General features: G+C 45.4%; 1 protein-coding gene across 1 annotated transcript; it reads right to left on the bottom strand.

Annotated features, from left to right (window-relative positions):
• Positions 1 to 30,148: 30,148 nt before the first annotated feature.
• LOC129339566 (vomeronasal type-2 receptor 26-like) lies at positions 30,149 to 37,689 on the bottom strand. Its single transcript, XM_054994146.1, has 5 exons — positions 37,557 to 37,689; positions 36,532 to 36,678; positions 34,135 to 34,334; positions 31,468 to 31,594; positions 30,149 to 31,059 (listed from the first exon to the last, which is right to left on the bottom strand). The coding sequence occupies exons 1-5, from the start codon at positions 37,687 to 37,689 to the stop codon at positions 30,149 to 30,151; spliced, it is 1,518 nt and encodes a 505-aa protein (XP_054850121.1).
• Positions 37,690 to 72,089: the final 34,400 nt, after the last annotated feature.

Consider the following 72,089-nt stretch of genomic DNA (forward strand, 5'->3'; position numbering starts at 1 on the left):
AGCGGCCGATTATTACTCCGCCGCACCGACCTCAACCGCTACGGCCAGCACCTCCGGCATTGCCACCAGCCCAGCCGAGAGCACCACCGCCAGCCCAGCCGAGAGCACCACCACCAGCCCAGCCGAGAGCACCACCGCCAGCCCAGCCGAAGCCGCCACCCCCGGCTCAACCGGTGATGCCACCGCCAGCACAACCGGGTCCCCCCATACCTCAAGTGCCATTGATGCTTCCGGCGGACTTCTACCCAGCACCGGCTCCGAGGCAAGACCTCCCAATGGGTTGGGTGAAACTGGACGCCACTTTTGATGGGGATCCCTCCAAACTGGGCTTTTTTCTAGTGCAAGTCGTGCAATTCTTCAACCGGTGGGGACACCTCTTCGGCAGCGAGGCCAGCCAAATTGAACATCTCGGCTCCCGCTTACAAGGGAAAGCAGCGGACTGGTACGTAGGACTATATAATATCGGGGCCCCAGAACTCGATACTCTCCAGGGGTTGGTAGATGCTATTAGAGCACAATATGAAGACCCCTTAGAGGAAACCAGGGCCCGAACAGAATTGCAGGCCATTAAGCAGGGCAGCATGGCAGCGAGAGACTATATCACGAAATTCCGACAATTGGCTGCCAAGTGCCCCAGGTGTGAGGAGTCCACAAAAATTATTCTGTTCAAACAAGGACTTAATCCGAGACTTTTGGACAGAGCCCTCATGCAAGACAATCCCCCTACGCTGTTAGGTTGGATTCAACTTGTTTGCGAAGTGGAGAATCGCATTTTAGAAGTCCGTTTGGTTGAGCAACAACAACAAACGGGACAAAGAAGACCATTGACCTTACAGAAGGGAGCTAGGGGAGCTGGCTACGCCACCCGTGGAGCGAGAGATGCTAGATGGCAACAAGGGCTGTGTTTGCAATGCGGACAGGCTGGTCACTTTGCAGCACAATGCCCCTACCGGCCTGTGCAAAGACCTCCGCTCCAATTACGGCGTCCAACCCTTGCTCCGTTCCCTACGCTCCAACGCCCGACTCCAGCTCCACGAGCAAACAGAGGCCGCGGCGCTTCCCAAAGGCCAGCCTCAGAAAGAGGGCTGGAAGCGGAAGAAGTTATGGAATACGATCCCGCTTCCCCATCTGCAGAAGTCAATCCAGAAAGTCCCCAGTCGGGAAACGAGATGGATCTGTCGTAAAAGGGCCCAAACGACAGATCCGCCCCAAGCCCGTCCCTGCACGGAACCGGCCACCTGGGTCCATTTTATTCATGCCAGTGACTTTAATCAACCCAGAGAGAAAAATGCACATTCGGGTGCAAGCTCTCATTGACTCGGGTTGCTCAAGAGATATCATAGCCCCAGCTCTAGTCAATGGACTAGTCTTACCAACTCGGGAATTACAAAATCCAGTAATTTTTGAACAAATGGATGGTACCAACATGAATCCGGTCACAACTGAAACCATCCCGGTGATCACAGGCATGGGACAACATTGGGAAAAGAGGTCCTTTGTCATCAGCTCTACTGCCAAGTACCCGTTAATTCTAGGCAGCAAATGGCTATGTGATCACAATCCCTACATAGACTGGGCTCAAGGATGTATTACCTTCAATCATGCCAACTGTAAACTTCACCGTTGGAATCAAAACTGGGGCGAGGACCCAACTTACAAAGAAAAGGCCCTCCTCACCCAAGAAGAAGTCAACCAAATACCCGAACCGTACTGGCCTTTCCTAAATGCTTTCTCGGAGGAGGAAGCTGATACTCTACCCCCGCACCGACGAACGGACTGTGCGGTGGAAATTTTACCCGGAGCCTCATTGCCTAAAGGACGACTCTATCCCATGAGTCTCCATGAACGTGAAGAGCTCCGGAAATTCATCGACACCAACCTCCAACGAGGGTTCATCCGCCCAGCCTCTAGCTCCCACGCCGCTCCAGTTCTCTTCGTGAAAAAGAAGGACGGGGGACTCAGACTGTGCACGGATTTCCGAGGACTAAATGCAGTGTCCACCAACAACGCCTATCCTATACCGCTCATCCGAGACCTTCTCAACGTCGTGGCCCAAGGTAAGATCTTTACGAAATTAGATCTAAAAGATGCTTACTTCCACGTTCGTATCAAGGCAGGAGATGAGTGGAAAACCGCGTTTAATACGCCCCTCGGACAATATGAATACTTAGTTATGCCTTTTGGATTGACGGGAGCCCCGTCTGTATTCATGTCCATGATAAACGAAGTTTTACATGAATTTTTGTACAAAGGGGTGGTGGTGTACCTTGATGATGTTTTAATTTATTCTGACACCGAGGAAGAACATGTTCAAATGGTACAAAAGGTCCTGGCCACCTTGATGAAGAATAAACTGCCCATCAAATTGTCCAAATGTGAATTCCATAAAACCGAACTCACTTACCTTGGGTATTGTATCTCACAAGAGGGGTTGAAAATGGATCCAGCCAAAATACAGGCGATCCAGGATTGGCAAACACCCACCACCCGCAAAGAACTGCAATCCTTCCTGGGTTTTGCCAACTTCTATAGAGACTTCATAGCAAATTTCGCCCAAATCACACTCCCCTTAACAGAATTGCTGAAAACCAAAGATAAAGGGGACCAAGCCAAAAAACCCTCTGCTAAACTACAATGGACCCCCGATTGCCAGACGGCCTTCGAATGCCTTAAAAAGCAATTTGTAACGGAACCCATCCTCTCCCACCCCAACGAACAGTCCCCCTTCATAGTACAGGTCGACGCCAGCGATACGGCGATAGGGGGGGTTTTGCTGCAGAAGGGGGAGGATGGGAGATTGCGGCCTTGTGCATTCTTGTCTAGAAAGTTTTCAGAGGCAGAAAGGAATTGGAATGTGTGGGAGAAGGAGGCCTTTGCAGTGAAAGCAGCTCTCACAAACTGGAGGCATTGGCTGGAGGGGGCGAGATACCCTTTTGAGGTCTGGACAGATCATAAAAATTTGGAGGCCCTCCGAAGCCCACGCAGACTGAATGCCAAGCAATTGCGGTGGGCGGAATTCTTTTCCAAGTTCAACTTCACCCCCAATTATCTCCCGGGCAAAACTAACTTTTTAGCGGACGCCCTGTCGCGCATGCCCCAACATAAGAGCAAACGGGCGGAGACTGTCGACACGGTCTTCTCACCTAAGCAACTTGGGGGCGTGGTGACTACTCGCAGCCGTGCTAAGCAGCCCCTCCCGGCCGACCAAGAATGGAAATCGAAACTTAAAACTGAAGTGGAGAAGGAGGGGGATAAAGCTCCGCGAAACAAACTAACCCAATCCCCACAGGGGGATTGGCTAGCTGGGAGCAAATTTTATGTCCCGGACAGCCTTAAGCTGGAAGTGTTGCGGCGCTGTCATGATGCTCCCACTGCTGGACATTATGGGTATCTGAAAACTTTACACCTAGTTCAAAGACAATTCTGGTGGCCGGGCATGCGCAAAGACATTTCCCAATACGTTAGTTCCTGCCCTGTTTGCCTCAGCGCAAAGACCAGGAAAGGGAAACCTCCGGGTCTCCTGCAACCATTAGAAACGCCGAACAGGCCCTGGGAAGTAATCTCCATGGACTTTATCACCGATCTACCTCTTTCAAAAGGACATAATTGTATTTTAGTTGTGGTAGATCTGTTCTCCAAACAAGCCCATTTTATCCCCTGTACTTCTATACCCTCCGCTCGAAAACTAGCAGATCTGTTTCTAAAACACATCGTAAAATTACATTCTTTTCCGTCCAAGGTGATTTCGGATCGCGGCGGACAATTCGTTGCCAACTTCTGGCGGGAGCTTTTGAAAATGTTGAATATTGAACAAGGTATCAGTTCAAGCCACCACCCACAAACCGACGGGCAATCCGAAAAAACAAACCAAATATTAGAACAGTTCCTTCGTTGCTACATCAATTTCCAACAAGATAACTGGGTGGACCTTCTCCCTCTAGCCGAATTCTCCTATAACAACAGTGTACACGCTTCAACGGGAGAAGCCCCCTTCAAAATTGTATATGGGACTCACTTCAATCCCTTCCCATTGGACGCACCCCCTCTCCATTCCTCTAAATTGCCAGATGTATCCTCATGGTGGGGGGAGGCGGTGCAGCAATGGACTATCATTAAGAGACACCTCGAAAAAGCCAAACTGGATTACAAAAAGTACGCAGATCGCCATCGTGTGGCCGAATGGGAATTACAACCAGGAGACCATGTGTATATTTCCACAAAGAACCTAAAGCTAGCTCAGACAAGCCGCAAACTCGCTCTGAAATTCTTAGGACCTTTTCCTGTGCGCAAAGTAATAAATAAAGTGACTGTTGCTGTAACATTGCCCAAGAACCTTCGCCATGTGCATGATACGTTCCATGTCAGCCTTTTGAAGAAAGCTCCCACCGACAACAAATGGCATATCAAAGCTCCGCCCATTCCAACTTTAATTGACGACCAAATACACTATGAGGTACAACAAATTTTGGACTCTAAAATCAAGAGAAATCAGCTTTTTTACCTCATTAGATGGAAGGACTTTGATTCTGGTTACGATGAATGGGTGAACTCTGCACATGTTCATGCTCCTAGGTTAACCAAAGCATTTCATACTCGCTACCCATATAAACCAGGGGGGGATCTATTTTAAGGGGGGCAGAAATGTCAGGTCCAATATATATCTTAACTATACTGACTCCATTTTCTAATGCTTTTAGTGTTTAAGTATTTTCTCCTCAGGTGCACCAGTTCCCAAGCAGCATTCCCACCAGAGGAGACTGTTTTGTCTAACACCGTTCCACCAGGCATTGGCCTTGAAGGAGAGCAGCTTCCCAGGACTGAAAGATGTTGTTTTGAGAACTGTGGGGGGAGGCTGTTCCAGATGGGTATTGTTACTTTGTATCCTATGCTTGCTCTTCATTGGTAACAATGATCATGTACCATCCTGAGTCTCCTATTCAGGACAGTGGACTATAATGGATCTTTTCTGCAATAAAGCTTCCTTTGCCAGACATTGGACTTATTCTTGCTTCTAAAGGGAATCTTGCAGAGAGTACCTTATTTAGCCACAGTCTGACACCAATTACCTCAAACCAATGCCTGCAGTGCAAGGTAGGCGAAAAACCACCTCCCCCACCTTGCCAATATGGGGGGAGGAGAAAAAATTCCTACCTGGCTCTGGGAACAGCAGCCGGCTAATCCTGCACTGCTACAGGGTGAGGTGGGTGGGCCGAGCACGCAGAGCAACTGCCAGCAGGGAGGGCGGAGCTGGCTTCTGAAGGCTTTGTCTCTGCCCCCCCCCCAGCCATATCCCCATATGCCTGGGAGATGCCTCTGTCAGCTTCTCCTTCCGAAGTGGCAAAGTACGGTCCCCAGCTCAAGCCACTGTGTGGCAGCCGGGAGTACCGCATTCCCTTGGCTACCTTCCTTTATTCTAGTGCTGGGCTCAATAGATTTTGCAAGAATGTGCAGCAGGGAGTAAAAGAAGAGGAAGAAAAGGGCATCCTGGGGCGGGGGGGGCATTCCTCAGGTCTGATACGGCCCCTGGGCCTCCTGTTTTGTACTCTGGTTCAAGAAATGAGATTTTAGAAAGCCCAGTTGCACAACTGATACTGACATACTCTTGCTCTGCCTTCTTTTCTCAAATAATCGTTCCTTCTTTCCTTACCGATTTGCACTGAAATCCTCCCTTCAGGGCACCGAGAACAATTGTAGCAACAGACTTCTTTCCCTTCCATGACAGTCTTGCTGGATCCAGGTTTGCAAGTCTTGACACATCTTGAATATGGTACCACCTAACAGCAGCCACAAAGAAGGGTTTTTTTTTTTTTTAGGATGGAAATAATGTACATTTAGAGTGGCCCATTCCAGAGAGGGAAATTGATGGAGATCTTGGAACACTGCAGGGGAGGCAACTCAGTACGTACATGATTTTTCATTGTGTGATTTCACATCATTTGATATCACATCACAGTCAAAGATGAGCTCCTCCAACTCCTCACCTACCTGTGAGGTCATTTCCACCTGCCCAAATGAGAGTTTTAAATTTAAATGTCCTGTCTCATATGACTCAACCAAAAACATTAACATTGCCTTCTAAAAATTTACAGTATAAAGGGGGGGGGGGAATCCAGTCTTAAGACCTGTAGGAGAAATCATGCGAACCCCTCTCAGTCCTAATTTATCCATCACTTTAGTGAGTCTATGAATTTCTTTTCCACTAGACTTTATATATTCAATTCAATAAAACTATCTCTGTAGTCAATAGATGAGTTTTAATTCCAAGAGAGTTCTTCACCACTCCTGGAGTCTGGCACCCCTGTTTACTTCATTTATACCCTGCCATTCTCTCCAAAGTGGACCCAAAGTAGCTGGCTTCATTCTCCTCCATTTCCTCCTCACAACATTTTATGAGGGAGGTTAGTATGAGAGTATGTGAGTGCCCAGATTGGCGAGTTTTCATGACACAATGGGGATTTGAACCTGGTCCTTCCAGATCCTAATCCTGCATGCTAGCTGTGATCTCACATGTACTACGTACTCTACCCTTACCTGTGGATAAAAGGTAGGATAAAATTAAATAAATATTTCTAAGGGTTAGAGGAGCATGCTTGTACAATATTGTGATATAAAGATTTTGACCGTTAAGTATCTATTAATTTCTCAGATCATCAATAATCATTACAGCAATCCTAGAAGGTAATTAAACTTATGTGATCCTATGGTGTATTGAGAATCGTTCTGTGCCACAAATCTCCACAGACGGGGGAAGAAAATCAATTTTAAAAGGGCCAGACTGTAGTATAGGTCTGCAGGGCTCTCCTGATTCCTGCTTAGATACTGTGACAATAATGTGGGGAAAACAGGTGGTGCTTCAGGGGGGGAAGAAGGAATTCAGCAAGATGGACACTCACTTGCCATTTCACCTCAGTTGGGCCTCAGCAGAGTGAGGAAAGCCACAGGATGAAAGAGCTCTGGAAATTATATTTTCAAATGTACCTGGAAGTTTGTTCAAGGCCAATTTTTTTTCCGTAATGAAGCTAGTTAGAAAAGTGTAAAAGAATTATCAGGGTCAGAAGGAACTGGGATGCTAAGATATTTGTGTAATGAATTCTCTCTCTCTTTCTCTCTCTCTCTCTCTCTCTCTCTCATATCAGTCAGAACTGATACCTTTTTAGGAAATAGATTTAAAATTAACATTTTGTGGGAGAGGATTAGCAGATGTTGGATTCAAGCTAATATTACAAAGCTTGGTTTCCACCTTGTCCTTCCATGGCTGGAATGTGAAGTGAAAATCCCACTTCCACCCCATGTAGCATTTAGGGGACAAAATTCAGAGAAATGACAAGAGAGCAAATTTACATAAATCAAACTTAGGCACAGTGTAGAAAATCCCTAGTGATGTATAATGAGTTCAAAATACTGCTGCCAGCAAAATGCTAACCACTAGAGGCCGATTGTAAGGTGCAGGGACTTACATTTTCGTCTTTTTTCAAACACCATGATGTCACTTTCTGCGCAACCCTGAAGGGACAGTATTCCAAAGCAGTGATGCTCCAGCATTTACTTTAAAAATTATGGTTGAGGTGTAGAGTTTGGGTTGTCACCAAAAAGAATGGTGTCACTTCTTGTGATGAGCCAGTTTGGTGTAGTGGTTAAGAGTGGGGGACTCTAATCTGGAGAGCCGGGTTTGATTCCCCACTCCTCCACTTGAAGCCAGCTGGGTGACCTTGGGTCAGTCACAGCTCTCTGGAGCTCTCTCAGCCCCACCCACCTCACAGGGTGTTTGTTGTGGGGATAATAATGACATACTTTGTAAACTGCTCTGAGTGGGCATTAAGTTGTCCTGAAGGGTGGCATATAAATCAAGTGTTATTATTATTATTGTTTCCACTAGAAAGGATAATATCACTGTCCAGGGAAGCAGAGCTCCCTTCCCTCAGATTTATCTGCAGACCCGACAATGAGAGGAGAGGGAGCTGAAACAGCCCTACCTTCTGTGGCCAGTGAGCCCTCAGTGAGAGTGAAAGAAGGAGAGAGAAGCCACGATAGGCTGCAGGAGACAACAGAAATGACAAAAAGTCACCTAGCAGGGGGAGCAGCGACAGAGCATCAGGCAGCCCAGGGGCGGGCAAGCATCATGCAGCATATCATGTTAACAGCAAGTGCAGGAGCTCTGCCCCCATTGGATGCCCAAGGAACTGAGATGGGAGGCACCGTGGCCAATCCACGGGCCCTCAGCCCCACCCAGACGAGAGGCAGGCCATCAATCAGGGTGGCCTCTATAAAGGCAGAGATGAGAGGGGAGGCCAGTGAGTACTGGAGACTGGAGGAAGTTGAGAGAGAGTGCAAATGAGAGTAACCAGCAGCACTATGGAAAAGAGAGGGAACCAATCCCTTTCCTCTCCCTTTCTGAGGTCTCCCCTTTGAACAGCTGTCTTGAGGGAGGGGCCAACCTAGAGGGTTCATCTCCCCCAGGCTCCAAACCTTGGAGCTTGACATTGCCATTGTGCTTGACACTGATCACCCCCTGATTCCCCAAAGCATTTCCCCCATGCCACTCAGGTGAGTAGTACTCAGAGTAGCCAAAGAGGGGCAGTAGGTGTCTCGTTGGAGAGGGAGATGTTGTCTCTTAAGTTCAAAATCAACATTTTGATTGAATTGAATTAATCCATTCTTATCTCTAATTTAAAACCTAGGAGGCATCAGACAAAGGCATCAGCATAAACACTTATGGAAGAAAAATCACATAACTCTGTTGTTATCCTTTCTGTCTTGTTAGCTATTTCCTCTGTAGCCAAAAACTGAACCGTTGACATTTAGAGCAGTCTCATCTTATGTATACTTAGACTAAGAGAGCCCAAGCCAGATAAACGTCTACACTTCTGAATGTCTTATACTGATTCATTAGACCTGTATTTTGTATCATTGTAATACTGATCACCACTGAAAAATCTGGAAGAATGGTGAATGATATCCATTCATTCTAGACTGCTTTGTGTAGTTGGCATACTATATTTTAACCTCTTCCACTGTGATGGAACATAGTATTACTCACATATGCTATGCAGTTCATGTGTGGAATGTGTACAAAGGTTTGACATGGCAGGATTTAATACATCATGAGGACAGAGATTTCCAGTTTCCACTCAGCCAACAATCTTTTGAGGCAGAATGGAGATTTGAACCAACGTCTCTTGGACAAGTTAGACCACTCAAGCCTCATAGGTCAGGAAGTTGTTCCACCTCCACTGTAACATCACAGAAGGGACATTTTCCACACTCCCAGTCAGTACTGTTGCACTTTCCTGCCTTCTCATGAGTAAACCTTTGATTTCATTGCAAGCAGGCATCCTGGTCTTGCAGCTTGGCTCTCTGACTGCTGTCCAAAGGACTTTTCAACTGTCACTTGTACAACATTCCGCCAAACTGCCTACATTTCCCATCAAAACTTGAGGGAAGCTGACAAGTATCCAACTAGTGTCAGGCGTCACTTGTAGTTTGGCTCTGAAAGGTGGCCAAGACAGTGGTGGTGGTGTGTCCAGTGTCCAGTGCAGGGAATGGCTGGAGGAGGCAGCCAGCAGAAACATGCTTCAAAGAAGGCACCAAGGCCCCGGACCCATAGCAAGGGGCAGGAGGGATGCGAGTGCCCCAGAGGGCTGAGAGCAGCAAGTGAGGCAGGGCACACAGCTAGTCAGGACTAGACAGCAACAGTCCAATAGGGAAATGTCTATAGCTTGAAGCCACTGCTCCCTAGTGCCCATCCTGCTGGGTTATCAGAGGGCCAGCTCCACAGCCTCTACAATATGAGAGACTCACAGGTGAAGGTGGCATAGGAAAGTAAGGGCAGGCAGCACTTGCATGGGAAGGTTGACGATGAGATAAGGGGGAGCCTATCTGGAGTAAGGGCATCTCCCCATCTGTGAAGCCACAAGGAACATCACAAGTGATTTATTCAATGAGTAATTAATGAATAGAATTCACTGCCAGGATCTGTAGCGATGGCCACAAGCAAAAAGTGTTTTTAAAGAGGGTTAGAGTTTCATGGAGGGAGGTCCATTAATGACTATGAGCCACGAGGACTAAAAGACCCCTTCATGTTCAGCATCAGCAAACATCTGATTTCCCGTGCTGGGAGCAAAAATCAAGGGAAAGGTTTGAGCTCTAGGCTCCAGCCATTGGCCCTCAGGAGCAAACGGGTTCTCATTGTGTGAAAGAGGATGGGGGCTTGATGGAACGCTGGTCTCATTGAGCTGTTTTCTCCTTATATTCTTAAGGAGTTCAAAGAGGAGCTCCAAGGTTTGTTTTTATTAGAACTTTTGGTTTCCTGACTCCAGCAGTTAAAATTAGGCATGAGTCAAAAGGCTCTTAGCCTGTGGTTGTGCCCTGTAGTCTTGGACAAGCTGAACCACTGGGCTCAGGATGGCCCCAAGATACAGCTGAGTAGTTTTCTCTGTTCATTTAGATTATAGGTGTATTTTGTACTGGGTTGATTGCTGTTTAAGTTTTGTAAGCTGCTTTGTGTCTTTTCTGGGAGAAATAAAGTGAAAATGGATTCTACAGAAACTTTCTCAACCCTTAATATTGACATTTCAGTTGAAAGAATTCACACCTTATACTTGGGATTCCACACAATTGCACTTCCATTAATGGTGAACTCTTGGCCTGCAGGAGCTCGGGGGTCCACCTTCCCAACTCGGACCCTCTGGAGGGACTTATTGCGGAATGTGATTGTGTTGATGATGTCGAATGCAGCAGCTGGTTCTCTACTTTCATCAAAGGAGATTTCATCCCCAGCACTATTGTTAAAGCGAACCTTCTTCAGAAAAGAGTGCAGCTAGAAGAGAGAGAACAGTTTACAAACAGGGAGACAGAATACATGGAGAAAGGGATACATTGATTGTATCTCGTGAAGCTAGAATGTGCGGAATTCTGGTCTTTGGGCTGTAAAGTCTATTCATCACTCCCTTGTATTTTCAGCAGGCCAATGGAATTCTTTCACAGTTTCTCCCCAGGTGTCTCTCAAATGTGGCATCTCAAGTGGGTTTTTTCATTACTTGAAACTGCACCACATCAGAAAGTATCCTCCTCTCAAACCTCCCTGGTATTCACTTTGCTTGCTAGAAGTTTTTCTACAAGGCGTGCCACAAGGACTTGCTGTGTGTTCTTGAGTGGGGGCCCAATGATCTGGGGCTTCCTTCCATCAGTGCTGCCTCTGCTAGTATGTGTTGGGAAATGGCTCATCCCAAATAATAAGCAGCTATATAATTAGGAAATGCTACAATAGTAAAAGATATTATTTTTGAGCATTGAGAACAACTGTAAACTGCCCTATTATTCTGTTGTTTCCCTGTAGTTCTGGCTGTAGGTTATGGTTTCTCTGGGAACATCGTGAACAGGTTGGTCCAATGACCCTTGAAGATTTGCATTTCTATGTCACATGGGGCCCAATTCAGCTCAGGAGCACAGGGTACAGTGAAATGGTCCTAGATCCTCTCTGCCCACTCCCATTTCCTGAAATGACCCAAGGAAGACATTATTTCTATACTGGGGGGCACTGAAAAAATTTCCATTGTGCTTGCATATTTCCCCCCATCCCAAGTTATTTGTACTTGGGGAAATACCATCATTGGCAGTTTCAAATCCTCTTTCTCTGGACAGCATGGTCGTGAGATTCAACTTTGACCCAGAAATGACTGGTAAATTTCAGAAAACACCTCTCCACATAACCCAAGACACTCTCTTCTGAAATACAACATATTGTTTGGCCCTGGGACCTGCAGGAGGCTGAATGGATTTGGGCCGCAAAAGGAGAGTGTGACAGCATGAAAGTGCAGGAGCTTGGAAGAGCCACTGGCCAATCATAAAATAAGGCCTACCAAATTATGCCCCACCTTTGAGAAGAAAAATATTATATCCCCCAATTAATGCCTTTCAAACTTAAATGACAAAAATCTTGTGAAGGACATTAACACAAAAAAAGATGATCTGATTCAAAATTTCTACTTACACAGCATATCAATCACATTAAATTTCCACATGTATTCCTTCCCATAGAGTAGAATGGAGCAAATAGATCCCTCATGGAATTTCACTTAACTATGGCCCTTTTCACACTACTTACAGGGACGCACAACGATGTGGAACATTGTGCTACAAATGTGGAATATTGCATTTTGTCGCGCGAGATTTGCACGACATTGCATGAGATTTGCCCAATGTCGCACAAATCTCATGCAACAAAATGCAATTTTCTGCATTTGTAGTGCGATGTTCTGTGTTGTCGTGCATCCCCGTAAGTAGTGTGAAAAGGGCCTATGTTTCAGCATGCCTCCCCCAAGCATTCTCTGGAAAAAAGTCTTCCAAAGTAAATTCTGTCACATGTGGTGGATATGCACTGAAGCACGAAGATATTGGATAAAGATATATGAAGAATCGCTGAAGATTCTCAAGCTCAGGTTTCAGCTACCCCCCCCCAAATATGTTATTAACTATTTTACTGAATAATGTTACAAAATAACAGGGAGATCTTTTCCGGTACATGGTGACAACAGGAAGAGTACTATATGCAGCTAAATGGAAAACACAGTCGTGCCCTTACATTCCAGATTAGACAGACAAAGTGAATGAATATGCATTAATTAGCAACACAGCCCATTATGGGAAAAAATATGAATTCTAGAAAGGGGAGGGCGGGCATGCAGACATTCACTCCTCCTCCGTCCCTGATTCCAACTGGTGAAGGAGGGGTGGGTGGGCTTTGTCATCTGCTCCATGCCTGATCTGCCTGATTTCGGCCATGTGAAGGGGTGGTGGGCTTTGCTACCTGCTCCATGCCTGATGCATGGTGGGTAAAGGGGGAGCAGGCATGACATTCCAGTGTGGACAGACAAGATGTATGAATATGCATCAATGGCTAAATTAACTTCCTATGTGCACAATAGACCAATCTTGGAATTCCGGGGGAAATTGAGAGATTTCTTTGACTATTAAGGTTAAAACTAAGATAAATTAAGGTAATTATAAAGATAAAATGTGGAAGAGAGGACTGCTTAAAAATAATTGACAATGTCTGGGTATAAGCAGCTAAGGAGAGGGGAAGAGGGCTATTATAGAATTTAGTTGTGCTGTTATATATTTTGAATGTATTTTTGTATTAGCTTAAATCTAATTCAAATGTAGTGCTTGTATAAATTTCTATGCACTTTCTGCTGTTATTCTAAATTTTTATTTTTAATAAAATCTTTACTAAAAAATAAAGCTCTGGGTGTGCACTTTCTCCTGTTCTGTCCCAAATCCTCCTTTTAGGTATGCACAATTGGATAAGGAAGGAGAATCATTAACAAAGCACTATAGATATTCAGATTCAGTATGGTCTGAATACAAAACAAGTATGCATTAGTTGCAGACCGAAACAAACTAAATTCAGAGAAATGTATAAACTGTACCTTGCTTTTTAAAAAACACCTTAATGGAACTATTTTTAGAAGCAAAAAAATAGGACGAGGGTAAGGGGGAGTGCACTCTTGTTAATTTACCTCACAAAGATCCCAGATTGTCCTGTCACTTCTGCATTGTGGGAAGGAGGACAAGGTGTGACTGAGCCTCACCTGCCAGGGCTGAATGTTCCCAAGTTTCCTCCTCTCTCCGCATCCCTTTGCTCTCTGCTTGACAATTGACAGGTGCAGGGCATGGAGAGCATGTGCAAAGGCATATGCAGCATTATAGATGTTGTAGCTATGCTTCGACATTCCCATTAAAAAACAGTGATCAGGGAGGCTCCTCAGCTTCTCCTTCCCAGTGCAGAGAGGCCGATCTGGGAATAAGTACTTCACAGATGGAAAAGAACAATCAAACATGGTTGCCCAGAAATTGTGTATCACAGGCTCTGTGAATGGATTGATGTTGTCCAGGAAGTCCTCAAATCCCGGCACTACCTTTGTGTGCTGGGTGAAGAACAAAGTACCATTGAAGGATTGTGCTGGAAATGCATTTTTACGAAACACTTCAGCCATCTCCCACTTCGCAGTTATGATCCACACCCTCTTCATTGGAGAAGAGACATGAACTTCATACAAATATAGAAAGTTATGAACCAAATTCATAGACTCCCTATCGCCATGAACAAGGACAACATTCTCTTTCTTTTTAAAGAGAGAAATAGTGATGAGTAACATGACAGCGGCGCTATTCTCTAGTAGCACACTTAATAAAATTGGCATCATTTGTGTGAAAGCAAGACAAATATTGTTCTGGAGGAGCCTGGGTCTCAGGGTCTGCAGAAACGTTTCTCCACTCTCATCATTGGACGTGAGGAGGCCGACCCACGTCCAGCTAAGTAGGTACATACATCTTGGATGGAATGAATTTAGTCCTCCAACAAATACCAGAGTTCAAATGTTATTATTTCTGAAGGAAGATTACAGCACTGTATATCTTAATATGAAATCTGGGTCTTAGGCAAACTCCAATGTTAAAGAATGTGGTCTTGTGAGATTTGTGTGCCTGAAGTTCCCGGAAGTTCTCACAAATTATAAACTTCCAATATACCAAAGTGGAATCATAGTTTCCTAGTTAGCACGCACTAGAGTACATGAGAAGATATGGGCTGTAGTGCTCAAAAGAAGTTGCAGGAGGAAAAGTAAATTAGAATTTATGTTCTGAATATCGAAGATTTCAAATTGTGATGTGGATAAAAGTAGCCTTTGGAGGATCTGCTACGAAGCAACTACTATTCCTTTGTCTGATGACACATACCTGTGGTATCTTGTAGTTTGTTAACATGTTGGCCATCACAATTGAGTTTTGAGAGGAGAGTGCACCTATGATGGTCAATAAGACCTTCTTGCTTTTACAATTGTAAGTAGTTGGATTTCTCTGCAGCCTAAATAGGAATGTTAAAGTGTTCAAACTTGTTGACTTTGCATTGAACTCATTGTCTTCCATGAAGTATACCACTGAGATGTTGGGCAAGAGCTGAATGTTCCAGTTGATCTCATTTAAAGCAAAAATGAAGGCCAGGGCTTGCTGGCTGGAATGAAGTAACGTCCTGCAATGAGATTATCATTTGCAACAGTGAAAAACAAGAGTGTTCTCACCAGGCAGTTCTAGCTGCAGACATTACAGTATTATCAGCAGTTTTAAACCTTACTTTTAAATGACAGTCTGTAATTCAGTCTAGTCTGCTGGCAATGTGCCATGAAGATGCAGAAAGAGGCTGTCTGGTAGCTTCTAACAATAATATTTTACATCGCTAGTCTGTCTTGAATGTTATGCGGGGTGTCCCTATGGCGAGCACTAATATCCATAATTGAGTGTCTAAGTGTGATGCCATCACAGACAGACAATGAATCTCCAGCTTCAAATTGTCACTCTGGTTTAAACTCTTCCAAAGGGACCACATCAGAGCCCCCTTCTCCATCATCTCAGAATAGCCTTCGTATCTGTCCAGTCAATGCCAATAGTTTAACTTCAGGGTTGCTATTTCCAACCATTGCTTGCTTTCTGCTTCTGTTTACAGTGTTTTCCGGTTCTAGAGGCTTTACAACATTCTATTCTCACTTGCTCTCTACACACAGCCTACAATCAAATTTTTGACAGTTCTTTTGAGGGACCTAGGCTTTTCTTTGGGGATAGAAAAATGTATTTTTCATTCCTGGGATGGTGATCTGCTCAGGTTTTGTTCAGAAAGAGGGGGGAACTCTCTGCCTTACAGCCACTCGAAACTGAGGTGTGATTTAAGAGTTCAAAGAAAAGTTCAAACACATTTTCCAAAATGTTAGCTTTGTAATTCATCTTTAGATTTCAAAAATGGAAAAAAGGGATTACTTAGTTTGTACTGGAGTTAGAAAACCTGAAATATCTGGAGATCTAAGGTTCAGATTATAAATAAATGAATTTTCTTTTCACTCTTCCATGACACCTTAATGTGTGAATTGGCTTTATGGATAGCCTTGTCCCTGAGATGGGATAAAAGTTTTAGTTGCTACGTTAGAGCTGTGATGGCTTATTTACAGGCATTGGCAATCTTTTCCCTCAGAATGCTACCAGTTTACAGTCCTGTCCCTCAAAAGGTACGTGACAGGGACTGAGGGTAAATACGTCTGCTAGGTGTGCAAACATGTCTGCATCCAGATAAACTCTACCCCTCCCCACTTTTTTTGACCTGCTTGACAATGCATCTGTGAAGAAGCTTTCTTCTTGTCACTATCTTGGAAATATTTTAATTCTGAATTCTCTAATAGAGATCAGAGTTAAATTCAGAAATATTGCAAAAGGATTAATAAATGAAGGTGCTCTTTTGTGGATTCCACAACTTAGGAAGAGGGGGAACTCTCCGCCTTACAGCCCCTGAAAACTGTGTTGTGGTTTAGGAATTCAAAGAAAAGTTCAAACACATTTTTCCAAAATAAAGCCTCGATGCGTTATCTTTAGATGTGTCAAATGGAAAACGGAGGTTACTCAGTTTATTTGACTCTCTGCACTGGAGTTAGAAAAACTCACATATATGGGTTCAGATGATAAATAAATGAATTTTCCTTTCAGTCTTCCATGACACCTTAAAGTGTGAATTAGCCATATGGAAAAGCCTTGTGCTTGAGATGTTATGAAAGTTTTAATTGCTATGTTAGAGCTGTGATGGCTTCTTTACAGGCATCAGTAATCTTTTCCCTCAGAATGGTACACGTTTGCAGGCCAGTCCCTCGTAAGGCATATGATACAAACTTATGGTAAATATCTTTTCTGCACCCAGATGAACTATACCCATCCCCACCTTTTTGGACCTTCATAGAAATGCATCTGTGAAGAAGCCTTTCCTGTCACTATCTTGGAGATGGTGGTCAAGTCTGAATTTTCTAATAGAGACTGGAGTTAAATTCAGAAATATTGCAGATGGATTAATAAACAAAAGCACTCTTACTTAGATTTTTCAACAAATATTTCCTCCATTGTAAAGTTTAACTTCTGTGAAGCCACCACTGAATACGATCCTAACAAACCAATGCCTCGATAATTGTTTGCACGTGCATCCAGTTTATGTTTATTGCACTCGGAACTCCAATTTCTGCTGAAAGCATGAGGAGGAAGCAAGAGGAGGAAGAGTGCGAAAAAAAGCCTTTTGAATGCTTGAGGTTTTCTCCTCCACTTCATGCTGACCTCCTGCATTGTGACCGACATGCTGGCTGGTGGCTCTTCATGGAGTTTACTGAAAATCAAGTTCTTATCAAGGGCTGAGATTTCCTTGCCGGTTTCCATCTAAGACACAATTTCAAGATTGAATCCGGTGGAGCTCTCCTTTCCTCAAGGCACCATCCCATAGCACTGTGGCCTGGAGATTGATTTGACTTTTCACAATCTGTGGAGTTTAATTTGGCTCTTTATTATAATTAATTTTGCAGATGACATCAGGCTTCTCCTGAGAAGCAGAGTTTGGTCATAGTAATTTTGCTTTTGATAATTACAGGGCAGAGGTAAACAAGTTTTCGCAAAACTCTCAACTCGCTCGGGAGGCAGGACAGTTATCTCTGGGGGGTTCCAATGTGGCCATTTTATTTCCTTCTTCACAACAGTAAGAAGGTCCAATTAATTCCCTGGGGATGAAAGTGCATCTTGACTGTAAATTTGGAGCTGTGACGTTCTGGTTCCTCAGAACCTGCAGTTAACCAAAACAATCTAGCAATAGATGTGTATAAGAACTGATATGCACCTCTTGAAATTTTGAAGTGAATTTTGACCTGAAGTGAGTTTGTTAACCAAACATTTCTTTCCTCATAAAATCATGGGGTTAATTTATGAATTAAAAATATATAGTTAGTTGTTGTAGATTTTCTGGGCTGTATGGCCGTGGTCTTATTAAAAAATATATAAGTTAACATCAGTTCTTCAAAACTATTAAAATAAATATGCAATCCTTGGGGAAGATCCAGGGACTCAGGGGGCACATGACTAGAGATGGGCATGAACAGCAATACGAACAAAAAAAAGCCACAAACAGCCCAATCGGCTGTTCATGAACAAGCTGTTTGTGAGGCCTCATTCGAAACGAAAAGGTAGTCGTTGCAGGCCTCGTTCGTTGCTGTTCGTCAAGCCAGACAGTCTTGCTCCTGCAATCAATTCCCTAGGCAATTTAGGCAGGGATTGTCTGAACTCTGTCGGAACTCCTGCTGTTGATCTGGAAACCCCAATCTAAGCCTAATTTTATTTGATAGGCAGGTCTTCCTTTCAAGTGTGGAGCTCCAAATTTGTTACAAAGAAGGAAAGACCAGGAGGGGGGCTCCCAGCTCTGGCTTTGCATACAGTTCAGCGGGAGAGACAGCTGCTGTTGGCATTTTGATAAAGAGAGTGCTGAAGCTTGAAATTTTTGTGTGTGTGGTGGGATAGGGATCTACCCCTTCAGGTTCCAGGGCTGCTGCCAGGATATTATTTCTTATTGGTACCTTTCCTGCTGCCTGCTCAGATAAGGTTTCTGGGAGTGGTGTGGTAAGAATCTACCCCTTCAAGTTCCAGGGCTGCTGCCAGGCTCTGGGGCCAAGCTATTGTTTATTGTTGGTAACTTTCCTGCTGCCTGCTCAGGCATTTTTTCTGGGAGTGGTGCGGTAGGGATCTACCCACCCTCAGGTTCCAGGGCTGCTGCCACGCTCTGGGGCCAAGCTATTATTTATTATTGGTACCTTTCCTGCTGCCTGCACAGGTCAAGTTTCTGGGAGTGGAGCAGTAGGGATCTTGAACAAACTTGGATGATGGCTGGAGGAGAGCCTACTGGCCCCCACGAACATCCAACCATGAACATGTTCATGAACAGGTCATGTTTGTAAGTGTTTGTGAGTCCCTGTTCGTGGATGGCAATGAACAAAGAACATCATGTTCAGTTTTTTTCCTGTTCATGCCCATCTCTACACATGACATCATCAAACCTGAACCAGTCCCAGAGCCCCTGGATCCTGATGCTTCAGGCAAAGGACCTGGCCCTGAAGGCTTAGTGCCCAGTGATGCTGCCAATGTGCCAGACCCCAGCACAAGCAACCCCCTGATCGTAGAGCTGTATTCCAGACCACCAGCCCCCAGGACATGAAGGGAGTGTCAGGGATGGTGGGCCTGCTAGGAGGCAGCTCAATGAAGACAAAATGCCAGGCTGGCTGCCCAGCTATCTATAGCACTTTACCTGAGAAGGAGTCTTCTCAAGCCCTGGCTCTTCAGGATCCTTAAGTCCTGGGCTAAGTGGAGAATACTTTTGCTTCACCCACTTTGCAGGACTAGCATGCTTCTCTGGTAACTGTAATCCTGGGCACCTGCTGAAAATCTCGCCCTGGCCTCAGTGCTTCAGACACTGGCATCTGGGCTCTATTATACTACTGCTCTTGCCACAGAGGCACCCATATTCTGCCTCAAGTCCTTGCTAACAGAGAAAAATCACATATTGGTTAGTTGCATGGTCAATCCCTAATAAGGACACGAGATGACAAAGAAAGGGTTACAGTGGTTTATATTATAATATATTAAAATACTTGGAGCTCAGCCCCGATTATTCTGCTTGCCATCCCCATAGCTTGCTGCAGTCAGCTATTTTGAGTTATACCAGCAAAAGATAGTTATAGTTGAGACTCCTGGCTTTATTTTGGGATTAGTGTGATGGATAACTCTGCTTCCACCTCTTCCAAGGGAAGTTAAGGGGAGCTAAAATGATGTTTGAAGGAGGCTGACAGTTGAAAGCAGTTGGAGGTCCTTTATATTAGTTCGTCAGAAAGGGTAGGATTTTGTGCTGATGAAGGAAGCGGCCTGTGTTATCACTGGATTCTGTGAACGGCGGCTTGGCAATGCCAACAGTTAGAATAGACTGGGAACAAAAGTTCAATTATTAGGATAATGTATCCTAACGTTTGATTTGTTCCAGAATATTCGAGTTGTAAATAAAGTTTAACTCTTTTTTCTCTCTTAACAGCCTGGTGATTGAACACACACACACTCTAATCCCTTGAAGTACTGGGTGAGCAAATCTTCCATCTGGCAGGACCTGTCCATCATGGCAAGCAACATCCTGCCCTGCCCTCATTCAGAGTGAGTGGGTGTTCTCCCACCTGGAAGACCTCCTCCGTCTCCACCGCGCATGTCTGCACCTGGACCTGGTGGACATGCTGAGCTTCGTGAAGGTCAACCTCAACCTCTTAGGGCATGCCTACTTGGACCTGGACCTATCGGCCCTCTGAGCCTCCCCAAGTCTACTGTGGCTATCGGCCAAGGTGCTGTGCAGCAGGTTCCAACACTTCTCAGTTCTCGGGGCTGCCTCCATGGCTGGCAACCTCTGGTTCTCCTCTCCCAGACAAATTCCCCAACAGTCCCTCTGTCTACCTCTCCCTCTTTTTTTAAAAAAATTAACTTTTATTTTTTATAGCAGAAAAGGAATACAGAATAGAAGGGAGGGGAAAGAAAAAAAATCATATAATTGTAAATTTAACACTTTGCACTATTAAATCTGATGCATTTTAAAATCATAATTCTTATTACAAATACCTCCTTATGTTCTGTGACTCAGCTATTATTTTCTATTTTTCCATTTATTTTTAGTTATTGTCTTCATCTTAACTATGAACCAGGTTTCTTCGATCTTCTGTATCCAGGTGCACCATGGCTCCCAAATGTCATTATGTGTTGTTATATAAACATCTTTTAATAAAATCGAAAGTTTGTCCATTTCAGCTGTCTCAAGTATTTTTTTCAATCAGATTTTCTTGTGTTGGGATAACTGCCATTTTCCAGAGCCCCATATATAAAACCCTCGCTGTTGTAATTATATTCAAAATCAAGTGGTTTCGGTTTTTATTAACTGGAACCAGTATGTGGTTAAGTAAAAGGAGTTCTGGTTTCAAGGGTAGGGAAATCTTAAGTATCTGTTGAATGGTTCTGTGGATCATCTTCCAGAACTCCATTGCAGAAAAGGAGGAGTTTGTGGGCTAAAGAATGTCTTAGAATGATTCGGTTTCGTTTTCTCAGCCATGCCGGACGCTCCTCTCGGCTGGTCCGGGAGGAAACGACCGGGCACCCTGACCGGGCGGCTGATCCGCAAGGATTAGCCCCCAGGACTCCCAGGGAGGGAGCCAGGGTCCGGGACGCGGCGGGAAGAACTCCCCGAAATCAATGCGGGGGGGGAATTGCCCGTTTGTCCCTATGGAGGCCGGCAGATGTGCGCGGCGCCTCGAGTGCCGCCGGGCAACGAGAAACGGCAAGTAAAAGAAACAGGCGGAAGCCTGTAAACAAGCGAATCCCTTCTGTTCTACAAGCGTTTGTGAAGGAGAGGTTGATCTGAAGAAGACTCGCTCTTCCCCTTCGTGGAGTTCCAGAATTTTGTTGCCCCCCCCCCCAAAATGGCAGCAAAGAAGCAAAGTCCCGCTCTCGGTAAGTCAATCTCGGCTACCTTGCAGAAAGGGGAGTCGCTCGAAGAGTTGGTGCGCAGGGCGGTGGTGGAAGCCATAAAACCCTTTGTTGACAAGCTGAACGAAACTGATCAAAGGGTGGGCTTAATTGAAAGCGATGTGAAAACCATTAAGGCAGCAGCGGGGGGGGGCAGAAAAGTCTGCTCTGGAAAGTGCGTCACTTGTGAAGGCTACAAAAAAGGAGCTGAAGTTGGTGGAGAACCAGCTGATCGGGCTACAGGTGGAACGAACGCAGACAATTTTGCGTCTCCAAAACGTGAAAGAGGAGGAAAATGAGGATCTGTGGGATTTGGTCTCGGAACTACTGGCGACACCCGCGAGGACGACTAAAGAAGAGGTTAAAAGCGCCATTTTGGAGGTCCGTCGGGCTTCTTCAAAATATGCAACAAAGCGACAGTTGCCTCGTGAGATCATTATTGACTTTTCAACTAAAAAGATTCGGGACACCATCCTATATAACTCATATAATGCGGATTTGGACTTTATGGGTTTGAAAGTCAAGATTTTGAAGGACGTTCCATTTCTAGTCCGGAAACGGCGTTTTAAATATAAAAAGTTTGCAGCTCTTCTGAGGGACCATGGAATAAAGTACAAATGGTTATTCCCGGAAGGAATATGGTTCAGATATAAAGATCAGGCCTATAAGATATTATCAGAAGATCAACTAAAGGATTTTGAGAATAAAAACCCAGAACTCTGCTGCACCAAGAACGAAGAAAAGGAGGAGCCGGGGGGGGGGAGGAGGAGAGCATCGCAACAGCAGTTGCACAGAGAGAATTGCGTCCGGGACCTAGAAGGGGGAGGAAAGTTTAATCAGAATTTGAAATGTTTATTTTCTGTATGATTAACCACTCCATCATTATTCTATGGAGCTATTTTTGTATTATGACAGTATGAAGGGAAACATTGAAGTGTAGTGTTTAGTGTTTGTAGTTCATTCCCCCCCCCTTTTTTCTTTTTCCACCCCCCTTTGTCCCTTCCCTCTCCCCTTTCCTTGTGATAGTCTGGTGTAGTGTTTTGTAGTTATGAAAAATAAAAAAATTTATAAAAAAAAAAAAAGAATGTCTTAGAATAACAAGGCCTCTTGACCAAAGTTTTAAGCAGCCATTCTAGCTCAGAAGGGCTAAATATAAAAGAAAGTTAAGCATTTTTCTCTACACTTGCCATCCATAGACTGACATTTTGTTGAGAATCCTATCTTCTCTCCCTAACCCGCACCTGGGAAGGATGGCTACCGGATATACTCTGACTGAACCTCCTACTCCTGGAATGGAAGGTGGAAAGACCCCCTCGTTACCCAATATAGGGGGTATCCAGCCAACCCCCACCTCAGGTGCATTGTGAAGCGAGCTAGGTGCATGGCCTAGGATCTCCATCGGGAGAGGCTTCACTCCTGTGACTTCAGTGCCAACACCTCGGCAGTGGGGACCTCAAACACAAGAGAGCAGAGAGAGGTGCTTAGGGACTATGTTTACGTGCCCGTCTGGAGTGTTCAGCCAGGAGGCACAACTATCCCCCATCATGGAGGCTCCAGTGATGGGTGCCAGTGGAGATCCGCTGTGGGAGGCCTCGAAGCATCCACGGCAGCCCGCCATGCTGCCAGGATCAGAGCAATTCCCCAGTACGTGTAGGATGAAGCAGCGGGATGTTTAGTAGAGGCACCTCTGATGGTCAAAAGTGGGGAGGAAATGCCTCAGGACTGGGAGATTCCCCACCAAGAATTACAGAGTTGGGATAATGTGGATGTAGGGTCTATCGGATCCGTGGGAAGTGACCCTGCACAGCACACCGGGGACCGGTGGGATATTCTGATGAGTAAAGTTCAAGTTATGTACTATGCAATGTTAGTGTTAACCGGCCTTACCAAAGGCTGGGCCAGTGCACCGGCAGCCCAGCAACCTATTTCACCCTCAGAGGCATTTGTACTCGGCCAGGATAGTCCTGGGGAGGCTGTGGTCATGGGGCAATCGGCCCTGCTGGAGTTACCAGGAGGGGAGGATCGAGTAAAGGGATCAATGTCAACGTCCTCCACCTCTAGCTACCATGAGCCCTTGGAAGCTCTGGCTGAGGAACTGCTGGAAGGAGGACGGCAGACCACCCTGATCATGGGCATGTCGGCTGTGGAGGTGGAACGAGCCCAAAAGATGCAAAAAGACTGGGAGGACGCGCTATGCCGGGATGTGGAGAGGGCAGCAGCGGAAGACAGGAGAAGGTTGGATAATGCTTGCTATTTAGCCATTGAAGCACAGGTGGAGGCTATGAGGGGGGAACTGGCCCAAACAGCCCACTTGATAGGACTAATGCTGGTGCCACCGGCAGGACCCTCTGCACCACCTGCACCAACTCCGGTGGGACCTCCGGTAGGACCTCCTGTGCTGGCCACCATCTCTGCAGTGCCTCCGGCAGGACTCCCCACTCCACCCGCGCCAGCCTCTGCGGTGCCTCCAGCCAGACCTGCCACACTGTCTGCGCTGGCCCTCATGGTGCAACATCCTCTGGCACAAGTGGGAAATATGAATGGAGGCGCAGGCCCTCTGGTGCCAGTGAATGCAGGGGCCAGAAGGCCTCAAGTGGGGGGAATGGGAGTCGTACCAGGACTGTGTCTCCCACCAGGACCGCAGGTTCCCCCAGCCGCTGGACCTCTTCTCCATCAGGGGTATGTGCCTGTTCTCACCTTGCCAGAATCCTACGCACCAAGAAGACCAGCACCACAAATACCAGTACCCAATCCGCAACAGCACCCTGCTCCCGTCCAAGGAGGAACACCAGTAGGAGCTCGAGACCGTGGGGTATATGTACCCATGGGATGGATTAAACTGGAGGCCGCTTTTGATGGCGAACCCAAGAAGTTGGGGTTTTTCATAGTACAAGCGCTGCAGTTCTTCAACAAATGGAGATATCTGTTTCCCACAGAGCAGAGCCAGGTAATCCACCTGGCATCAAGACTGGAAGGAATAGCAGCAGAATGGTATGTAACCTTGTATGATATGGGGGCCCCAGAACTATGGGACTTACAAGCCTTTATAGCAGTTCTGAGGGCGCAATATGAAGATCCCCTAGAGAGCAAGAGGGCTCGCATGGAGCTAAGTGCAATTCGACAGGGATCCAAACCCATTAGAGAATATGCGGCCAAATTCCGTCAGCTAGCTATCAAGTGCCCCCATTATCATGAAAGAGTAAAAATTGAACTGTTTCACAATGGATTAAATCCAGAACTCCTGGATCAGGCGCTAATGCAAGATGATCCGCCAACGTTGCTGGGGTGGATCCAGTTGCTATTGGACAATGTTTTAGGTGAGGCTGTGTGGGTGGTACGCCTCACAAACCTACAAGCTCTGATGCTGTTGTTCTTACCAATTGACAAGTTGCTGGAACATAAGAACATAAAAGAAGATATGTTGGATCAGGCCAATAGCCCATCCAGTCCAACCCTCTGTGTCACACAGTGGCCAAAAACCAGGTCATCAGGAAGTCAGTCAATGGGAAAGGGACACTAGAAGCCCTCCCACTGATTTCCGCCCCAAATACCAAGAATACAGAGCATCACTGCCCTAGACAGAGAGTTCCATCTATACCTTGTGGCTAATAGCCACTGGTGGACCTCTGCTCCATATATTTATCTATTCCCTTCTTGAAGCAGCTTATGCTTGAAGCTGCCACCACCTCCTGTGACAGTGAATTCCATGTGTTAATCACACTTTGGCTGAAGAAGTATTTCTTTTTATCAGTTCTAACCCAACTGCTAAGCAAGTACAATGAGTGCCCACAAGTTCTTGTATTGTGGGAAAGGAAGAAAAATACTTTTTTCTTTATCCCTATCCCTATCACGTGCATAATCTTGTCAACCTCTATCATATCACCCCTCAGTCATTGTTTCTCCAAGCTAAAGAGGCCCAAGCCCTTTAACCTTTCTTCATAGGGGAAGTGTTCCATCCCTTTCTACTTGCCCTTTTCTGCACTTTTTCCACTGCTATAATATCTTTCTTGAGGTGTGGTGACCAGAATTGTACATAGTATTCCATATAAGGCGCTATCATTGATTTATACAGGGGCATTATGATACTAGCTGATTTGTTTTCAATTCTCTTCTTAATAATCCCCAGCATAGCACTGGCCTTTTTTATTGTGGTTGCACACTGTATCGAAATTTTCAGTGAGTTATCCACCACGACGCCAAGATCTCTCCCTTGGACAGTTTCTGCCAGTTTAGACCCCAGCATTTTTTAAAATATATTTGGGATTTTTGGCCCCAATGTGCATTGCTTTGCACATGGCCACGTTGAACCTCATTTGCCATGTTGACACCCACTCACCCAGCCTCAACAGATCCCTTTGGAGAGCCTCACAATCCTCCTTGGTTCTCATCACCCTGAGGAATTTAGTGTCATTTGCAAACATAGCTTACTCCCAACTCCAAATCATTAATGAACATGTTAAAAAGCACCGGACCCAATACTGAGCCTTGTGGTACCCCACTGCTTACCACCCTCCACTATTAATATTCCCCACTTCTACTCACTCTCTGTTTTCTATTCATTAGCCAGTTTTTGGTCCAGAAGAGGACTTGTCCTTTTACCCCATGACTATTGAGCTTACTTAGCAGCCTTTGATGAGGAACTTTATCAAAAGCTTTCTGGAAGTCCAGGTAGACCTCATCTATTGGTTCCCCCTTGTCCACATTTTTTTCACTTCCTCAAAGAACTCTAACAGGTTCGTGAGACAAGATATTCCCTTACAGAATTCATGCTAAGTCTTCCTCAATAGCTTTTGTTCATCAACATGCCTACTAATTCTTTCTTTTATAACGGTTTCCACCAACTTACCCGGTATTGACGTTAGACTGACTGGCCTGTAATTTCCCAGATCTCCTCTGGAACCCTTTTTAACGATGGGGGTGACATTAGCTACCTTCCAGTCCTCAGGAATGGAGGCAGGTGTTAATGAAAGGTTACATATGTTTGTCAGGAGATCCACAAGTTCACATTTGAGTTCTTTCAAAACTCTTGGATGTATGCCATCCGTGCCTGGTGAAAGTTGAAGACAAGCTGCCTTCCACCTTGGACTTCCCCAGGAAGGATGGCAAACTGGTGCCCATGGAAGCAGCCTGCTCCACTTGACCCTAGAGGAGAAGAGTTGGTGCCACACAATCAACCTCTGCTGGTACTGTAGGGAGCAAGTCACTATGCTGACGGATGCCATGTGAAAAGTGGAACCTCAGTCAAAGAACTGGTTTCAATCCCCCTGAGGCAACTTGTTGACTCCATAGAAGCCTTACATGCCTTTCCTCATGCTCTATACGTTGCTTATTCTTCATGCCTTTGGGAAGAAGGAAGAGCATTGAACCAGGAGGAAAAGGAAGAAGATTAGAACAGCCATGAAGATGGGAATAAAGAACTTGGGCAATAAACATAGGATGAAGAGTAAATAAAGGGGTACCAAAGTCATTAAAAAAAATTAAAAATGACTTGTCTGTTGATAGTGGAGGAATTGGATTTGAATGATGGAAGCTTTAATTGAGGTTAACAACGGATAGTTATAAAAATATATAAGGATATGATATGTATACATAGCAAATTGGAAACTCTTGTTGACTCTATGTGATGGGAGAAGAAAAACAAAATAATAAATAGGTTGTATTAGAATGTGGAGATAGGATTTTAAAGAGATGATGTGGAGGACACCCGGGCCCACCAGGACATTATGTCCTTTCGACGGGCCTGTAAGACGGAGTTGTTCCACCAGGCGTATGGTTGAGGCCAGTCTTTGACTTTGACTTTCTGATTGCTTAGGTGCCTCCCTACCGGTCTCCCACCAGGGGAGCGACAAATCATCTGCACCCCCCCCCATAAGTGCTGTCATCAGAATATGATCCAACTGTGGACCTCACCTACTTCTCTTGGGGTATTTTGCTCAGATTGGGGAAATTGGAGGGGGCCGCCATCTGTTTTAGGTATTTATGAATTTGTATTTCACATTTTAAATCTTATTAATATATGTTTATATATTTTAAATGCTTATTGAGCATTTTATTTTAACCCTCCCTGAGCCTGTTCATAGGAAGGGTGGGATAAAAATCAAATAAATAAATAAAATTGTTTCCACTTTCATACAATGATACGTTGTAGTGTACTCTCACGGATTTATAGTTCTTGTTAGTAGTGATTGTGTAATTGTACTGTGTGAGATATTTTCTAATCGATTTTCTATTTTTGGAATATTAGTGGTTGAGTGTATTTTTTACTCCTCATGTTGCACACTCTTTTTGGTAGCTGGTTTGCAGGGTATCCTTTGGCTTTAGTTGTAGCATAATATCATTTTCTGGCACTAGGATTGGCCATGCACACTCTTTGTGCATGTGCGTCTCACCTGCCCTCTCCATTTCCTGGTGCCTTTCTGACCAGCATCACTTCCATCTGGTCTGGGTTCAATTTCAGTTTGCTCTCTTTCAGCCAATTGATCACAGCTGTCAGGTAGGTAATAGCCTAGATTATGCAAAAGAGTAGTCTAAATGGGAATAAGACTTCCCAACATGTCAGTAGAAAGTATATTCTTTCTCAAATGAGCAAAAATGAACAAAACCTCTTTCTTTCTTTCATTGGGTATTGGTGCAACTCATTTGACAAGAAGCAGAACTATTTATTTCGTACTCAAATTAATATCAACTATAAGTTGCGCTAGAAAGTGATCATTGGCAAGAAGGGGGAGCCCCTACCAGTTGCATAAAAGCCCATTGCAGTTAAACCACTCCATCAAGTATTTTATGTGACTAGGAACATCAAACAAAAACAAGTGCTGACTTTAAAAAAAATCCCCTGCTATCATAAAGATTATCTATAGTTGCTAAAGCCATTCTTAATTTTCTTATTATCTCAAAGGAAGGCTGTCAGAAATGTCTGTGTTCGACTGCAGTACAAGACATCACTGCTGGAACCGGGCTGGCACATGGCCAATAGCAAGTCTGGAGAGAAAAGCTTCTAAGCCATTCCAGCTTCCTCACTTAGGCAGATGACCTGTGCTGCTTACCTCCGAAACACATGATTTTTGGATCAGCATGGGAGGAGCTCCTCTTTGTTTGCAGCCCAGCAGGAATTCTCTCTCAAACGGCCTATAAGTGTCTACACTCTGAGCATGTCAAGAGTGAACTCAGACGCAGACTCAAACAACTTTCATTCTGGGAACTTCGTTGCTACATGTATACTAGGGCCCCAGATTTGAGATGGCACTTGAAGAATTCAAGAGGGATAGTTCCCAGAAAGAACTAGTGAGAATTAGGCATCAAATCAAGGCTTTATTGCAAGGACATAGACAAATAAGTGAATGGCATTGGTTATAAACACCCCAAAAAATGATTATGAAAATGTAAAAGAACAGTGGAAAATTAACAGAAACCACCTCCATTTTCACACAGGAAAGATAGACATGCCTAACCACAAAACATTGTACAGTTTTCTAAAGTGTAGTAACAATTTTTACTCCTAATAACCTAAAATGGTAAAGGGCACCTAGCATAAGTCATACAAGCCTGTCCTGATGGGTAAGTGTCTTTCAGTGGTAAAGAGAGCATGATCAAAGAGTGCACACCTCAGAGCACAAGGGAATTGGATTGGAATCAAGAAGAATCAAAGATTAGTCCAGCTCGGACCCACCAGAAGGATCCAAAGAGGAATCTAACATTTGAGGGTTCTGAGGGCTACTCTTGTACCCCAAAAGGGTAAAAAATTGTAATGGGGGAGGCACAAATTACGTGCCTTTGGAGAGAAATCAGAAAGCTGGAAAGAAGTTGGAAGAGCCTGATCAATGATAACGTGGCAAGAAATACAGAGAATAAAAGGAAGATTTGATTAACGTTAATGTCGGGGCGAACACTTCATGACAGCAATGTAGACAAAAATCAGCAACTCACAGATTTGTGGGGCTAACTTACTTGGGTTGGAATTGGATTCAGGGAGAAAGACATCCTAAATTGTACTGACCATTTTTGTCTATTTGTGTATGAGAAAACTCATGAGTGCAGGAAAAGAAATAATGGAATGCTTTTATTGAGCCAAGGATATGTTTATCTGTAAGTGTAGAAGGTGATACTGATCTGTTTGTGTACCTGAGACTGGTGTAGAATCAAAACATATAAAGCACAGCCTATCACTATGAATGGGTGTCTGGGATGGCGAAGTGGAGGTAACATGCTCGAGCGTCTCCAGGACTGGAGTTTTATGACACCGTTAGATCTGCTCTTCCCAAAAGTTCTTCTTTTCAGAGAAAATGGCACTCCCACCTGGGTGCCGCCATCTGCCCTCCTACACGGAGGGAGAGAGAAGCCAGCTTTCCCAGGCATCTGGGTGCTTTGTGGGGGCGTAGCCTGGCTAATATATGCCAGCCTCGCTCCCACCCTCCATGCAGTTTCCTTTGCAAGCTCGACCCTCCCTCCGCATCCTATTTTGTGGCAGTACAGGAATAGCCAGGTAGGAATTTTTTCACCCCTCGCCTGATTGACCATTGGTAAAGGGTGTTTTTTGCCTACCTTGTACTGCCGGTTAGGTAACAGAAAAAATGACAGAGATTGGTTTTGGGGGAGAGGGGTCAGAATGCCTAAGAATCCTGGAATTGTGCAAACATTTCAGAAAATCATTATACCTATCAGGGTTTTTCATGTATACTTTTATCTCAGGAAGGCATATGACTAGTCTCCATTTATGGTCTACTGCTACTACAAAAAATGTCCCCAGAGGAAAAGAGATGAAGATCTAAGTAAGATCATTCTTTTTCCGAATGAGTTGCTCCCTGGTGTTCAGCTGAGGCCTCATTATCATAATGTAGCATTTGGGGAAGAAGATGCAGCCCAACAAGCCAGCATTAGAGACCAAGATGGAGAGGATCTCAACGGCCACCATGTATTTCCCTTTGGTGCTCAGATATGTTGGGACAAAGGACACCCAAACAGTGCAGAAGAGCAGCATGCTGAAGGTGATCAGCTTGGCTTCATTGAAACTGTCAGGCAATTTTCGGGCAAAGAAAGCCACAGTGAAGCTGATGATGGCCAGGAAGCCCATGTAGCCCAGGACAAGATAGAACATGACCTCTGAGCCTTCGTTGCACAGCACTGTGATCTGACTGAGCTGGGAGTGCATGTCAAGATCTGGGAAGGGGGGAGAGGTGACTATCCAGATGGTGCAGATGCCAATTTGTATGAGAGAAGAGAGAATTATTACAGATGTTGCCAGTCTCTTCCCTGCCCATTTCATGATGCTCTTTCCTGGCTTAGTGGCCAAGAAGACCAGAACCACAGTGATAGTTTTGGCCAACACACATGAAACAGAGATGGAGAAGGTGATCCCAAACACCTTTTGCTGCAGAAGACAGGTCAGCTCCCCAGGTTGACCAAGGAACAGAAAAGTGCAAAGGAATCCGAACAGGAGAGAGGCCAGGAGGGTGCAGGTGATGCTCCTGTTGTTGGCTTTGACAATGGGAGTGTCCCAGTGCAGAACAAAGAGCCCAATCACTATGATGGTGGTTAAGGAATATAAAAGGGCCAAGGAACCCAAGGCTGCTCCCAAAGGTTCTCCAAAGGATAAGAAAGCCAGGCTTCGGGGAATGCATCTGTCATGCTTTGCGTTCGGATACTGATCCTCTGGGCATTTCTGGCATTGGTCAGCATCTGAAATTAACAAGAAAGGCCTCAATGACAATAATATTTTGCAAACACAATATTTATTGCTTTTATGTGACTATAGAATTTGACTTTGTGTGTAGAAATCAGACATTAATATGATACAGGAATACCCATTGCTAGTTTCCCTCGTTCTTGAGTTACATACTCAACAGTTTGTGTATGAAAATATAATACAGACTGAAAGAAGAGGAAGAAAAGAGTACATTTGGAGAAAAAACCCTGTTTCAGTTCAGATATACCCCACGTGCCTCCTATTTTCTTCTCCAGTTCAAGAAATGAGATTTTCACTAACCCTTTTTTACAATTGTTGCCAACATAAGGAATTATTTTTAGAACTGACAACAATGTTAAACTTTGTCTTTTTTCTCAAATATTCATTCATTCTTTCCTTACCAACTTCCACTGAAATCCTCCCTTCTGGGCACCGAGAACAACGATAGCAACAGACTTCTTTCCCCTCCATCACAATTTTGCTGGATCCAGGTTGGCAGCTCTTGACACATGTTGAAGATGGCACCACCTAACAGCAGCCACAAAGAGGGTTTTTTAAAAGGGACCTGTATGGTTACCAAATCCAGACTGGGTAATTCATGGTGGTTTTTGACTAATACTTGGGGAGGCAGTTCAATTGGTATGTAATTATATATTTATGCTGTCACACAAAATGGCTGCTCCATGCCTAATTTCACCCTGGGATTCCCGCTGCGGCAAGCTCTGGAGTATCTGGCTACCTCATCTGGGCTTCGCTACACAGCAGTGCCCTCTGGTGGCTTAACAGGGTAGGAAGTGAGTTGTCTTGAATACGCTTAGACTTTTACACATGAGAATTTCTGCTACAGAAACACGCTTAAATATTAAAGACCCATTGCCACCCTAGTTGGAATAAAGAGGCAGACACCAAGTTGGATCTAAGGGCCACTTTATTAACTATATACATTAACATTAATACACACAGCGGCAAGGGCCTAAAGCGGTACAGGTCAGGCCACGGGATCCCCATGGACCACCGCCCTGACCTGTCTGGGCGAGCCCCGAAGCCCCGGCCGGCCAGGCAACGTGGTCACCCCCTTCTCAAGCTCCTAACACCTCAGCCGTATAGCAGTGAGGTAAGGACTCGCAAGCTGGGGTTTCCAAAGGCAGCCTGCCCCTGCAACTGGCAGCCGTCAAAGCAGTACCAGCCCTTCAGGCAGGCCCCTCTTCCCACTAAAGGGGAAGCGCCAAGGGTGCTCACCGTCCCGCACCCTAACTACCCCAAAACCTGCCAGGACAACTTAACTGGCACCACCCAGCAGTCAAATTCCTCAATCCCTACGTACTGGTGCAAGGTAGGCGAAAAAACCCCTCTCCACTTTGCCAATTCCGGAGGGGAGGAAAAAATTCCTACCTGACTCTGACACAGCAGCCGGCTAATCCTGCACCAATACTGGGAGAGGAGGGTGGGCCAAGCAACTGGCCGCGACTGCGGCTGGGCCGGGCAGAGCACGTCCTTTCCTCTGCTCTGCCCTGCCCAGCAACCCATTCCTGGAAGGAGGGCAGGGCCGGTGTTGCCTCACTCCTTCCAGGGCAGCAATAACGGCACCCGGCTGAACGGCCTCCAGCCTGCCGGGTAAGTGCCGCATTGCCACCCTAGTTGGAATAAAGAGGCAGACACCAAGTTGGATCTAAGGGCCACTTTATTAACTATACACATTAACATTAATACACACAGCGGCAAGGGCCTAAAGCGGTACAGGTCAGGCCACGGGATCCCCATGGACCACCGCCCTGACCTGTCTGGGCGAGCCCCGAAGCCCCGGGTGTGACCCATCCGTTGGATGGCGTGGACCCGGCCGGCCAGGCAACGTGGTCACCCCCTTCTCAAGCTCCTAACACCTCAGCCGTATAGCAGTGAGGTAAGGACTCGCAAGCTGGGGTTTCCAAAGGCAGCCTGCCCCTGCAACTGGCAGCCGTCAAAGCAGTACCAGCCCTTCAGGCAGGCCCCTCTTCCCACTAAAGGGGAAGCGCCAAGGGTGCTCACCTTCCCGCACCCTAACTACCCCAAAACCTGCTAACGCCGAAGCCAAGCCTCTGCTTAGGCCTTGGCGCCCCACTGATAACCTAGGGCCAACTGTAGCCCTTGCCCCAAGTCATCCAAAAATATTTGGTTGCCCACTTCAGAGAGGTGCACTCCATCGCCTCTGTAAAGGCCCGGCACCCCGGCCCGTATCCGAGGATGAGGCAAATACACTCCTAGCCCTCCTTCCAAAGCCTTTTGCATGGCACGATTGGCCTTCATCCTCACTCTCTCGATGGCTTTTCGGGAACCAGCTTCCCTCCAAACCAAACGAGGTACCATGGCTGACCATATAATCAGCACTCCTGGCCATCGCTCAGAAATAAGGCGCAAATCAGCTTGCGCCTGAGCAGACAACGCCTTGCCCTGGAGCATCCCCAGGTCGTTGCCACCCAAATGAATAACGAGGATATGGGGGGAGTCACGCCCCAATCCAAACAGCAAGGGCAAGAGTCCTGACCACCGGAGGCCACGGCAACCCTGCCATTCCGGCACAGCCTTCTCGCTCAATCCAAGCTGTGTCCCCACAGCTGTCCTTCTCGCTTGGTGGGCAGCCCAAAAAACATAACTGTGGCCGCAGATCAGGATATGTTGCCGGGCACCGCGCGCTCCATAACCTAAGAAACAATCAATTAACAACGTTCAACATGTGAAAGAGGACGTACGTAGGAACGGTAAGCAGCCGATTTCCACCTGCCCACCCGCTGTATTGCCTGCCTCGTGTATCCCATGGATGCAGCGGTGGATGCAGCCCCAATCCTGAACGAGTGTGTACCAAAATTCACCCCATTCAACCCCAACTTGCTCAAGGCTCGCTTTGTCACTGCCCAGAACTGAAAACGCATAAGCAGAGCACCGCTCTGGTGAGAGAAGAGCAACCCCTCACCATCTCCCCTCACCTTCCAATACCTGCTCAATGCCCTAACGGGGCACAATTCCGCGTCAGCGCAGGGGCCCAACCGCACCACTGCCCCCTTCCTCTATTGGTCAGTTTTAGACCAACGAACCGTAAGGGCAACGGCCTTTCCCTCAAACTTCAAGTCCCCGGCCATCAAAGCACGACCCGAGGAATCCCTTCCTGACTGAGCTACCAGCTCGCTAACCCGAAGGGCCCCAAAAAAGGCAGTTAAAGCAGCCGCATGGAAAAGTGTCGCTTCATACGGCGATGAACAAACCTCTTTCCATGCCACCTTCAGCCCTTTAAGGACTGCCGGGGAAATGGGCTCCCGCAGATCCACTCCTTTAGGGCATTCCCTGGCCCAGCCTTCCAACATCTTCCTAACCTGGAAGTCACCCGTGGCCTCCGGCAACCCCCGGGCTTTGCTGACAAATGCTAGCGCTGCCAACTGCCCCCTAATGGATCGCACCGCCAACCCCCTACCTCTTTGCCAGACACAGAATCGTAGCAAATGTTCAACCAGTACCGGCCAGCTATCAGCCAAACCCTCGGCCGTCCTGAACTCCCTTAACTGGCCTACCGCTCGCTGATAAGCTCTCCGTGTGCTGGGTGCGATGGCTGCTTGAATAGCCCGACAAACTTCGGCCTCCCAAGCTGCCATAGCTCTGGTGGCATCCGAGCCGGGAGCCGATCGGCCTCCGGAGCAAGGTTCCAAAAACGCTCCATCTGTAGGCGAGACAAGGCGTCCGTCCTACAGTTATCAACTCCAGGAACATGCCTGGCTCTGAATAAAATGTTCCTACGGAGGCACAACAGCGTAAATTCCCTCACCAACCTCATTACCATGGGGGACTTGGATGTTAACGCATTGACCACCTGAACTACCGCCTGGTTATCACACCAAAATTGTACCGTGTGATTGGCCAATTCCCGCCCCCACAGGTGAACCGCCACCAAAAGCGGGAAGAATTCCAAAAAAGTGAGGTCCCTAACTAATGCAGATGCCCGCCAATCTTTTGGCCACTGCTCCGCGCACCAATGTTTCCAGAAATAAACTTCGAAACCAGTGGATCCTGACGCGTCCGACGTCACCTGAAGCTCCGCCTCAAGCAAGAGAACCTCTCGCCACAAAGAAACCCCATTAAACTCGGCAAGAAAGGATTCCCACACTGCTAGGTCTGCACGCATACCCCCAGACACCCGCAACCGATGATGAGGTGCCCTCGCATAGCCGACGCAGAAAAGCCCTGCCAGGAGCAATAGCTTTGCAGGCGAAATTAAGGTAACCCACAAGCTGCTGTAGCTCAACCAGGGATACCTTATGCTGAGAGCGCATCCTAACCACCCTGGACCTAAGCTCATCCACTTTATCCGCCGGCAACCTGAAAGACTGTTGGACAGTGTCCAATTCTATCCCCAAGAAAGTCAGCACCTGAGAAAGACCCTCCATCTTCTCATGCGCCAACGGCACACTGGGGCCCTTTTCCAGGGGGGTGTTGACCCCCCGTACCGCCACCTCCTGGTTTCTTCCCACGCCATCCCGGCTTACCCTTGGGGCATGAATTGTATGGGTGGGAACCACCACAGGAGGGACACTCATGCCTAAATCGGCAAGGCTTCCGCATACAGGAACCCTTGTACGCAAACTCCCAACACAGGAGCCGGGGTTGAACCGGCTAACCCGCTGCAACGCGGGAGCTTGTGGCCTGCGCAGACCTATGCACGACGTGCCCACTATCTGAACTGTCCATCACGCTCGGCTTAGCCGGGGACATAACCTGCAACCATAGTTCCTGGTGAACCCGATCCCAAGGGATATTTGGGTTCATAGCAGCCCGCATATGGAACTCCTCGTCGTACTGCATCCATGCAGCACCCGAGAAGCCCGTGTAGCCCTTGAATATAATGTCAAGGTATTGAAATAGCTGTATAGCCCGGCTAGGTTGAGCCCTAACAATGACCCCGGCATAGATTAAAAAACCGGGCAGCCAATTATTCCACGTCCTATCAACCTTCCTCCTCTTGAGCCTCTCCTTGTCCCTGTCATCCATTTCGTCCTTACTCTTTTTCTCCAGCTCCCTAAAGAGCAGAGAAAAGAGGTCCACAAACTCCCCCTTCAATATCTTGTCCTTAGTTGCCTGAGTCAAATGTTTGCCCAACGGCAATGCCGTGTCCCCAAATGGAACAGCGTTGAAGGGGACCTGTCCGTATGCCAACGCCAGGTGAGGATAAAGCCCCACTGGGTTCCTGAATACCCAGGCCACCCCAAGTACGGGCTGGGGAAGGGGAGAGCAGCTCCAGTTCCCCAAGATGCGAGCCCGGGCGTTGCCTGTTGCGGTGACAACCCCACACCAGCTACTGTCCCGGATGCCTGACCACCACCCCCCTGCCTGCCCCCCAAAAGGTGTGTAAGCTCCCTGTGGAAGAGCAGGGAGAGGGGCTCTCACTGCCTGGGCCCAGGGCCCCCAAGGCCAAAGACTAGCTGATTGTGGTATGCTGTCTTTACCTCCAGCCTCCACGGGTTCCACAGCGACCGCTATAGGGGAAGAATCCTCCTGCCGGGCTTGCTCCCCTTCGCCGGTCGTCTCCTGAGGTTCCGTGGGCTCAGCGCCGCTCATGCTGCTGCCTCCGCCAGCCGCTCCTCCAGCTGCCCCTTCCAAAAGACATAAACGCCGTAAAATATCTCTATTAACTGCGTTCCTGGACGCCTTCTGTACAGGCCTCACCACATCAGCCTCCAGTGATGACACACCTACAGACCCTCTCGCCTGCTCCAAAGCGCGCAAGCACTTCAGAATATCCTGCTGGTCAGCCCCTTCTTCCTCCTCTGATGAAGACACGACTGGGCAAGGCCTTTTGGCTGCTTGCTTAGCCGCTGGCTGCTTCCCCTTAGGGGGTCCCCTACCTTTCCTTGGTGGCATGTACTGCCCTCACCACCACCACCTAAAGCAAGCAAGAAAGGCCCAATGAAATGCAGCAGGCAAAAGAGCCAGCCACAAAATGGCCGCCCGCCCGAGTGCCACCAGAAAATGGCCGCCCAAGAAGAGGGAAAACGAAACACCCAGTGGGCCTACAGAAGCCCCAGTCTGACTGAGAGCCCCAGGAGGTGGCCACACCGTGCCCTTAAGCACTAAATGCCCCCACCACCCAAGCAAAGGGCGACTTGGGAGCAACTACCTACCACCCAACAGGGGGTTATGGGGGGGCACACACAGCGCAGAAGCGCCCGCCACCCCACCAGGCCGCAGCCGCACACTGGGCCTAAACCCCGGCGCCTCCGTTTCCCGCCCAAGGCTGCGCCGCCGCCGCACACACTCTAAACCCCACTGGGCAAAGGTCCGAGCGACGAGGCACAAAAGCACTGACAAAGCCCGCTTGCCCGGCCTAAAAGGGGGGCCCAGGTAAAATCCCCCGCTCCCGGGGGCTGCCACCCCACTACCCCGAATGGCCGCTGGCCCCACAAGGCCGCCGCGCCGAAAGGCCTCGCCTCCGCAGACACGGCCGTGCTTAATGCGCTGCGCCGCGCCGCACTCGCGGCAAGCCTCCCCTGCTCCCGACGCCGCAGCGCTGTGCGGCCAACTCTGCCGGCTGAATCCGCCACTTCCGCAACGCCGCCGCCGCTTCTCCGCCGGTCCACCGCCGCCCCGAGAGCCGCCGCAACCATTGCTCGCTCAGGGTAGACGCGTCTACCCTCTCCAAGCAACTGGCCGCGACTGCGGCTGGGCCGGGCAGAGCACGTCCTTTCCTCTGCTCTGCCCCGCCCAGCAACCCATTCCTGGAAGGAGGGCGGGGCCGGTGTTGCCTCACTCCTTCCAGGACGGCAATAACGGCACCCGGCTGAACGGCCTCCAGCTTGCCGGGTAAGTGCCGCATAATTTCCCTAATGGTCAATAACTATTCCAGCACACCTAGAAGGTGGTTAAATTTTCAGATGGCATAACTGTATGCTTGTATGGTGCCCTGAAAATAATCCTTTGCCTCTGTAGACAGAAGAAGAATATATAATTTAAAAGATGGGGAAGTAGTACAGATCTCTGGAATGTGCTGAACACTTCTTAGATATGTGTATAATACTGGAATAAGACAAGATTTACTTCCTGGAGGAAGAAGGAATTCAGCAAGACCATCACCCACTTTCCATTTCTCTTCAGTAGAACTTAAGTAGATTCAAGAAAGCTAAAGAATGGAAGAGCAGCCCCTGCCATACTTTAGGGACCTATTATTAACTACTATGCTGGGGCTTGATGTTTGTTGACCGGCTGAGTAAAATCTTATGTGTAAAAGATTCTGTTAGCTGACACGGCAGAGAAGCCTATCTTACTACGTTGAACTTTTAGCAAGAAAAGAGCCATTGCAATAGGTACGTAACCTTGATTTTATAAAAACATCCTCTTTGCTTGCATTCCTGTAGATATCTACTGTAGCTAGATTCTTTCCCATTCACTGTAAAGAGATTCGCAGTAGGTAGACAGGGAAATGGGGCTGTGCTTAAATGTCTATATATGCTGGGTACTGAGAACCAGACTTTATCCCTAAAAAGAACATTTTGGAATGCTGAATTGGGGATCATCAACAAATCTTTAAGTCACGCAGTCTTGGATTCTTGCAGTGAAATTGTTCAGATTCAACAGACAGATCCTTAAATCATGTTGTCTCTTTCACTGTGACTCAGACGAGACACTATTACAGAAGGGCAATGCTCCAACAGTTGCTCAAAAGTTTATGGTTTAACCATAGAGTTTGAGATGAATGCTAGGGCATCACCTGACACAGTAACATCACTTCTTATTTGTAATACAAATGATGCCATGACATGGATATTGATATTGATCATTCCCTAATGCCCCCCCCCTTTGGCACCATGCTGAGTCATATGAGCAGCCGTATCTTGGTCATGGTTACAATTTGGAGCATCCACAAACTGTCTGAGACAGAGGAGGATCAGGAAAAAATGAAGATTGAACTCAAAGAAGGGAGGAAAGAGGTAACCTTTGTTTTTTGTGGCCACTTTTAAGTTCTGTCATAAAACACAAACATTTCTTGCCACCTTACTCACTTGGGACATTCGCCACATTTGCATGTCTGCATAAACGGAGCAAAGGGTGGAAAGTGATAAAAAAATTTCATCATCCTCCATGGCTCCTCAGAAGTTAGGCTTAGACACTTCAAGGGCACATGATAACCAATGGAATAGCCTGTCAGGGTCTTCGCACCCCCAGCCATACCTCAGAGGTGTGACAAACTTGAATCAAGGACTGGACTCTAAAGGACATTGTGCTCTTAGGTTAGAGACAGCTGTGGCTGTCCTGTGAAAGTGTGCAGAGGAGGGGCCCTTTCTGAGCTTATCTGTCTTCTACTTATCTGCTTACCTCCAGCATTCAGCTTGGGAAGAGGAATCGTTGCCATTGATACGTAACCTTAGAACTTCTGAACGTTCTAAAACATCCGTTTTCCTTTGTAGTCACTTTGTTTTTGCTTTACATGTAACGTAACTGTTGGGGGATGGGAAGTGGGAACTTAGGCAAGGCTGGAAGTTAGGGGGAGGGAACTGGGCTGTACTTCGATCCCAATATAGGCTTGTGGCTTGGCGCAGAATTTCATTCCTGGCAATGAACTCATGGATTATCAATAAAGCTTTAACTCCTGCAGTTCTGCACTTCTGGACTCATGCAGGGATTGAGATCTACTTGACAGAACCTTACATAGATGTTAGCTTTCCTTGTCTTGCTGTCCTTTGAAATACTTTCAGGTGGGTAGCCAAGTTGGGCTATAGTAGAAGAGCAAGATTTGGCCCCAGTCGCACCTTAGAGAATAACTTGATTTCCACAGGGTGAGCTTTGCAGACTCAAAGCTCCCTTGGTCTGTTGAGCTTTGACTCTTGAAACTCACACCCTGGAAATCTAGTTGGTCTTGCAAGGTACAAGATGCAACTGGAACCAAATCTTTGAAAGCAGCGGTGAGTCAGAGAGATTTCCACGGCTTTATCTTTTCCTTGCCCAAAGGAAAGAGTCGGGGGAGGGGTAGGAAAGCATTTTTCTCTGACCTAGATTTAGGAGAAGAGTACGTTTTTATACTTTGCATTTTAAATTTACACAGTGAGAGGGAGAGGTGCAGAAAGTTGAGTTGAGTTTTAACTCGACCTCCCCACAAATGGGCTCAGGGCAGGGTACACTGGCGTATGCACTGGCGTATGCACTGGCGTAGTTTGCAGCAGTAAAATAGCTAGACCATCCAATTCCTATGTAGTATAAAGCCTTCGGTAACCACAGTCCTCCCTGCCAGATGCATCTGACAAAGAGAACTGTGGTCCCCGAAAGCCCACACCAGGCACCACTACACTTCCTGGACACCACTGTACAACTACATAATGGACGAATAAATACCACCTTATACCGGAAACCAACAGACCGATACTACATATTTACATGCCTCCAGCTACCACCCTAAACATACCATTCGGTCTATTGTCTACAGCCAAGCCTTACGTTACAATCGTATCTGCTCCAATGCTCTCGACTGAGACTCACACTTAAGAGATTTACAACAAGCATTTTTGAGACTACAGTACCCACCAAATGAAGTGAAGAAACAAATCAACAGGGCCAGACTAGTACCCAGAAACAGTTTTCTCCAGAACAAACCTAAAGGAACTAACAACAGAACACCACTGGTTGTCACCTATAGCTCCCAGCTCAAACCCATCCAACGTATCATCAGTGAGCTACAACCCATCCTGGAAAATGATGCCTCTCTCTCAGAAGCCCTGGGTGGAAGACCTTTCCTTGCCTACAGACAGCCCCCCAACCTTAAACGACTTCTCACCCACAATCATGAATCGGCCAGCAGAGTCACCAGCACACGTACCAGGCCCTGCAACAGACCCAGATGCCAGCTCTGCCCCTATGTCTACCCAGGGAATACAATTACCGGACCCAATGGCATCAACTACACTGTCTCTGGCTCTTACAGCTGCTCATCCTCAAATCTGATATATGCCCTCATGTGCCAACAATGTCCTTCTGCTCTGTACATTGGACAAACCAGCCAACCTCTACGCAAAAGAATAAATGGACACAAATCTGACATTAGAAATGGAAACATCCAAAAACCAGTGGGAGAACAATCTACCAGGACATTCCATCCAAGACTTAAAGGTCGCTGTAGTTCAACAGAAACCTTTCAAAAACAAAATCCAACGAGAGGCTGCTGAATTGGAATTCATATGCAAATTTGACTCTGTCAAGCTGGGGCTGAATAGGGACTATGAATGGTTATCACATTATCACAGGTAACAGATTTCCTTTACAGAGGCGGGGTCTGGGGGAGCCCAGTGGCGCCTGGCGTGGGCTTTCGGGGACCACAGTTCTCTTTGTCAGATGCATCTGGCGGGGAGAACTGGTTATCGAAGGCTTATACTACATAGGAATTGGATGGTCTAGCTATTTTACTGCTGCAAACTAACAGGGCAAACTCCCTTGAAGCCTCACTCAAGCCAACTGACCCCAAAAGGACACCAAAAGGAGATGTTTACATTTACTGGCAAAGGAATGTTTTGATTGCACCCTCCCTCTCTCCCCCCCTAACTGCATCTTCTCTCTTCTCTCTCCTCCCCTCCTCTTCTATATTTGACCAGTTTATGTACCATGCATCTGACGAAGAGAACTTGATTCTCGAAAGCTTATGCTACAATAAAATTGGTTAGTCTTAAAGGTGCTACTGGACTCTTTTTGATTTTGCTACTACAGACTAACACGGCTAACTCCTCTGGATCTTTGACAACAAAGGAGTGTCTCTCTATCACAAACCAAAAAGGCTGTCCAAAAGGACGCCATGAGCAATGTTATCAAAAGCTGCAGAGGGATTCAGCAAGATTGACAGGATAAGGCACAGTAGATGCTCTGTTTCTCTGCTTCTAACAAGCACTGCCTAGCCATGGAAGATGGGTCTTCTTTTCAGCTTTCTACTACTTCTACCCACCTAGCCAGCTAGCAGGTTTGAACTTATTTGATTTTAATTCTGAAAGTTATCCTTTGGAGATTGGTTTTTTTTATTGTTTATCTTAGGTATTTTTACTGTTGTTGTACCCTTCCCTGAGCCCATTTGTGGGGAGGTCGAGTTAAAACTCAACTCAACTTTCTGCACCTCTCCCTCTCACTGTGTAAATTTAAAATGCAAACTCCTTGGGTAGAGACCTGGCTGATGTTTTTTGCAAATAAGTTTTCCTTTGCAAAGCATTGGGTGTGTTGGGTACACTGTGTAGACCTGTCTGTGTATGTGATTTGATAGTAAGTTTCTAAACCTGATGAGGATCCATTTAATATTATCTGGTCAGTTATGTAGCACCATGAATGAAATCCAGTATTTTTACTCAAAAAAGAAGCAGCAGACTAAGAGGTTTTGGAAATTCTTCCATTGGAAGATCCTGAATTGAAAACACAAGTTGCATAGAATGTAGACTTCGAAAGGTGTCAGGGTGAAACAGCGAGGCAGAATGGGAAGAAATCTTTTAGGGGAAAGGGAGATTCAATGGCTGTTGGAACATCCCTAAAGACTTGTGGAATCTCCCAAATCTCAGTAACTTATCCAGTGGAGAACCTTTTGGAGATGTGATTGGGTTTTCCTTTACTTTTCCTTTTTGTGTGAGTGAAAGCCTTATACTATTCCACAAAGTTTATGAGTCAAGAAAAGATGGATGACCACTAACCTCATTAGCACCTTTAAGATGAACCGACGTTACGTGATGCACGATGCATCTGATGAAGAGAGCTGTGATTCCCGAAAGCTTATGCTGCAGTAAAGTTGGTTCGATTTAAATGTGCTATTGGACTCTTTTCTATTTTGCTACTACAGACTAACACGGCTAACTCCTCTGGATCTATGATCTCATTAGGGATACCACATTTTTGGTTTTATGAAACTGAAACTTGTGAAGAGAATGGATAATACAGAATAGAATTTTTGCTCTTATGCTCAAATTTCACAGCACCTGTCAGACTATGGAATCCCAGTTATCTCGAGTTCATCTCTCACCCCTTCTGCAAGAAGCGCAGGGTCTCTTGGTTCAAAGGGTTTATTGAAAGACTATGCTCAGGATACAGGTGTCCATAATCCAAGGCTGGAAAACAACAAATATGACCGTCACCAACTAACTAATACAACTCAAAGGAAAATTAAACACTCTTATATGCAAAAGTACAAAATTTACTCATACAACATTGAATCATAAATATAATCCAACCAGTTCAAATAGAACAGCCGTATTGGGGCACGTGTCGTATTTCAAAGGAAATTAACATGGGGAGGGCAAAAAGGTTTTCAAGCCAAACCCCTATGTTTTTTGCAGAAACACAATCACTTCAAATAGGGCTAAAAAAAGCCTCCGCATAGGTAGATACAGGTTTCAGTATATACAAGGCACATACATGTTGCTCCAAGCAGTATTTCAACACACTTTGAACAGAATCAACATATTCTAAATTGTAACTGAACGGGTCAGCCAGCAAGAGGTCCCGTTTCCGGTATCCCCTTCTTCAGAGCAGTTACAAATAAGATGATTCAAATAATGCTTCTATCTCACTCACGGCTCGCTCACTGGCGTATGCAGTGCAGTACGCCAGTGCATACGCCAGTGAGCGAGCCGTGAGTGAGATAGAAGCATTATTTGAATCATCTTATTTGTAACTGCTCTGAAGAAGGGGATACCGGAAACGGGACCTCTTGCTGGCTGACCCGTTCAGTTACAATTTAGAATATGTTGATTCTGTTCAAAGTGTGTTGAAATACTGCTTGGAGCAACATGTATGTGCCTTGTATATACTGAAACCTGTATCTACCTATGCGGAGGCTTTTTTTAGCCCTATTTGAAGTGATTGTGTTTCTGCAAAAAACATAGGGGTTTGGCTTGAAAACCTTTTTGCCCTCCCCATGTTAATTTCCTTTGAAATACGACACGTGCCCCAATACGGCTGTTCTATTTGAACTGGTTGGATTATATTTATGATTCAATGTTGTATGAGTAAATTTTGTACTTTTGCATATAAGAGTGTTTAATTTTCCTTTGAGTTGTATTAGTTAGTTGGTGACGGTCATATTTGTTGTTTTCCAGTCTTATACTGTCACCCTCTCTTTGTGTGATTGTGGTCCATAATCCAAGGGCTGGGGAGGCCCCTGGCGGAACAAAAGCTTTGTTGAGAATGGCATGTAAAACGAAAGTTACAACACATCAAACACCCATTCCCAGCCTCCCCCCAGCGTTGTCTGCGAAGGCCTGAGGAGATGAGGAAATCAAGGTTGTTGACTGGACTGGATAGATAAGACTCTTAGCTCCACTGAGTATGAACGGCCTGGGCAACATCTGGGCCTAGAGGGAGGAAAACTGGAAAACTACTGATTATAACACAAGTTAACATGGTGTTACTCTGGCTAGAGAACTGACATCCTGGCAGTACCTTTCAAATGAATGACCAGAAGATTAGAATGCACAAAAGGAAATCCTTATTTACTCAATAAGTAATTAAATAATTGAACCCCTGTGGTTTTGGACATGCTGAACCACTGAACTCAGGATGGGCCCAGAGATGGAGATAAGTATTCTTCTCTGTTCATTTAAATGATGGGTGTTGTTTGTATTGTATTTAGATTGCATTTTAATTGTTCTAAGCAGTTTGGTGTCTTTTCAGGGAGAAATGTATTGAAAAGGGACTGTAACTACAGAAATTTTCTTAGACTGTAACATTTCATGTTGAGTGTAAAGAATTCACACCTGATTATATTTGTGATTCCATATAATCGCACTTGCGTTAATGGTGAATTCTTGGCCTCCAGGAGCCCAGGGATCCATCTTTCCAACTTGAACATGCCGTAAGGATCTATTGAGGAATGTGATTATGTTGATGATGTCGTATCCAAAGGCCTGTCCTCCATTTCTATCAATGAAGATTTCATCCCCGGCGCTATTGTTAAAGCGAACCTTTCTTAGAAAAGAGTGCAGCTAGATGAGAGAGAAAAAGTTGCAAACAGGGAGAAAAAACACATGGAGAGAAAGGGCACATTGCCCCTTGTGAGGTGATCTCTGCGTTGAAAAGTCTATTCACTACTCTTGTATTTTCCAACCAGAGGAATTCTTTAGCAATCTCTCTCCAGGTGCATCTCAAATGTGGCATTTTGTGTGAGATCTTCCCTCGCTGCTTGAGACTGCACACACATTTATAAATCCAAAGCCCACCTTAGATAAACTCATCCAAGCTCCTAATGCTTCGTCTACCTTGAGAGACATCCATTAAGTTATTTTTTGGGGAGCATAAATGTCAGCTAGCCCCAGGCCTTATATCTGGACTCCCCAGATACTAGTTTGTTCATTTGGGTCTGCTTCTCTCCATGAAATGCTGGTTGTTTTGCTGCTCCTCTGCTTTCATCTTTAAGACTAGTAATGATCACCCTAACTGAAACTGCTGTCTTCCCTTTCCTCCATAACTTCTTCTTAGTTAGCTCTGTATGTGTGCCATATACTCTGTGCTTGTTTGCTTAACTTTTACTTCTTTTAAATAAATACCTTTCCAGTTGAACATCTGCATGATTTATTTGCGAGTTCTTTTATGGTAATAATCCCTATAAACACTGGTAGAGATTCCCAGTTACCTCCTCTGAGGGCCAAGCTACACATGACGAATGACACTTGAATGGCAAGTGGATTGAGTGGAGGGCAAGTGAACAGGGAGAAATACACTTGCCGTTCAAGTGTCATTGGTCATGTGTAGCTTCGTCCTCACTCTTTCTCCTTAAGTCAACTCTCCCAACTAATTAGGAGTCCACCTATTTGGGTAATATAAGGGAGACCCTTCCCTACAGCCACCAGTCTGGACCTTGCTTCCATCCATGCAGCCTCTGCAAGAGTTGGAATGTATTGGGAAATATCTGATGTAGGATACACATTAGATGTAGTAAGGATGTAGTAAGCAAAGCCCATCCCATGGAACAAGCATGTATGAAATTTGGAAATGATCAAGGAGAAAATAAATTATTTTGTCAGCACTGAGAGTGATTGAAAACTATCCAGATATTTGGTTGTTCCCTGGGGGTCTAAGTGCATGTTATATTTTCACAAGGAAACATCAAGGATAGTTTGGAGCAACATAATTGAATTTCGATCAGGAGAACAATACAATAGGGGTACATATATATATGTACTGAACAGATTTTTGTCATTCTTACATTCTCGCAACCCTCCCTGCCCCTGGCTCTTTCACTCTGGAAAAATTGGCAAGTACAAGATCTCTTTCTCCAAAGCCATGATACTGGTCCATTTGGGATCCTGCGTGACTGAGAAACATCACCAAATACTAGTCCAGCATACACATCATTGTCCCTTCTGTTAGGCCATGGGAGCAACAAGAACGTGGATGGATTTGGGCATCAATACAAGAGACTGACAGCAAGAAGGGACATGAGCTTGGAAGAGTCACTGACCAGTCAAAATAAGGCTTGTCTGATTATGTCACCTATTCGAGTTGGAGAAGAAAAATATTTGCTACCCTAATTCATTCCCGTTTGAACTGAAATTAAGTGAACATTATGAAGGAAATTACCTCAAGAATGATTATCTGTTTCTTCATTTTTATATGTACAAGTCATTAAGTTATGCATGTATTCATGCTGAAAGAGCAGAAGGGAACTAATAGATCTCTCACAGAATTTTACGTTAGTATGTTTCAGCATCCCTCCCCCAAACAATCATTTTTCTGAGGAAAAAGGTCTTCCAAAGTACATTCTCTGTCAAAAAATAGAACTGTTTTAACAGTCTCCTTTTGTACTTTCTTCTCATGCTGAACGTCCTATGGATGTTCAGAGTTAATATGGTTTGAATTCAAAGAGAAATAAGAATTGTATGAACCTACACAAATTAATTTTGGAGAAATGCATAAAATGCATATATCTTGTGTTAAAAAAAGCCTCATTAACCTATTTTCTGAACCCAAAAGTAGGATGAGGTGTGACTGATAGGAGCTGAGCCTCACCTGCCATGGCTGAATATTCCCAAGTTTTCTCCTCTCTGCAAATCCCTTTGCTCTCCGCTTGAAACTTGACAAATGCAGGGCATGGAGAGCATGTGCAAAGGAGTAAACAGCATTATAGACGCTGTAGCTATGGCCAGACATTCTCATTTCAAACCTGCGTTCAGGGAGGCTTCTCAACTTCTCCTTTCCAGTGCAGAGAGGAAGGAAGTGTTGCTTTAATTCAGGAAAAGAACACCGAAATATCGCTGACCAGTAAATGCGGAAATCCACATAAAAATCAAGCGGATTGATGCTATCGAGGAAATCCTCAAATCCTGGTCCCAAGTTTGTGTGCTGACGGAAAGACAAAGTACCGTTGAGAGATTTTGCTGTGAATGCGTTCTTCTGAAACAGAGCTGTGAAATCCAGCTTAGCAGTTATGATCCACACCCGCTCCATTGGATTGAAGTAATGATGACCTTCGTATGTATGTAGAATTAGTCGTAATCCTGCCATAGACATAAAATCCCCATGGACAAGAATGACATTCCCTTTCTTCGATGAGAGAGAAGATAAACCTGTCAGGACTGTCCTGATAGTATTTTCTGCTTTATTGAATACAATTGGCATCATTTGCGTGAAAGCAAGGCAAATGTTGTTCTGGAGGAGCCTGGGTCTCAGGGTCTGCAGAAAAGTTTCTCCACTCTCATCATCGGACGTGATGAGACCAACCCACGTCCATCCGAAATGCTGAAGCAGCTGAACTATCCCAACATAGTGAAGATTTTCATTCGGAAACATCTGGTACAAAGATGGGAACTGAACTTGATCACTCAGCACTGGATCAAAAGGGCCATAAGTGAGCTAATATAAAAAGGGTTAAAAAGTTATGTTTTGGCATTGGGAAATGGATTGCTGTGTTTTCCGAGACTTAAATCTTAGAGGAAATAAATTTAATCCTTCAACACATATTGTAATCCAAATCTTACTGGTTTTGCAGATACAATTCATATTCATAGACCCTACTAGGAAATCTGGGACTGAGCTAAATTCCAGTGCGGAATAATGTGGTCTGGGGACATATTTGTTCCTGGAATTCCAGGAAGGCCCCAGGAGTTATGACCTTCCAATCTCCCATTCGTATTCTGCCTCGTTAGTTCCTGTCGCAATGCATGAGCAGAAGAGGCCTGCGGTCCTCAAAGGGGTTTGTTGGAATAAAAGCAGGTTAGATTTTTAGGTCTGTTTTATAGAAATCTACAACTTCTGATGTGGAGAAAAGTATCTATTTGGAGAATGGGTTGAGCAGCTCCACTACGAAGCTCTGATACCTGCTATGCATTCACCTGAGGACACATACAGGCCTCGCGCCATACGGGAACTCTAGTCCCCTCAGCTTCTACTGTATGATGGCTGGTCAAGCTGTCCCATGATGAGGTCTGTCAATGTTGGAGGCTTTTTGCAATAATTGTACACTGTTGCTATAATGTTATTTATGGAAATGTTATTATTATGCTACCATATTTTAACTTTTATGTGGTTGTAATCTGCAAGGTGAATGAATTAAAAGTCTAATAAATAAATAAATAAATAAATACTTGTGGTATCTTGTAGTTTGTTAACATGTTGGCCATCTGAATTGAGTTTTGAGAGGAGACTTCACCGATGAATGCCAGAATTTTCCTCCTGTTGCAGTTGTAATTGGTGGGATTCCGTAACAAGAAGTAGAGGAAATTGAGTGTGTTCAAACTAGTTGTCATTACGCTGAGTTGATTGTCATTCCCCATATATTTCAATGAAATGTTGGGCAAGAGATGGTTATTCTGGTTGATCTCATTTACAGCAAAAACAAGGGACAGGAAATGCTGCAAGTATTTAGGGGCTACCCTGTAGAGAGATTTCCATGTGTAACAGAGAAACAAAAGACTATTGTTACCACCCACTTCTAGCTGCAGACACTGTATCAGCAGTTGAAACTCTTATTTCAAATTACAGTTAGATGCAATGTTGACTCTTCAGGCAATCACTAATCACAACAGTCACAAAGGTGCTTCCTAGTTGCTTGTAAGATTGTCCTTCTGGTGGGCACCAATATCCATGGCTAGATGTTCAAATATGATGCCATCATTGACAGAGAATCCCATCTCCGGCTCCACATTTTCACTCCCATTTAAACAGCTCAAAAGTGACCATATCATCAAAACCTCCTAGCTCCATCATCTCAAAACAGCCTTTCTGTCTCTCCAGATATTTGCACATGTTCTTTAAAAATACCATGGCTTATCTCAGCAAGAGAGGGACTCCTCTGCCTTAGAGCAACTCAAAGCTGTGATGTGATTTAAGAATTCTAAGGAAACTTGAAAACCATTTTTCAGAATGGAGGCAAGAAACTTCATCTTTAGAGCTGTCAAATGGGAAAATGAAGTACTCAGTTTGTTTAACTTTCTGTGCTAGGGAAACCCTGAAAAGTCTGAAAAATTAATAGGAGTTCAGATTCATGCATGATTTGTTTTTCCTTTCAGTCTTCCATGATGCCTTAATATGAGAATTGGCCATCTGGAAAAGCCTTGTACCCAAGATGGTATCGAAGATTTAGCTGTTACTGTAGAGCTGTGATTTCCTTACAGAAATCTTTCCCCTAAGAATGATACAAAATTACACGTCTTTATCTAAAAGGCTATATGATAAAGCCGAGGGCAAATAAGTGTGCTATGGGTTTAAACATACTATATGCATCCCCATTTTTCCCAATCTCCATGAAAAAACTTCTTTAAAAAAGTCTTCATTTTTTCAGTATCTTGGAATAGTTTTAGTCCTGAGTGCCAGGATTATGAACTATGATAACTAGCACATATAAGTACAAATGCAATTATTTCAGTCAGAAAGACAGAGTCTTTATACACAGCACAAGGTCTGTATATAAAAAGTTACATGATAAAGCTGTTGGCAAATGAGTGTGCTATGTGTTTAAACATACTACACCCACCCCACTTTTTTGGATCGCCATGAAAACATTTCTTTTTTAAAAAAAATAAATCTTCATTTTTTTCAGTGTCTTGGAAATGGTTTAGTTCTTTATATCAGCATTGAGAATTAGGATAACCAGCACGAGTACATACAAATCCAATTATTTCAAACAGAAAGAGAAGGAAGTACGTGTTTTACAGCAACTCAAAAGTGTGATGTGATTTAACATTTCAAATAAAAGTTATCTGCATCCAGGTAAACTAGGTGCATCCCTAGTTTTTTGGACCTCTGTGAAAATGCATCTCTGAAGATGGCTTCTTTGTTGACTATATCTCATAAATTGTTTAGTCCAGAGTTCTAGACTAGAGATTAGAGTTCTTCTAAGAAATATTGCAGATGGATTAATCAATGAAGGAGCTCTTACCAAAAATGTTTCACATAGTCTTCTGGCTTTGTAAAGTTGAGTATTTCTACAATTGCAGATGAATAGGATCCTAATATGACGATAGTAGAATTCGTTCTATGGAACTCACATTTATCTTGACTGCACACAGAACTCAACTTTATGCTGAAAGTGTGAGGACTGAGCAAGAGGAAGAATAGCATTAACAAAAGCCATTTGCGTGTCTGCAGTTTTCTGCTCCAGTCCTTGCTGACCTCCTGCATTATGACCCACATGCCAGCCAGTGGCTATTAAAAGAGGTTACTGAAAATCAAGTTCTTTTCAAAGGATAATATTCCTGCCTATGTTTCCATGCAAGCTGTAATTTCAAGATTCAGTCTGGCAGAGCTCTGCCTTTCTCAAGGTAACCCCACAGATCTCTGTGATTTGACCTTTCACGGTCCGTGCTGTTTAATTTGACAGTTTTTTATCATTCTTTTTGCAGTTGACATCAGGCTGTGTGTGTGAAGCAGAGTCTGATCATAGTGATTTTGATAACTACATGGCAGAGATAAAATAACATTTTCCCAGATGCCCCAAATCTTTCCAGAAGCAGAAAAGATACCTCTGGGGTGCTCCAATACAGCCAATTTCTTTCCTTCCTCAAAATAGTAAGAGGGAGATCAAAGTGCATCCCTGATTGCTAGTTTGGTGCTTTGAGTCCTAGAACAAGAATGTTAATTCACCCTGACCAGCCACATTGAACAAGAACAATCTTCTGTGGGAAAAACTTTCATCTGCCTCATATATCTGTAAGAAGTCTTGAGAAGTTCTGAATATTAATTTCTTCAGGTCAACGGATCTTGTTCCTCATAACTGGCACTGAAGCATAACAATCTAGTCATGGATGTGTGTGACATGAAAATCTCTCCCAAGCAGCTGGCTGCAAGCTCATCCCCTTGGTACCTAGCTCTAAACCCCAGCCAAGACAGACTATCATGCATAGATGCAACAAGTTGCCACTCCCTTGACTCCTGCATTAGATGCTGCCTAGTTTCCTGCAACTTGTTGGACCAGCCCTGACTCTGCAGTTGCCTACTCCTGACTAGCGATGCGCATGAACAGGAAAAAAACCCCGAACACATCGTTTGTTGTTCATTCCCAACAATGAACACAAACAGACGAACAGAACTGAACATGTCCCGTTAACAAACATGGTCAGTGTCTGGTGTTCGTCAGTGCCAGAGTGGCCTCCTTAGCAATTAGAGAGCCCATATTCACAGGGAATGTGCAGCAGGCTCCTCTCCAGCCATCACCCAAGTTGGATCAACATTGCAATATGGATCTCAGAGTTATATATTCCCAAATTCGATGACCCCAGGAAACTCCCATTCAACTCAAATCGAGGCACGCTCCCCAGTTCCCTTTGGCCCTGTGTGGTGTCCTGAAGGTGAGCCGCCGCACCTTGCATGAGTGGGGGGTCTAGCCTCTGGCCGGGGGAACCTCCCATGTGCCTTCCCACCAGGCCTGTGGGTAGGAGGCGGATATTATCTGCTAACGCAGCAAGATGGTTGAATACTGTGGCCGCCGGGTGGTCAGGGAGAGGGAGAACAAAGCAGTTCCGGGTGAGGCAATGAGCTGCTCTTGGAAGATCCTGCGAGGGGGACGAGAAGACCCCAAATCAGTGGCTGCTGGCATCAACCACCTCCCTGCCATCACGTAAAGGAGGGGACGGGGCGTGCAATTCGTTGGGAAGAGCTGTTAGTACCTGAGAGGGAGAGGTATGGACCAAGATTTGGAAAGCTCCCGAGCATTTGAAGTCCTCGTCCACGGAACCCACCTTCCTGCCTGAGCAGAAACGATGGATTGGATGGACAGGAAAGATATTTGGAAGGGGTCAAAGTGGTACCAGAGAGGAAGAGGAGTGCGCCTGGGGAAAGTCGAATGGCGCAGGCAGCCTGCCAGCCACCCACACTGCCTTTTGCCTTTCCTGCAGGATAAGGGGTGGCCAGTTTGTGGGAAAAGCAAAAGGCAGCACAGGTAGCTGGGAGGCCACCCACGCCATTCGTCTTTTCCTAGGACAAGGGGCGCACGGGCAAGCTAGCCGCCCTTTGGTGGCTGGGAGGCTGCCCACGCCATTCGTCTTTTCCCAGGACAAGGGGTCCACGGGCAAGCCAGCGGCCCCTTGTCCTGGGGAAAGGCAAAAGGCAGCGCGGATGGCTGGGAGGCCGCCTGCACCATTTGTCTTTCCCCAGGACAAGGGGCGCGCGGGCAAGCCGGCCGCCCCTTGTCTTGCGGGGCAGGTGAATGGCGCAGGCAGCCTCTGAGCCACTCACACTGCCACCAGATCTGCAGCATGCTGGGACAGCCGGTTTGCTGCGTGGGGGGGGGACCCAGGAGCGTGCGTGCACAAGAGCCTGACTACGGTTGCCCTGGGCACTGGCAACTGTAGATCTGTCTCTGGTGTGAATGTCCCCTCCCTGAGGGGAGGCGGCTCGTTACCGTCTCCCCATGCCAGCCAGGCCTGGCAGCTGCCACCATCACCCACCTTCCCACATAGCTGAGAATAGCAGCACACCCCGCTTTGGCCTCCCCGATCCCCAAACCGCAGATCAGAAATGGGAGATGACAGGAGTGCTTTGGTGATTTGGGGTTGTCGCTGGCTTGGATCCACTAACAGCTTGATCGGGAATTTTTTTGGATCGTGCCCACAGAACTGCCTAACAGGGTTTGCAGGGATGAGATTGGAGTTCCAATGGCTACAGAACACCCCCTCTCCCTCCCTTCCCTCTGGTATCTGCATCCATGTTACCGATTGTAACCAATTTGCAGCTCCATGCTTGGAAGGAAGACCTGCACATCACACTAAGTAGGGCTTTGATTAGAGTGTCTGGGGCAACAGAGGGAGTGCAGAAAGAGTTCAGGGAGTCCCTCCCTCCGTTGCCGAGGCAATTGATTGAAGGCGCCTGAGTGTCTAGCTTCCTGAACGGCAGCTGAGCACAACAAACAAGGCTTGCGATGACCACCGGTTTAGCTGGAATGGCGAGCATTCGCGAGCAGCTGGGCAGCCTGTTCATTGTTTTTTTTTCCATTGGTAATGCTGTTCGTGCCCATGTCTAGTCCTGACTCTGTTGTTACTTTGTGGACTGATCCTTGGACCAGACTATGTGCTTTCGACCTAGGACTGGACTTTGACCATGCTGCAGGAAGTAGCCCTCCTGTCTGACACTTCTACACTCTTGGCAACACAGCCCATGCTGCCCTGGCCTGGAACCCAAAAGTTTACTTCCACCCAAACCCCCACGGCATGGATGTGGCTGCAGCAACTCCGGAGAGCCTCACTGCATTGAAAGACCAGATCAAGTCTCTCACACACTGGCCACACTGCAACTGCAGATTGCTACCCTCCATGCTGCACTTACTTTACCTCTGCTTGGTCAACATCACAGACTAATTCTAGGGCAATGTGGAGGAATTCCCTGCCTTCCTCTCCCAGTGTCTGCTTTACCTTGAACTCCAGGCCAGAGGTTCCCCCAAAGACAAGATAAAGGTTTGTGCCATTAGCCTCTTAAAGGGGACAGGCACCAGGTGGGCACACATTTACTGCTCTGCAAGTCTTTGCTGCTGAGATATTTCCCGGACTTTGTGTCCTTTGCATACCCCCCCCAAAACTGAAAAGGTCAATAGGAGAATACATGCTGTAAAACAAGAGCAGGACATCCTTGCTCAATACACCTCTGAATTCCAACTCTTGGCTCAGGATTCGGAATAGACAAGGCACCCCTCATGGACTGGTACCTGGAAGAACTATTGAACAATGTTTTCAGTGAGGCTGTGTGGATGCTACGCCTCACGAACTTACAAGCTCTGATACTGTTGTGTTTATTAATCAACGAGCGGCTGTAACATGAGAGCATAAGAGAAGATATGTTGGATCAGGCCAATGGCCGCTGTGTGACACTCTGTGTCACACAGCGGCCAAAAACCAGGTGTCCTCAGGAGGTCTGCCAGTGGGGAAAGCACACTAGAAGCCTACAGAGCATCACTGCCCTAAACAGAAAGTTCCATCTATACCTTGTGGCTAATAGCTACTGATGGACCTCTGCTCCATATGTTTATCCAGTCCCTTCTTGAAGCAGTCTATGCTTGAAGCTGCCACCACCTCCCAGGGCAGTGAATTCCATGAGTTGATCACTCTTTGGGTTGTTGCCAAGCAGGCCCCCTCCCCTGCTTTAAGGCCTGCCATGGACTGTGTTAAAGTTTCCTGCACTGCTGTTTTATTGCTACACAAAGATTGCCCTGCACGTGTGTGTTCTGATACACGTGTCAGTTTCCTGCCTGCGTGTCAATTACTTTACTGCTACTATGGACTGTGTAGTTTACTGACTCCATGTTTGGTTAACTGCACAAAAGGACTCTCTTCCTGGGCAGCCCTGCCCTGACCTGTATCTGGATTTCCCTGTGTGCGTTTGGACTTTGTTACAAGTGTGCCCCGTGCATGCAGTGCCATCTGCCATGGACCGTGCCTGTTCCCTGCTTTGGACTGTGTTTTAAGTGCTGCTCCCCCTGCCTCCATGGAAGCCTGCCTCATCTGGGCCCAAACCGCTGCTAGCAGCCGGGCACCTGCCGGGGAAACCTCCCGCGAGCCTGGCTAGGCGCTCCCTGGTCAGTTCCCGCCTGGAGCCTCCCGCGGGCCAGTCGCCAAGCCTGCCCTCGCTACCGGGCAGCCTGCTAACCAGCCCCAGCCATGCCCAGCCGGCATCCATGTTCTCAGGCAACCAGAAGATCCAGAGGAAAAGACTGCTTTGGGAAGCCATTTCGGCAAAGCGGGCACACCACGTCCGCAGCGAGAGTACCTCGCCCCGCTCTGCATATCTTAGGAGCCGCCCCGGAGAAGGAACTAAGTGCCGACCATCCCAAGCACTTAGAGAATGCATCTCAAAGAAACCTCCGCATTCCAGAAGCTGATGACATCAGGACAAGCCCTGTCCGCTGGAACATCCTTTCAGCCCACTTGGATTTCCCCCTCCCTCTTTTGTCCCCTCTTCCTGAGGTGTCACTTATCACAATCAGATTACCAAAGTGGCCCATCCAAGCCATTCAGTAGCTCATTAGGACCTTTGTTTTAATCTGTGAGAACCACCAAGTACAGCACCAGCCCCAGGGTACGTTTTGGGGTATTTAAACCGGTCTCCCAGACTGCATGGTGCGCGTGCCATCCTATCCAGAACCCCTCGCTGTCTGTCTGTGGTCCCAGTGCTGGCATTGGGCCACCTCGCTGTCGTGTCTCTGCTTCGCTTCAGGATTGTGAGTATTCCCCACCATCATTGGGAATCTGCTAATGCGAAAGTCTCTATATTTCATACTCTGTATTTCCTAGTCCTTGTATGCTTTCTTCTGTGTATGTGCAAGTTCAGGCTTACGCCACACTATTAGTAAATACACATGTTTGAACCTATTTGTAGTCTGCCTCTTTTTCACTAGAGTGTCTGGAATCGGGACCTCCGTAGACATAGGTCAGATCCGCGCTAATTTTAAGTTACAGACTGCTAGAGCTAATTTCCCCCATTAATAAAAGCAGTTCTGGTAACAGGGTAAAGAAGTACTTCCTTTTATCAGTTCTAACCTGACTACTCAGTAATTACAATGAGTGCCCACGAGTTCTTGTGAGAAAGGAAGAAAAATACTTCTTTCTCTACCATCCCTATCCCATTCATAATTTTGTCAACCTCTATCATGTCACCCCTCTATCATGTTTCTCCAAGCTAAAGAGCCCTAAGTGCTTTAACCTTTCTTCACAGGGGAAGTGTTCCATCCCTTTAATCATTCTAGTTGCCCTTTTCTGTACTTTTTCCAGTGCTGTAATATCTATTTTGAGGTGGGGTGACCAGAATTGTACATAGTATTCCATATAAGGCCCTATCATTGATTTATAGAGGGGCATTATGATACTAGGTGATTTGTTTCCTAATAATCCCCAGCATAGCATTGGTCTTTTTTATTGCTGTTGCACACTGTATTGACATTTTCAGTGAGTTATTCCCCACAACTCCAAGATCACGCTCTTGGTCATTCTCCACCAGTTTGGACCCCAACATTGTGTATTTATATTTAGGATTTTTGGCTCCAATGTGCATTACTTTGCCCTTGGCCATGCTGACCCTCATTTGCCACGCTGACGCCCACTTGCCCAGCTTCAGCAGATCCTCGGGGAACTCCCATGGTTCAGGTTGCTTGCAACACTGCCCCTTACCTACTTGCTGCAACTGCCCACACCGCTGCTGCATGCAGAGCTGACAGCAATGGTATGGGTGGCTGCGGCAAAGAGGAAAGGGATGGGGGATGCAAGCAGCCTGAAACATGAGAGTGGGGAGGGTCAGGTGATGAGCAGGGAGGTGGGCTACCTCCTATGCTCACCAGCCACACTGCCAGGGCGACTGGCTCGCTAGGCATCGAGCAGGTGGTGGCAGCAGTGGTGAAGGGATGGCGGTTGAGCAGGGGTACTCCCAGGGGGGCAGTGGACGTTACGTTCCCTTAAAATTTTGCCCCCAGGGTGGACACCCCGCTGGGCCTCCCCATGCTATGCCACTGACTAAAGGCACTTGCAAATGGCTTTATATGTGATGGTGATAGTGGAGGACCCTCTTCAAAATATGCCAAGGTTAATGGACAAGATAAAAGAGTTTGGAGACTTGGCAGGATTTTATATAAATAGAAAGAAATCTAAACTGCTTTGTAAGAATATGTCTAAGCAAGAACAACAAGAGTTAATGAGGATAACAGATTGTGAAGTGGTTCATAAAATAAGATATCTAGGTATTGAGTTGACTGCAAAAAATATTGATTTATTTAAAAACAACTATGAAAAGCTTTGGCAGCAAATAGACAGAGACATGATGGTGTGGAATAAGTTAAACTTATCATGGTTGGGTCATATTGCTGCAATTAAGATGAATGTGTTACCAAGAATAATGTTTTTAATGCAGACAATTCCAATTATGATAGATAATAAGCAATTTGAAAAATGGCAAAGAAAAATTTTAACCTTTGTGTGGGCAGGAAAAAAGCCTAGAGTGAAGATGAAGGTGTTATATGATGCAAAGGAAAGAGGAGGACTCCAACTACCAAATTTGAAACTATATCATGAAGCCATATGCTTAGTTTGGGTGAGGGATTGGATGTTGTTAGAAAATCATAAATTATTGACATTGGAAGGGTACAATAAAACCTTTGGATGGCATGCATATTTATGGTATGGAAAGAGTAAGGCTGATGCGATGTTTTTGCATCATTTTGTGAGGCAGTCTATTTGCAGTATGGACTAAATACAAGCGTTATTTGAATGAAAGAACACCAATGTGGATTGTACCTGCAGAGGTTGTGAATCCAAGAACTGACTATGAAGGAGCGGAGTGGATGACATATCAGAACATTCTTAGAGTGGATCAGAATTTATACAATATTAAAAATAATGATGAATTGCCATTTCGATATGGGTGGTTTCAATATATGCAGATAAAAGATTTGTATGACACTGATCGGAGGAAAGTAGGGTTTAGAGTGGAAAATTCAGAATTGGAACAATGTCTACTGCAAGGGGGGGAATTGATATCTAAAGTGTATAAGATTTTTTTGAAATGGTTTACAGAAGATGAGACAGTAAATGTTCAAATGGTAAAGTGGGCAATAAACTGTAATAAGGATATATTGATGGAAGCTTGGGAGAAATTGTGGAAAAATACTATAAAGATATCAACATGGACCACGATAAGAGAAAATGTGTATAAAATTATTTATAGATGGTATCTCACGCCAAAAAAGCTAGCCAATGGAAATAGTCAGATGTCAGATAAATGTTGGAAATGTGGAAAGCATGAGGGTTCCTTTTATCATTTGTGGTGGACATGTGAAAAAGCTAAGCATTTCTGGGGGGAAATAGTAGACGCTATGTCAGATATATTGAAGAAAAAAGTTGTTAGAAACCCAGAATTGTTATTGTTATGTATAAACCTAGAAGACTTTGACAAAATAGACAGGATAATGGTATTTTATATGACTACGGCGGCTAGGATAATTTATGCACAGCTGTGGAAGACAAAAGAGATACCATTGGTGGAAGATTGGATTTTAAAAACATTGAGCTTGGCTGAAATGGATAAACTTACGAGGAAACTTCGAGAGGAAGATATGGAAGAGTATATAATAAGTTGGGAGAAATTTAAGAACTATATAGAAAAAAAGTGGGACATTAAAGGGAAGGTGTGGTCGTTGGATACTTTCAGAGGGGAGGATGGTGTTCTGTTACTTTGAATTAATATAGAGGTAGCAATTATAATATTTTATTAGAGGTAAAAATCTAGTTTGTGATAATATATCATTTTACTGATATATGTAGGTACAATATGTTATAATTTACTAGGTTATAATGTCATGAATTGAATAACAATATAAAGGATATTAATAATTTTTAACATTATAGATATGATAGATATGTGTAATAGTGCTATCTAAAGATATGCATTGGTATGAAATATATTACTATGACCCATTCTTAGAATGTAGTATATAGCTATTAATATAGGGGGCATATTATATTGTAGGCTATTGGATACTATTGATAGATAGTACTAAAAGACATGGAATGTTAGATAATGGTATTTATCATTAGATAGGTATTATTATTTTATATAGAGTTCAGTTTGGTTAAGATTTTATCTAAGAGGTAATAAAGGGAATGGAAAACTGTCGGAAGTCAATGGAAAAGGGGGGAAGGGGGGTATTATAATATGATGGAAAGTTAACTGTGTATGTTTTTTATATTTGTATAATGACCCATACAAAAAAAAAATTAAAAAAGCAAATGGCTTTATATGTGTCGATTGCAGACTGTAACAATAAACTTGTGCCAAACTTGAGACTAAAGACACTCTAAGTGTCAAGCAGGTTGAACAAGGGAGCTTGATGTTAAACACCCTTAAGTAGGTGACTCTCGGCACAGGAATTATTCTCTCCACTTATTCCTTTTGGGGGGAAAGGAGCATGGCACCAGCCTTATTCTTTTCACCCCTGTCGGTATTCATTTCTCTAATCTTACAGTGACTGACTAACAATGTTTCCTTTCCAACAAGAACTATGAATTTGCCAACCTTCCTTCCCGTGGTCTGTGCTTCCTTCCACAAAGAGACCAAGAAAGACCAAGCTAGAACAACAGTTGTGCTAACATAGTCTACAGGGGACTTTTCTTTATAGATGGCTGGACTGGCTCTTTTTAAACCAAATGGCACCAAAATTAGAGGGGAGCTGATTTTGTCTGTCTACTGAAGACCAGCCCAAGATCAAGTGTATTGGAACAAGAGGTCTCATTCTATGAACCCCTGGATGAGACACTCCCATTCATTTTACTGACAGATAAAAACAAAACAATGAGCCGATAAACCTGGGAGGGAAGAAACAAAGAGACAAAAGCACATCTCTCCTGGGCCCTGGGCCTGTGCCAAGGAGCCACTTGCCTCATCCCACTGCCAGGGAAATATACAAAGTGAAAGAAAAGCAAGACAGCTGTTCATTTTGATTGCAAGCATGCAAAACAGAAAAAATGACAGAGAGTGTTTTCAGGGGAGAGGGGATCAGAATGCCTAAGGGCCAAGCTACACATGACGAATGACACTTGAACGGCAAGTGGATTGAGTGGAGGGCAAGTGAACAGGGAGAAATACACTTGCTGTTCAAGTGTCATTCGTCATGTGTAGCTTGGCCCTAAGATTCCTGGAATTGTGCAAACATTTCAGAAAATCATTATACCTATCAGGGTTTTTCATGTATACTTTCATCTCAGGAATTCCTGAAGACACATGACTAGTCTCCATGTAGAGTTTATTTCTAACACAAAAATGGTCCCCAGAAAAAAAGGGATGCAAAACTAAGTAAAACTGTCCTTTTTCCTAACCAGTTGCTCCCTGGTGTTCAGCTGAGGCATCATGACAATAATGTAGCATTTGGGGAAGAAGATGCAGCCCAACAAGCCAGTACTGGAGACCATGATACAGATTATCTCAACGGCCACCATGTATTTCCCTTTGGTGCTCAGATATGTTGGGACAAAGGACACCCAAACACTGCAGAAGAGCAGCATGCTGAAGGTGATCAGCTTGGCTTCATTGAAACTGTCAGGCAACTTCCGGGCAAAGAAAGCCACAGTGAAGCTGAGAAGAGCCAGAATGCCCATGTAGCCCAGGACAAGGTAGAACATGACCTCTGAGCCTTCATTGCACTGCACTGTGATCTGGCTGACCTGGGAGTGCATGTCCAGCTCTGGGAAGGGGGGAGAGGTTGTTATCCAGATGGTGCAGATGCCAGTTTGAATGAGAGAAGGCAGAATTATTACAGATGTTGCCAACCTCCTCCCTGCCCACTTTATCATCCTGTTTCCTGGCTTGGTGGCCATGAAGACCAGAACCACAGTGATAGTTTTGGCCAACACACAGGAAACGGAGATGGAGAAGGTGATGCCAAACACGGTTTGCCGCAGAAGACAGGTCAGCTCCCCAGGCTGGCCAATGAACAGGAAAGAGCAAAGGAAGCCGAGCAGCAGAGAGGCCAGGAGGGTGCAGGTGATGCTCCTGTTGTTGGCCTTGACGATGGGAGTGTCCCAGTGCAGAACAAAGAGCCCCATCACCATGATGGTGGCCAAGGAAGATAAAAGGGCAAAAGAAGCCAAGGCTGCTCCTAATGGTTCTCCAAAGGATAAGAAATCCAGCCTTCGGGGAATGCATCGGTCTTGCTTTTCATTCGGATACTGATCCTCTGGGCACTTCTGACATTGGTCAGCATCTGAAATTAACAAGGAAGAGCTCAATGACGAAGATATTCTGCAGACACACAATCTTTATTGCTTTAATGTGACCATAGAATTTGACTTTGTGTATACAGAAAGCAGATAATAATGTGATACAGGAATACCCATTGCTAGTTTCTTTCATTTTTCAGTTACACACTCATCAGTCCGTATATGAAAATATAATACGGACTGAAAGAAGAGGAAGAAAAGGGTACATTTGGAGAAAAAAACCCTGTTTCAGTTCAGATATATCCCACGTGCCTCCTATTTTCTTCTCCAGTTCAAGAAATGAGATTTTCACTAACCCTTTTTTACAATTGTTGCCAACATAAGGAATTATTTTTAGAACTGACAACAATGGTAAGCTTTGTCTTTTTTCTCAAATATTCATTCATTCTTTCCTTACCGACTTGCACTGAAATCCTCCCTTCTGGACACCGAGAACAACGATAGCAGCAGACTTCTTTCCCCTCCATCACAATTTTGCTGGATCCAGGTTGGCAGCTCTTGACACATGTTGAAGATGGCACCACCTAACAGCAGCCACAAAGAGAGTTTTTTAAAAGGGAAATAATGGACCTGTATGGTTACCAAATCCAGACTGGGCAATTCATGGTGGTTTTTGACTAATACTTGGGGAGGCAGTTCAATTGGTATATGATATTACATTGTATGCTGTCAAACAAAATGGCTGCTCTATGACTCATTTCCCCCTGAGATTCCCGCTGCGGCAAGCTCTGGAGAATTGGGCTACCTCATCTGGGCTTCCCTCCACAGCAGGGCCCTCTGGTGGCCTAACAGGGTAGGAAGTGAGTTGTCTTGAATACGCTTAGATTTCTGCTACAGAAACACGCTTTAATATTAAGGGCCCATAATTTCCCTAATGATCAATAACTATTCCAGCACTCCTAGAAGGTAGTTAAATTTCCAGATGGCATAACTGTATGCTCCTATGGTGCCCTGAAAATAATCCTTTGCCTCTGTAAACAGAAGAAGAAAATATATTTTAAAAGGTGGAGAAGTAGTACAGATCTCTGGGATATACTGAACACTTCTTAGATATGTGTATAATACTGGAGTAATTCAAGATTTACTTCCTTGGAGGAAGAAGGAATTCAGCAAGACCATCACCCACTTTCCATTTCTCTTCAGTAAAGCCTAAGTAAATTCAAGAAAGCTACAAAATGAAAGATCAGCCTTTGCCATACTTTAGGGACCTAATGTTAACCATTATATACTGAGGCTTGATGTTCGTTGACATGCTGAGTAAAATCTTATGCGTAAAGGATTATGTTAGCTGTCATGGCAGAGACTATGTTATCTGACTATTTTGAACTCTTAGGAAGAAAAGAGCTGTTGTCATGGATACATAACCATGACACAGATACATAGAGCTGTGTCATGGATACATAAGATTTTATAAAAACATGCTCTTAGCTTGCATTCCTGTAGATATCTATTGTAGCTAGATTTTTTCCCATTCACTGTAAATAGGTTCACTGTAGATAGATAGGGGAAAAGGGCTGTGCTTAAATGTCTATATATGCAGGATATTGAGAACCAGACTTTATTTCTAAAAAGAACGTTTTGGGATGCTGAATTGGGGATCATCAATAAATCTTTAAGTCGCACAGTCTTGGATTCTTGCAATGAAATTATTCAGATTCAACTGGCAGATCCTTAAACCATGATGTCTCTTTCAGTGCAACTTAGGTGGGACACTATTGCAGAAGAGCAATGCTTCAATAGTTACTCAAAAAAATTATAGTTTAACCATAGAGTTTGGAATGAATACTAGAGTGTCACCTGATACAGTGGCATCACTTCTTATCTGTTATAAAATGATGTCATGACATGGATATTGATACTGATCACTCTGTAATGCCATCCCCACCCAACTTTGCACTACGCTGAGTAGTATGAGCTGCCATATTTTGATCTCAGGGCATGCTTACAATTTGGAGCATCCTCAAACTGAATGAGACAGAGGGGGATTAGGAAAAAAAATGAAGATTAAACTCCAAGAAGGGAGGAAAGGTGTAATCTTTGTGTTTTGTGGCCACTTTTGTTCTGTCATAAAACACAAACATTTCTTGCCAACTTACTCACTTGGGACGCTCAGCACATTTGCATGTATGCATAAGCGGAGCAAAGAGTGGAAAGTGATAAAAAAATTTCATCATTCTCCATGGATCCCTAGGAGGTAGGCTTACTCACTCCAAGGGCCCATGTTAACCAATGGAATTGACTGTTAGGGTGGCCCATACCCCCAACCATACCTCTGGGGTGTGACAAACCCCTGGACTGAGGTATAAAGGCTTGGATCAAGGGCTGGACTCTAAAGGACATTGTGCTCTTAGGCTGGAGATAGCTGCAGCTGTCCTGTGAAAGTGTGCAGAGGAGGGGGCCCTCCTCAGCTTATCTGTGCAGCTTATCTGCTTACCTCCAGTATTTAGCTTGGGAAGAGGAATCGTTGTCATTGATAAGTAACCTTAGAATTTCTGAACTTTCTAAAACATCCTCTCCGCTTTCCTTCGTAGTCACTTTGTTTTTGCCTTACACGTAACATAACTGTTGAGGGATGGGAAGCGGGAACCTAGGCAAGGCTGGAAGGTAGGGGGAGGGAACTGGGCTGTACTTCGATTTCAATATAGACTTGTGACTTGGCACAGAATTTCATTCCTGGTAATGGCCTATGGTCTCATGAAGTAAACTTATTGAGATGTACCTGATATAAACTTACATAGATGTGAGCATTCCATGCCTCACTGTCCTTTGAAATACTTTCAGGTGGGTAGCCATGTTGGGCTATAGTAGAAGAGCAAGATTTGGCTCCAGTCGCACCTTAGAGAATAACTTGATTTCCACAGGGTGAGCTTTGCAGACTCAAAGCTCCCTTGGTCTGTTGAGCTTTGACTCTTGAAACTCACACCCTGGAAATCTAGTTGGTCTTGCAAGGTACAATTTGCAACTGGAACCAAATCTTTGAAAGCAGCGGTGAGTCAGAGAGATTTCCACGGCTTTATCTTTTCCTTGCCCAAAGGAAAGAGTCGGGAGAGGCAGGAAAGCATTTTTTTCTGACCTAGATTTAGGAGAGAGCTATGTTTTTATACTTTATGTTATTTACTTATTTAAAACTTTCCAAACAAATACGATCCTCATGGTGGAGAACATCAAGGAATTAAAACATTTAAAATACTAAATGGCATTAATGTAGTAAATGTGTAGGTTCACATAGGAGAGGACACCCTTAAATATTGCTAACCTCACTCATATAGGAGTTTAAAGGTTAATGCCAGCATCTGGAATTAGGTTTGGCAGCACATTGGGAGCCAGTGTAGACTGAACATTCCTGGAGTGATATGTTTCCTGCAGTTCACACCACTCAACATTCTGGCCACGGCCTTCTCTATGACTTGGAGCTTCTGGAAAGTCTTCAAGGGTAGCACTGCACAGAATGCTCTTTTCTTAGGTCAAAATCTTCCTCCCACTAATACCACCTCCAGTTTGACAGGATTAAGTGTCAGCTGGATAGCCCTCATCCATCCCCAAACATCTTCCAGGTATCTGTTGTGGTTTCCACTTCCTCTCTCAGGTCTGCTGGAAGCACAATATAGAGATGAGTTTCATCTGCATATTGGATGCAACTCCGCCCAAATTGATGGCTGGCTTCTCTGAGCAAATTTACATGGATGTTGAAAACCGTGTCAGAGAAGACGTAGTTGTAGAACCTTGTAGAGAGGCCAAGGGGTGGAGCAACAGTCCCCTAGCAACGCACTCTGAATTCTGTCTTACAGGTAGCATTGAACACACAACAAAGGAGTTTCTCTCTGTCACAACCCAAAAAGGCTGTCCAAAAGGATGCCATCAGCAATGCTATCAAAAACTGCAGAAGGATTCAGCAAGATTGACAGGATAAGGCACAGTAGATGCTCTATTTCTCTGCTTCTAACAAGCACTGCCTAGCCATGGAGGGTCTTCTTTTCAGCTTTCTACTACTTCTAGCCACCTAGTCAGCTAGCAGGTTTGCATTTATTCGATTTTAATTCTGAAAGTTGCACTTCTGAGATTCTTGTTTTTATTGTTTATCCTAGGTTTTTACTGTTGTTGTACCCCGCCCTGAGCCCACTTGCGGGGAGGGAAGGTTAAAACTAAACTAAACTAATCTAAACTAAACTAAACTCTCTGTTTCTCTCTCTCTCACTGTGTAAATTAAAAATGCAAACTCCTTGTGCAGAGACCTGCCTCATGTTTTTTGCAAATAACTTTTACTTTGCAAAGCATTGGGTGTTTGGCGTACACTATGTAGACCTGTCTATATATGAGATTTTATAGTAAGTTTTGAGTGACCCTATCTAAAGCTGATGAGGATCCATTTAAGATTATCTGGTCAGTTATGTAGCACCATAAATAAAATCCAGCATTTTTACCCAAGAACGAAGCAGCAGACCAAGAGGTTTGGAAATTCTCCCATTGGAAGATACTGAATAGGGATGTGCATTTCGGCTTTCTGAAAGCCGAAAGAAAGCCGAAACAAAAGTGTTTCGGCTTCTTTCAGGTTAGCCGAAACGTTTCGGGCTAAGCCGAAACGTTTCGGCTAGCCGAAAGAAAAAAAGCCGAAACGTTTCGGCTTTAGGCTTTTTCAATGGGAAAATGCCTCCGGCGTCTTCCCGGACGTCTGGGGGAGGCATTTTCCCACCGAATCAGCCCAAAATTGGTGGGGACCTTCCTCTAACCCCTCTCTACAAACTCCCCAAGATTCAGACCGATTAGACTTTGGGGGGCCATGTTATGGCCCCCCAAAGCAGGTCCCCCTATCCTCCCATAAGAAAGCGAAGGAGCAGCATATTGTTAGCATGCTGCTGCTCATCTTCTTCATTATTTCCTATGAGGAAAAATGAAGAAGCAGGCTTCCTTTGCCAGGGGTGGCATTTTGCATGCAAAGTGCCCCCTCACCCTCAGGGGCCCTTCTCCCACCCCTCCTCCCACCCCCCACCAAGGCTCAGCCTGCTCCCACTTGGGGGGGCCATTTCATGGCCTCCCCAAGTAGGTGCTCTAATCTCATTCTCTACCACTGACAGCTGGGGGAGGCTTGTCTTGCCAGGGGTGGCATTTTGCATGCAAAATGCCCCCCCAACTCTCTGGGGCCCTTCTCCCACCCTTCCTCCCACCCCCACCAAGGCTCAGACTGCTCCCACTTGGGGGGGGGCATTTCATGGCCTCCCCAAGTAGGTACTCTAATCTCTCTACCACTGACAGCTGCGGGAGGCTTGTCTTGCCAGGGGTAGCATTTTGCATGCAAAATGCCCCCCAGCCCTCTGGGGCCCTTCTCCCACCCTTCCTCCCACCCCCCACCAAGGCTCAGACTGCTCCCACTTGGGGGGGCCATTTCATGGCCTCCCCAAGTAGGTCCTCTCAGCCCCTAAAGTCCACCCCCTACAGCCCCACACAAACCCAATTCCCCCCAGTTGCCACACACAGACCCAAATCCCCACATTAGCCCCTCACAGACCCAAATCCACCCCCAGCAGCCCCACACCCATAACCCCAGGAACAGGCTGGCAAAGGCCAGCCCTCTCCCTTTGTTCCCTATGCTGGGAACTTCTAAACTCTCTTTCCCTGGGCAATTCTGCACAGCCCAGGGGTGCCACAATGGTGGGCACACTTCTGAGTGCCAGCTGGTCCCTGTGAAAGAGCACCTGAACCACAGACACCCTCCCTCAAATTCCCCCACCACCTACAGAGATGGCTGGCCAGCCAGCCCCATTGTTCCCTATGATGGGAACCAACTGCACAACAAAGAATAAAACAAGAACAACACAAAATAACGTTTTTAAAAAATTATTTTCTCCCTTCCAAAGTACAAGTAGGCAAAGCATAATAACACATTACACCAGCAGTCCCCCACACAGAAAAATAACACAACTCACTTAACATCAGAGAATCACAAAGCATGATTCCTGTCAAAAACACTTTATTTCTTGAACAGCTTTAGGTTACACAGCAGGGGGGAACACCAAAGGGCATGGCAGCACTATCTTACACAAAAATAACACAACTCACTTAACATCAGAGAATAACCCCAAAAAATTGCTGTCAAAAGCACTTTATTTCTGTAACTGCTTTAGGTTACACAGTAGGAAGGCACAACAGAGCAGGAAAGCAGTGTACTACACAAAAATAACACAACTCACTTCACATCAGAGAATCACACAAACACAATTGCTGTCAAAAACGGTGAAGTGGGTTGTATTATTTTTTGTAGTACATTGCTATCATGCCCTGTTGTGCCCTCCTACTGTGTAACCTAAAGCTCTTCAAGAAATAAAGTGTTTTTGACAGGAATTGTGCTTTTGTGATTCTCTGATGTTAAGTGAGTTGTGTTATTTTTGTGTAAGATAGTGCTGCCATGCCCTTTGGTGTTCCCCCCTGCTGTGTAACCTAAAGCTAATGCCCCAGAGAGTTGGGGGGGCATTTTGCATGCAAAATGCCACCCCTGGCAAGACAAGCCTCCCCCAGCTGTCAGTGGTAGAGAATGAGATTAGAGCACCTACTTGGGGAGGCCATGAAATGGCCCCCCCAAATGGGAGCAGGCTGAGCCTTGGTGGGGGGTGGGAGGAAGGGTGGGAGAAGGGCCCCTGAGGGTGAGGGGGCACTTTGCATGCAAAATGCCACCCCTGGCAAAGGAAGCCTGCTTCTTCATTTTTCCTCATAGGAAATAATGAAGAAGATGAGCAGCAGCATGCTAACAATATGCTGCTCCTTCGCTTTCTTATGGGAGGATAGGGGGACCTGCTTTGGGGGGCCATAACATGGCCCCCCAAAGTCCAATCGGTCTGAATCTTGGGGGGTTTGTAGAGAGGGGTTAGAGGAAGGTCCCCACCAATTTTGGGCTGATTCGGTGGGAAAATGCCTCCCCCAGACGTCCGGGAAGACGCCGGAGGCATTTTCCCATTGAAAAAGCCTAAAGCCGAAACGTTTCGGCTTTTTTTCTTTCGGCTAGCCGAAACGTTTCGGCTTAGCCCGAAACGTTTCGGCTAACCTGAAAGAAGCCGAAACACTTTTGTTTCGGCTTTCTTTCGGCTTTCAGAAAGCCGAAATGCACATCCCTATTCAGTATCTTCCAATGGGAGAATTTCCAAACCTCTTGGTCTGCTGCTTCGTTCTTGGGTAAAAATGCTGGATTTTATTTATGGTGCTACATAACTGACCAGATAATCTTAAATGGATCCTCATCAGCTTTAGATAGGGTCACTCAAAACTTACTATAAAATCTCATATATAGACAGGTCTACATAGTGTACGCCAAACACCCAATGCTTTGCAAAGTAAAAGTTATTTGCAAAAAACATGAGGCAGGTCTCTGCACAAGGAGTTTGCATTTTTAATTTACACAGTGAGAGAGAGAGAAACAGAGAGTTTAGTTTAGTTTAGATTAGTTTAGTTTAGTTTTAACCTTCCCTCCCCGCAAGTGGGCTCAGGGCGGGGTACAACAACAGTAAAAACCTAGGATAAACAATAAAAACAAGAATCTCAGAAGTGCAACTTTCAGAATTAAAATCGAATAAATGCAAACCTGCTAGCTGACTAGGTGGCTAGAAGTAGTAGAAAGCTGAAAAGAAGACCCTCCATGGCTAGGCAGTGCTTGTTAGAAGCAGAGAAATAGAGCATCTACTGTGCCTTATCCTGTCAATCTTGCTGAATCCTTCTGCAGTTTTTGATAGCATTGCTGATGGCATCCTTTTGGACAGCCTTTTTGGGTTGTGACAGAGAGAAACTCCTTTGTTGTGTGTTCAATGCTACCTGTAAGACAGAATTCAGAGTGCGTTGCTAGGGGACTGTTGCTCCACCCCTTGGCCTCTGTACAAGGTTCTACAACTACGTCTTCTCTGACACGGTTTTCAACATCCATGTAAATTTGCTCAGAGAAGCCAGCCATCAATTTGGGCGGAGTTGCATCCAATATGCAGATGAAACTCATCTCTATATTGTGCTTCCAGCAGACCTGAGAGAGGAAGTGGAAACCACAACAGATACCTGGAAGATGTTTGGGGATGGATGAGGGCTATCCAGCTGACACTTAATCCTGTCAAACTGGAGGTGGTATTAGTGGGAGGAAGATTTTGACCTAAGAAAAGAGCATTCTGTGCAGTGCTACCCTTGAAGACTTTCCAGAAGCTCCAAGTCATAGAGAAGGCCGTGGCCAGAATGTTGAGTGGTGTGAACTGCAGGAAACATATCACTCCAGGAATGTTCAGTCTACACTGGCTCCCAATGTGCTGCCAAACCTAATTCCAGATGCTGGCATTAACCTTTAAACTCCTATATGAGTGAGGTTAGCAATATTTAAGGGTGTCCTCTCCTATGTGAACCTACACATTTACTACATTAATGCCATTTAGTATTTTAAATGTTTTAATTCCTTGATGTTCTCCACCATGAGGATCGTATTTGTTTGGAAAGTTTTAAATAAGTAAATAACATAAAGTATAAAAACATAGCTCTCTCCTAAATCTAGGTCAGAAAAAAATGCTTTCCTGCCTCTCCCGACTCTTTCCTTTGGGCAAGGAAAAGATAAAGCCGTGGAAATCTCTCTGACTCACCGCTGCTTTCAAAGATTTGGTTCCAGTTGCAAATTGTACCTTGCAAGACCAACTAGATTTCCAGGGTGTGAGTTTCAAGAGTCAAAGCTCAACAGACCAAGGGAGCTTTGAGTCTGCAAAGCTCACCCTGTGGAAATCAAGTTATTCTCTAAGGTGCGACTGGAGCCAAATCTTGCTCTTCTACTATAGCCCAACATGGCTACCCACCTGAAAGCATGCAAAATGCCACCCCTGGCAAGACAAGCCTCCCCCAGTGGTAGAGAAAAGAGCACCTACTTGGGGAGGTCATGAAATGCCCCCCCCAAGTGGGAGCAGTCTGAGCCTTGGTGGGGGGTGGGAGGAAGGGTGGGAGAAGGGCCCCAGAGGGTTGGGGGGCATATTGCATGCAAAATGCCACCCCTGGCAAGACAAACCTTCCCCAGCTGTCAGTGGTAGAGATTAGAGCAGAGCACCTACTTGGGGAGGCCATGAAATGCCCCCCCAAGTGGGAGCAGGCTGAGCCTTGGTGGGGGGTGGGAGGAAGGGTGGGAGAAGGGCCCCAGAGGGTAAGGAGGCATTTTGCATGCAAAATGCCACCCCTGGCAAAGGAAGCCTGCTTCTTCATTTTTCCCCATAGGAAATAATGAAGAAGATGAGCAGCAGCATGCTAACAATATGCTGCTCCTTCGCTTTCTTATGGGAGGATAGGGGGTCCTGCTTTGGGGGGCCATAACATGGCCCCCCCAAAGTCCAATCGGTCTGAAACTTGGGGGGTTTGTAGAGTGGGGTTAGAGGAAGGTCCCCACCAATTTTGGGCTGATTCGGTGGGAAAATGCCTCCCCCAGACGTCCGGGAAGACACCGGAGGCATTTTCCCATTGAAAAAGCCGAAAGCCGAAAGCCGAAAGTAAGCCGAAAGCCGAAAGCCGAAACGGCTGGCCATTTCGGCTTTCGGCTTATATGAAAGAGAATCCTCTTTCAGCTTTCTGCTTTCGGCTTTAGCCGAAAATTTTTGGCTTGCACACCCCTAATACTGAATTAAAAACACAAGTTGCATAGAATGTAGACTCAGAAAGATGTCAGGGTTAAACACAGTCAGAATGAGAAGAAACCTTTTAGAGGAAAAGAGATTCAATGGCTGTGTGAATATCCTGAAAGACTCGTGGAATTTCCAAAACTTCAATAACTTATCCAGTAGAGAAACGTTTGGAGCTGTGATTGGGTTTTCGTTTCCTTTTCCTTTTTGCATGAGTGAAAGTCTTATACTATTCCACAAAGTTTATGAGACAAAAAAAGATGGATGATCACTGACCTCATTAGCACCTTTAAGACTAACCAAATGTGACTTCCGGAATGAACGAGTGAAAAAGCAGCAGGCAAGTTCCATGACCTCCCTGCTGTGTCCTTCTTGGTTCCTTGGGACATGAGAATTCACGCCCCCAAGTCCCACCCCCCCCCCCCCCGGAGAGGGAAGGCAGGCTGGAACGCGAAGAGCTCTAGGGGGTCTGGTGAACCCCTAGATACTTCAACACCGGTTCCGAAGCAAGGACCAATTGAAGGGCCTATGGCCAGAAAGCTGTGGAAAACCAAAAGTCCAGCGAGATTTAAAGCATTTTTACAGCAAATACAAACAGACTCTGAACAGAACAGATAACTTCAAGACAGCGCAAAGGATTTATGACCCCTTCTAGCAGTAAGCAAATCTTTTCTTTATGGTTTTATGAGCGCTTCCCAGCCAAGGAGAAACGGTCTGTTGCATCGACGCTGGGAGGAAGAGGGGGAGAAGGAGTGAGTGTCCTCCCAGCAGATGACTAGAAAGGCAATAAATTTTCAAGCACAATTAACAAAACAAAGCGTTTTACCACTGTGATGAGAGACTAACCATAACAGAAATGGCTTCATGGGAAGAAGATCTAATTATCAAATTACGACAAGCCTCCAAGCTAATGACTGAAATATTAAAGAAAGCAGATGGGATATTTATGCAGAGGAGTTAGCCGTGTTAGTCTGTGGTAGCAAAATCAAAAAGAGTCCAGTAGCACCTTTAAGACTAACCAATTTTATTGTAGCATAAGCTTTCGAGAATCAAGTTCTCTTCATCAGATATTTGGAGCAGAAGTGGACAAAAATAAAATTAAAGATTATAACACAGACCAAATTTCTAAGGAGACAGAACCATGTGAAAGAAAAACAGAATGAGGAGAGACAAATCTACAAAATCTACCAAGTCTACAAAATGGTGGCAATACAAAGAAACGAAGAGCCAAACTACAAGTGACGTCTTACACAGGTTGGACACTAGTCGGCT

This window comes from Eublepharis macularius, chromosome 12, assembly GCF_028583425.1.
Source record: "Eublepharis macularius isolate TG4126 chromosome 12, MPM_Emac_v1.0, whole genome shotgun sequence".
Taxonomy (NCBI): domain Eukaryota; kingdom Metazoa; phylum Chordata; class Lepidosauria; order Squamata; family Eublepharidae; genus Eublepharis; species Eublepharis macularius.

Excerpts from the sequence above, each read along its gene's own strand:
- LOC129339566 (XM_054994146.1), bottom strand. The coding sequence starts at position 37,689 with ATGGTTGCGGCGGCTCTCGGGGCGGCGGTGGACCGGCGGAGAAGCGGC. Across the intron at positions 36,679-37,556 it reads GCAGGGGAGGCTTGCCGCGA|GGGCAGCTGGAGGAGCGGCT; the intron begins GTGCGGCGCGGC and ends GTCTTTTGGAAG. Across the intron at positions 31,595-34,134 it reads GAAAGGCCGTTGCCCTTACG|GTGGTGCCATCTTCAACATG; the intron begins GTTCGTTGGTCT and ends GGCTGCTGTTAG.